The sequence below is a fragment of the Nicotiana tomentosiformis genome, chromosome 3, assembly GCF_000390325.3.
Source record: "Nicotiana tomentosiformis chromosome 3, ASM39032v3, whole genome shotgun sequence".
NCBI lineage: Eukaryota > Viridiplantae > Streptophyta > Magnoliopsida > Solanales > Solanaceae > Nicotiana > Nicotiana tomentosiformis.
Window position 1 is genome coordinate 124,782,943 of NC_090814.1, and position 72,089 is coordinate 124,855,031.

The window sequence follows — 72,089 nt, forward strand, 5'->3', positions numbered from 1 at the left end:
GCCCGCTGGAAATCGTCTACGGCGGCGGCGCAATCCCAAATTCTCCCAAAATCATACCCTACACTCCTCTCCTCATCCTCAACCCAATCCTACCCCTAGTTTCCACAAAATCCCCATTGAATGTCCTCAATTTCGGATCTAAAAAAAAAAAAAAACTTGGTTTCTTTCTTCTTTTGATTTTTCGTCGAATTTCAAGGCTCGATTCGAGCCGAAATTTATGCTAATCGATTGTTCTCAGTAAGAACAATCGATTAGTGTCATTGTCGGCTCATTTCGAAGTTGCTGGAGGTCGGTCGATTCGCCATTTCTTGGCCAGTGTTCGTCATCACTGAATGGTTTGGTGTCTTCTTGATCTTGCTAAATCGTTACATCCACTCATATTTCCTATTTATTGTGTGATTGATTAATCAGGTTTTAATTTTTGTCTGCATGCTCAATTAGATCAGTTAATAGGTCGATTTAGTTTAGTTTAGAGTTAGTATTTGGTGAAGTCCTTGATTAGATTTAGGGCCCAAAATATGGTTTTGTTATAACTGATTTTCTGTTATGGGCTTCTTCTATGAATTCGGATTTGCGATTGTCTTGGGCCATTTGGCCATGGCACTTGGCCCAGACCTAAGCAGATAGTCTGTTTCTAGAAATAACAGCTGGCAATTTCGGTTAAAAAATATTCTTTTCTTTCTGACTTTTCCCAGTTTTTACGCTGATAGGATTCCCTCTCCTCCTTCTCTAATAACGACAACCCTTACATTCTATATAAGAGACTTGATATTCACACACAAAAGGGGAGGGGGAGGTCACAAAAAAGGGCCTCCGAAATTCAGACTAACCTTTTCATTTTTTAAAAGATTGATTTTGAGACTCCAAATTTCTGAAAACTTGAGAAATCCCTTCTCATTTAGCAAGAAGTTGGTTTTATAGTGTCATTTGGTCTTGGGTTTTACTGCTGGATTTTCGGTCTGAAGGTTGGAGCTATTGTGTTTGTTCTTGCTGTTGATTGCTGTTTGTTGTTGAAGCTGAGTTCTTTTCCCTTATTTTTTAGACCTTTATTTGGTCCTTTTCATTTGTTCGCCTACTGTTAGGTATGTAACACTCCAATCTGAAACCTCTTTTAAATATGGAACTAAAGTTGTAATTGTTCAAGTTTTGCCTATGTTTAACATTTTGTACATCAAAGATGTGCGGTTATCTTGTTTATTATCAAATCCATCCACTTTTTGCTTTCTGCCATGGTAAATGAAGTATATTTCAGTTGTGATTACTGTGATTGTGCTGCTGAAAATTTTATTAGGATAGAGCTATTTGGTTTTAAGGTGAAATGATTTAGCATAAGTTTAGTCCATGAATGGAACAAACTTATTTGATACTTTAGAGTCTACAGTTTTCTTTTAAAAGTCAAGTGTGAGTTGTTTGCTTTTAGGGATCTAATTGAGTATGAATGTCGTTGTGAAGTCTGTAGTAGTTTAAGTAGTAATATGAGCATGATTTAAGTTAATGACATGAACTTACGGGCAATAGTATGACTAACTTTTGGGGTTTTGAATTGATGTGGTTCCTATTTGTTTGTTGTTGGTCTTGTGGAATTGTTTGAGCCGAGCTTTATTCTTATACCTCCGAATCTATATTTATCCACTATTTACTATTTTTCACACTCTTAGGTATGTAAACGCTCAACATAAATTTGTGATGTTTGGGGATTCAAATTCTCTTGCAACCTCCAGTTCTTTAAAATAACATATTGAATGAAGTTGTTGGCATGCTTTTTCTCTGATTAACCCTTTGTGTGTTGAAAACATGAAAAGTTATAATCTTTTAAATTTTAAACTGTTGTTTCGTTTGATTCAATTGTGATAAGTTGGATGCAGATTTGCAAGATTAGCTCTGTAGCTATCCTTGTAAATGCAACACTTTTTTTTGAGAATTGCAAAGTGTCACATGGGTCGGAATTGAGTGTCTTAGCAGAAGATAATGAGATGGGAAGCCAGGAGTTTATTTTATATGAAGTCACAACTGATAATTAGCTAAATGCAAGGATCGCTAAGTTTATTTTATTTATGACGAGAGCTACGTAAATTCATTATCCATTTTGTATAATTTCGATTGATAGCTAGTTGTACGTATTTTTTCAAAGAGTTTATATGGATGTTTCTGTCTTATCTCTGAGGCCTGGGGCGTTAAACATGCCTTATACATGCTTCACATGAAAATAGATGTTTGAAAAGGAACTATTTTGCTAATGCTATTTCTATTCTTATCTGTTGTGGCTTCCTTGTTTATCCCAGATGTTCTAATGCTAGATATTCTAATGCTAGAGTAGCTAGTGTATTTGGAAGACGTTTTGCTTCTCTTTGCTTTCTACCTCCGTCCATATTCACCTTTCAAGTTATTTTAATTAGCTCAAATGATTTTGATATGGGATTTCACTAACTAATTTTGAAACAAGCCTTTGAGATTTAAACATACGCATGCTCTGAGTCAGAAGCTAAATTGATACTCTTTCCCAACAAAATGCACTCTATAAATCTAGACTTTGCACGCGAATCCCAAATTTTAGGATAATAGGATCATAAATAATCGTAGCCATGCTTTAGGCGCGCGTGTAATCGACTTTCGTAATTGTGTACACGTTCGCGTGACATGATTATGATTTCCCAAAATAAATCAAAGTATGCGTTAGCGTGACTTTGGCCAACAATCTTAATATTAATAAAGCGGAACTAATTGTGTACACGTACGCGTGACATGATTATAGCGCACCGAATGAAACGGATTCACACACATGTGATCTGTTTCAAAGATAAACCCATAAGCGCCATATCTAAAAGTGGTAAAAGGTAAAATGCACATAGGTTCTAAAATACGTAATTAAATAATTTAATTAAGTCATATATGATTAAAGCGACCGTGCTAAAACCACGGAATCCGAAAGTGCCTAACACCTTCTCCTAGGTTAACAGAATTCCTTTACCCGGTCTTCTGGTTTCGCAGACTTTGAACAGAGTCAAAGTTCCTCGATTTGGGATTTAAAATAAACAGGTGACTTGGGACACCATAAATTATCCCAAGTGGCAACTCTGAATAAATAAATAATCCTATTTCGATTAATGTCACTTAAATTGAAAAAACTCCCTTATCCCCTATCCCCGCAGGAAAAAGGAGGTATGGCAGCTCTGGCGACTCTGCTGGGGATCGAACCCAGAATCTCTGGTTCAGGGTTCAAGAATTCAAGCTTGTTGTTGTGATGGTTATTACTGTATTTGTGGGCCTAATGTGCTAATTGCCGCTCATTTACCGCTTGGATATTATTTGAAATGTATTAAATTGTCTTCTTACGCCTCCCTTCTGAGTCTTCTAAACATATGGTGCACACGTACGCGTGGCCCACTTTTCTTTTAGAGGTCATACCAAATAAAATGAGGATGGATCAGCCACTAGGCCGGGTAGACTTTTGTGCTCCCGGTATGCCGCTCCCACCTCGGCTCAAGTTGTCCACTTGGGTAGGCCATGTCTAGAACACATACCCAGGTCTAAACCTAGAATAACATAGCCTTATACCGGATCCCTAGTAGGAACGTTTGCTTGCATCACGTTTATTTGACTTAGGGGACTCAACACAGGGGTTGGGTCTGTGTAGGACAGGTATACCCAAAATAAAGGCCATCCTGATGCATCTTACCTGCTATGTGTGCATTTATTTCGGCTTATTTGTTGACCGGCTAAGAAAAAAAAGAAAAACCAAAAGTGAGGTAGGATAGAAAATTTACCCGATTCTAAAAACCCCGGTATTTAAAAATGCCTCGAAACTCTGCCAAAATTTTTGAAAAAAAAGAGAGAAAATGCATTTCAAAAACGAAAGTAAATCAATATCATGCTCTTTCAATTATGTCAAAACTGTCCAAACTACGCGAGTCTGATTCTCACCGGATGTGAGATACGTAGGCAAACTTCATCGGTACCGACCCCAATTTTTCCAACCAAATAAATAAAGTATGCCTATTGGTCAAAAATAAAACCGACCCAGTTTCGGTTAAGTCTTGCGCTTCTTTGCCGGAATAACCTTAGAATACTTTTAAATTGTCGAAGGGCTAGTCTCGCCAAGAATGGACATGTTTGTCAATAAGGCATCACTTTTCCCATAAAGTTCCTTACCTCGGCCTCAAAACTTTATTTGAAAGTGGGAGGGGGCCATTATTGCAAAGATGACCATTTTGGCCAACGCTGCCCAAACAGTCACCTTCACGTGATTTTCCTTGAAAAAAAAAATTATTTTTGCAAAAAGGTCCGTTGGTCTGTCTTCCGAACTAAAGTCAACCCTAACCCTAACCATTCACAGTTACAAAATGAACACTGTCCAGAACCCGCCATTAAATATTCTAGAGCAGGCTCCACTGCAGCTTCAAATGTGGTGGTATGACTTGAGTAAAGATGGTCAAGACTGGGTAGTAGAACATTTGGGTGCTCTCACGGATATTATGAAGGTCAAGCCCCAGAATGATCTGATCAAGGCTTTAGAACCCTTCTGGGATCCCGTTCATAATGTCTTCCGCTTCTTGGACTTTGAGCTCACTCCCACCCTGGAAGAAATAGCAGGATATACTGGTTTCGGCCGGGATTTGAGAAAACAACAACTTATATTCCCAAGGCCTCCCTATGTGCGCCGATTCTTTGATATTTTGAACATCAGTAAACAAATAACAAAGAACAATGTAAACGATGGGTGTTGCTCTTTCTACTTCCTGTACTCCAGGTATGGACATCCAAATGGGTTTGAAACGCATGAAAAGGGGTTGAACAACAAGCAAAGCAAAGATACTTGGAAAATTCATCGTCGCTTTGCTTTCATAGTCGCATTCCTAGGCATCATGGTCTTCCCGAATGAAAAAGGGACGATTGATATCCGTATGGCTTGAATTGCACAAGTCCTAACTGCCAAAGAAGATCACACACTTGCTCCACTTATATTGTCGGATATCTATCGAGCATTAACACGGTGTAAGTTTGGGCCGACGTTCTTTGAAGGTTGCAATATCCTTCTACAAATGTGGTTAATTGAACATCTTCGCCATCATCCGAAATTTATAAGCTACGGACCAAGAAAGAGCAACTTCATTGAGAGTTATGAGGAGAGGGTAAAAGATTACAACTCTCCAGAAGGGGTTGATGCTTGGATCGCCCACTTGAGAACTTTAAAGGCGAATCAGATTGAGTGGACTTTAGGATGGCTCCCAGTGAGGGAAGTCATACACATGACAACCACAAAGAACTATTTGCTATTGATGGACTTGAGAAGTGTCCAACCATATGCACCGCAAAGGGTTCTAAGACAATTGGGAAGATATCAAGTGGTGCTTGAGGATGAAGATTTGAGTGTCCAAGTTATTGAGTTACACCCCAAAGCCCCACTTCCCGAGGCTTTAATCTAACAAATCTGGAATGGTTGTCGATACTTAAAAGAGGACACCCAAGTGCCCGATCTCGCAAGAGGAGAAGTAGATCCAAGATATGCCACATGGTTCGAAATAAGAAACTGTATTAATGACGAACCAGAGCCCGAGCCTGAAAGGCCCGCCAAAAGGCCTCATATTCAGGCTTTTGATGACAAAGTCCGAGAGTGTTTGGCATGGGGAGAAAAGGAAAAGAAATATCAAGCCACCATCCATGCCTTAGAGGAAAAGTTGAGGAACCTCGCATTTGAGAATGACTTACAGGCACAGGTAACCGAAGGTGAAAAGAGAAAATTGACCCGAGAGAACGAGGCGCTCCGAGCCCAACTCCGGGACATGAGGATAGCCGCCGAAATGCCTGTAAGGAGCGAAAGAGATGAAAAACTCATCGGCAACCTAAGAATGAAGGTGCATGACTATGCGGCTGACTTGACAAAGGCCGAAAGAGACTTGTTAAATGCTCAAGCAAAGTTGGCCAAAGGTGCGGAAGAACAAGCTAGATTAGCCCACCAGTTGAAGCAGAAATATGACAAAGAAGTAGAAATTTTACACAAAAAGCTGGTTGCCCTTGAGAATAAAATGGTCAAGCAAACAAAGGATTTCAAGGCAGAAAGAGAGCATTGCTATGCATTGATTTATCAACTACAAGAAAGCATGCAGTAGTTACAAAACCAAAACAACACAGATACACAAGTGTTGGAGGCTCGGGCCCAGCAGATTGGACGTTTGCTTCAAGAAAAGGGTGTCATCAGAATGAGGATTAAAGAGATAGTTGATTATGTTGTAATAAAATGCCATGAATGTGAGGACATGACCAGGTCTATGTTTTTTGCTTCTGTGATGACATTCGTTCGCCAGGTGATGAAAACCTAGACCACCTTCAAGAAGATATTGCCCGTGAGCCCGTGCGGAGACTGGCTGATGTCTCACAGGCTCCCAGAGTACCAGTGGAGGCTCTCTTGTACTTTTGACTTTCCAATTTTTTTTGAGTCTGTACTTTACTGCTTTCTAGAGTTTTGTTCAAAGCTGTTTATTTCGAGTTTGTATGTTTTCTTTTGTAGTCGTTAGTATTTTTAAGTCCTTATAGTAGAAAACAGAAAAAAAGATGATGTGACTTTATTAATGAAGTATTAAAAACCCAAAAGATTTTCTTTCGTTTCGTATTTATATCCTTGAACTACGTAATGATCTGATTCATACGGCGTCATGATACGTAGGCAATCCCCATAGGATTCTATCATAGTCTTAAAATAAAATAAAAGACAAGAAAAAAAAGAGGAAAAGGAAAAGGGAGGAAAGAAATAAAAGAGGGGCCAAACAAAAGGAAGAAAAGAGAATGAGAATTAACCGAGCGAAACACAGGAAAAGGAAAGGGGAAAAAATCAGGATTTAAAAATTGGGAAAAGAGCCAGGATGAAACACATAAGCCATCGCAAAGCATTTAGAAACGTTTAATGGCTCAGGTGCATTGCATCCCCAATATGCGATTCCCTATCTGTTAAATGCTTCAAAACTGACCAAGTTATTGTGTGTGCATGTTAGTTAGGTTCTGTTTAGGTGGTTAGTTTGTTGGCATCCTGGCAAGTCACCCCTATAACACCAGATCAAAGCGCAAGGCAGTCATGACTAGCAAAGAGTCGGACATGGGTGTTGTTGACCCGCCGAGGGAGATTGTAGAATCGGAGTCTGAATTGAAAGAGGAGGTCCACAGGTTGAAGTATCAAATGGAAGAAATGTATCAAGCCTGGATCAGGGGCATCCTCCACCTTCATTCCCCGCTAACTACACAGAAAATACCGCTTTCATCCCACCACTGGCACAAGCCCAGAATCCCACTACTGTTGATCTTTCCCCTCAGCATGCACCGGGTTTTACCCCTTTCCACCACTACCCCGGCATCTCGTCCCAAACTTTCCATGCTCCACCAGTCAAAACAACCGCATACCCTGCTCCGACATCTGCTCCTATTTTCGTAGCCTCTCCGCGAGCTACCCTCTACCGATCTTCTAGTGAACCTGCATTTCAAGCTCCAGATACCCAATATTATGCTCCATAACCAACTTTCAAAATCGCGGATCCCTATTCCTACACCCCACATTTTGAACCTCCTGTTGAAACTGAGAAACCATCCCGGAACGTGGAGCAGGATGAGATATTCAGGAAAGTGAAGAGTTTAGAGCAATATTTAAAGAACATGCAAGGGATAGGAAGCCAAGTAAGTGTGGCTTACAAGGATTTATGCTTATTCCTTGATGTCCAACTGCCCGTTGGGTTCAAGATGCCCAAGTTTGACCTATACGATGGACATGGAGATCCTGTGGCCCATTTGAGAGGCTTTTGCAGTAAGATGAGAGGTGCCGGTGGGAAAGACGAATTATTAATGGTGTATTTTAGTTAGAGTCTGAGTGGGGCGGCTTTGGAATGGTACACCCGCCAAGACGCTAGTAGGTGGTACACATGGGACGACTTGGCTCAAACCTTTGCTCGGCACTTTCAGTACAATATAGACATTGTCCCAGATCGCCTGTCTCTGACCAAGGTAGAGAAGAAGCCCAGTGAGAGCTTTAGGGAATATGGTTTCAGATGGAGAGAACAAGTTGCATGGGTCAATCCTCCAATGGAAGAAGATGAGATGGTCGAGTACTTTCTTCAAGCCCTAGAGCCTACTTACTTCGGCCATTTGATCTCAGCCATAGGTAAGTCCTTCAACGATGTGGTAAATATGGGAGGAATGGTGGAAGGGGGACTTAAGTCTAGCAAGATCATGAGCTACTCCGCCATAAAAGTAACCACACAGGCAATTCAAAGCGGCACCGGAATCCTGTTAGGCAAAAAGAAGAAAGATGATGTCGCTTTGTTTGTCTCTGGATCATGGCGTGGCCCAAGTGGTTCGCCTCACCAGTACACCCAACCTCGACCCCAACCTCAAGCCTGCACCCAAGCTCCATCTAATCCATCTCAACATTATTTCCCACCACAAGACCCTCAATATTCAGTCAGACTACCCTAATACCATGTTCACCACGCATAGTCATATGCTTAACTCCCCCCTACCCACAATGGCGTGCTCCAACTCCACAAAATCCTTATCCACCCCCACAACCATACCGAAACCATATTGGTCCAAGCTTTCGACCAAGGCCAGATTATAAAAAAGAGAGGCAGCAGTGAAAAGAAACCTTCACCCCTCTTGGAGAGTCGTATACCAGTTTGTTTCAAAGGTTGAGGCAGTTGGACGTTTTGAGGCCGATTGAGCCAAAGATACCAAATCCACCTCTAAGGAACCTCGATTATTCCCTCAGATGCACATATTGTTCTGATGCCCCAGGGCACGACACAGAGAAGTGTTGGCATTTGAAGATGGCGATCCAAGAGCTTATTGATACAAATCAAATTGTGGTCCAGAGCTTGGAGGTGCCAAACATCAACCAAAATCCTTTGCCGGCCCATGTAGAGACACATATGATCGAGATAGTTCATAAGGATGGGGAGCCCAAGAATTCTTCCAAGTCTATCATGATGATCCGGGCTAGCGAAAGTAATCTAGTTAAAGCTCCAGATTCTGCAGAAGCAATGCCCTTGACAGTTGAAAGGGTGTCGGAGAAGCTAAGCGCGCTCAACGTGAAGCCATCTGTATTGGTTGTGAAAGGGCCTCCGATTGATGTTAAAGCAAACCAGGAAAAACAAAAAGTGGTCGTGTCAGGGGTCCCGGGCAAGCCTGTCATAATCGTGGAAGGGGCTCGTATTACCCCCGTTATTATTAAGCCAGTGACCCAATTACCAATGGTTGACATAAAGGCCATCCCGTGGAATTACAAACAGGTGATAGTAACATATAAAGGGAAAGAAGTAGAGGAAGAAGTCAATGAAACCGGAGGACTGACTCGTTCTGGGAGATGTTTTACCCTAGAAGAACTTCGGAAAGCCAAGCCATTCAAGGATGGCCACATCCCAGTAAAGAAGCCGGTCACCGAAGAAGAGGCTGAAGAGTTCCTGAAAAAGATGAAAATGCAAGACTATTCCATTGTAGAGCAGTTAAGGAAAACACCAGCTCAGATATCTCTTTTGTCTTTGCTGATACATTCAGATGAACACCGCAAAGCCCTGATGAAGATTTTGAATGAGGCCCATGTTCCTGATAAGATCACGGTGAACCACTTGGAAAAGATTGCTAACAAGATTTTCGAAGCAAACAAGATCACTTTCTCAGATGATGAACTTCCTATGGAGGGTACAGAGCACAACCGAGCTCTTTATCTCACAGTGAAGTGCAAGGATTCTGCTGTCTCAAAGGTACTGGTTGATAACGGTTCTAGTGCAAATATTTGCCCTCTGTCCACTTTGCAAAAGTTGAAGATCGGCACTGAAAGGATCCATATGAACAATGTATGTGTTCGAAGCTTTGATGGAGGAGGGAAAGATTATGTCGGTGATATAATGCTCGAATTGTCAATAGGGCCAGTTGAGTTCACTATGGAGTTCCAAGTGCTAGATGTGGCTGTGTCCTACAACTTGTTGTTGGGCAGGCCCTGGATATATGCTGCCAAGGCAGTCCCGTCTTCTCTATATCAAATGCTAAAGTTCGAATGGGACAGGCAGGAAATAGTTATGCACGATGATGAGAACTTATCTGCTTACAATGACACAATTGTTCCATTTATTGAAGTTGAAGATGATAAAGGGCCTTGGGTGTACCAAATGTTCGAAACAGTGTCTGTCGAGAAGTTTCCTGAAGGAGAATGCATTCCAGGTCCAAAGCTACCCTCCGCGTCCGTCATGGTAGCAAATGAAATTTTGAAGAATGGTTTTGTGCCGGGCAAAGGCCTGGGTTCGTCTCTGCAGGGTATTGCACATCTGGTGTGTCCACGTGAAAGTTTCGGTACATTTGGTTTGGGATTCACACTCACAGGGAAGGACATGAAAAAGGCTAAAAATTTGAAAAGAAAGGCATGGTCACTTCCTAAGCCTGTTCCACATATCTCCAAGTCTTTTGTCAAGCCAGGGGTCACAAAACGCCCAATATCAGCGGTCCCAAAACCTGTGGTCGACTTTGATGAAGAGTTGATCAAGAGGTTCCAGAGTCTGTTTGATGAGGTTAATATGGTGAAAATCGGAGAAGGTTCCAGTAATGCCGATGTGCAGCTCGTTGGGCCAAATGTGAAGCTTAGCAATTGGAGAGCTACTCCTCTCCCCACCCGGAAGGAGTTTTGGTAGTTTGCTTTGTTTTCCTTTCTGTTATCTGGGTTATTCCAGCGTTGTAATCCAGATTTCTTATTTTTTGCTTGTTTTGATGTACAAACCCTTCTATCCTTTTATTTTCAATGAAATATAATTTCTCGTTTTCCATTATTCCTGATAGCGTTTCATTTTTGTTTTGTTTCTTTTTTCGATACAGTTCTTTTTATGCTGGTTTCAATGACATGACATGCATGAGGAATTTTCAGCCAAATCTTAAAAGCCAATCTAATTCTGAAATAACAATCCAAGAAGTAGAGTGTGATGATGAAACCGAATATGATGAAGAAGCAGCATTTCAGAAAATCAGTAGAGAACTAAATCACTTCGAAGAAAAACCCAAGCCTAATATGAATGAAACTGAAGCAATCAATTTAGGAGATCAAGATAATATCAGGGAAACCAAGATAAGTGTGCATCTGGAATCACAAATCAAGGAAGAAATAATCAAAGCACTGTTTGAATATAAAGATGTTTTTGCATGGTCGTATGATGACATACCGGTTTTGAGCACTGATTTGGTAGTTCATAAATTGCCAACTGATCCGGCATTCCCTCCAGTCAAACAAAAGTTAAGGAAGTTCAAGACTGACATGAGTGTGAAGATCAAAGAAGAAATCACAAAGCAACTTGACGCAAAGGTCATTCGGGTCACTCGATATCCCACTTGGTTAGCTAATATCGTGCCAGTAACAAAGAAGGATGGTAAGACCAGGGTCTGTGTTGATTATCGTGATCTCAATAAGGCAAGAACAAAAGATAACTTTCCATTGCCGAACATCCATATTCTGATCGACAATTATGCCAAGCATGAGATTGGGTCTTTTGTGGATTGCTACGCGGGATATCACCAGATCCTGATGGATGAGGAAGATGCAGAAAAGACAGCATTCATCACACCATGGGGGACATACTGCTACAGGGTAATGCCATTTGGTTTCAAGAATGTTGGGGCAACTTACATGAGGGAAATGACTACCATATTTCATGACATGATACACAAGAAAATTGAGGTTTATGTAGATGATATGATCATAAAGTCAAAGAAGCAGTCCGACCATGTTGGAGACTTGAGAAAGTTTATCCAAAGGCTCCGCAGGTACAACCTCAAGCTCAATCCGGCAAAATGTGCATTTGGTGTCTCGTCCGGGAAACTGTTGGGATTCGTAGTCAGTCGACGCGGTATTGAGTTGGACCCATCAAAGATCAAAGCCTTCCAAGAATTACCACCGCCAAAGAACAAAACTGAGGTGATGAGCCTTCTCGGAAGGTTAAACTACATCAGCAGGTTTATTGCTCAACTCACGACAACTTGTGAGCCCATCTTTAAGTTGCTGAAGAAGAATGTTGCGGTTAAGTAGACTAATGAATGTCAGGAAGCATTTGATAAGATCAAGAGTTACCTGTCAAACCCACCTGTGCTGGTCCCGCCAGAACCTGGGAGACCTTTAATTATCTATTTGACAGTATTGGATAATTCTTTCGGTTGTGTGTTGGGTCAACACGACATCACGGGCAAGAAAGAGCAAGCCATTTATTACCTCAGCAAGAAGTTCACTCCTTATGAGGTTAAGTATACTCTTCTAGAAAGGACATGTTGCGCCCTGACTTGGGTGGCACAAAAGTTGAAGCATTATCTGTCATCCTACACTACTTACCTCATTTCTCGCATGGATCCTCTAAAGTATATATTTCAGAAGCCTATGCCCACAGGAAGATTGGCAAAGTGGCAGATTTTACTCACAGAGTTTGACATCATCTATGTGACTCGGACCGCGATAAAAGCCCAAGCCCAGGCCGATCACTTGGCCGAGAATCTGGTGGATGAAGAATATGAGCTACTGAAGACTTATTTTCCTGATGAAGAAGTGATGTATGTTGACGAGGCTGATCATGATGAAAAGCCAGGTTGGAAACTCTTCTTTGATGGAGCTGCTAACATGAAAGGTGTCGGAATAAGGGTTGTACTCATTTCTGAAACAAGGCATCAGTACCCCGTAACACCTCAGCTTCGATTTTATTGCACTAACAACATGGCTGAATACGAGGCATGCATTCTGGGTTTGAGGCTAGCTATAGACATGGGAGTTCAAGAAATATTGGTTTTGGGAGATTCAGATTTGTTGGTTCACCAGATTCAGGGAGAATGGGAGACTCGATATTTGAAGCTCATACCGTATCGACAGTGTCTGTATGATCTTTGTCAATGATTCAGGTCGGTAAAATTTAGGCATATTCCCAGGATTCATAATGAGATTGCCGACGCCTTGGCTACTCTAGCGTCAATGTTACACCATCCGGATAAGACTTATGTCGACCCTATGCATATCCAAGTCCATGATCAACATGCTTAATGTAATGTGGTTGAAGAGGAAATTGATGGTGAACCTTGGTTCCATGATGTCAAAGAATACATCGAGTCGGGAATAAATCCGGTACATGCCACAGGTGATCAAAAGAGAACCATTCGACGACTGGCTAGTGTATTTTTCTTTAGCAGAGGAATCTTGTACAAGAGGACTCCAGATCTAGGACTACTAAGGTGCATAGATGCTAAACAAGCTTCGACTATCATGGCCGAAGTGCATGCCAGAGTTTGCGGGCCACATATGAGTGGTTATGTCTTGGCAAAGAAGATTCTTCGAGCAAGTTATCATTGGCTCACCATGGAACGTGATTGCATCAGCTTTGTTCGTAAGTGTCATCAGTGCCAGGTGCACGGTGATTTGATTCATTCCCCGACATCTGAGTTACACACGATGTCTGTACCTTGGCCCTTTGTTGCTTGGGGCATGGATGTCATTGGACCAATTGAGCCTGCAGCATCGAACGGGCATAGGTTTATTCTGGTGGCCATTGATTACTTTACCAAGTGGGTTGAAGCTGTAACTTTCAAGTCTGTGACCAAAAAGGCAGTGGTAGATTTTGTTCATTCAAATATCATTTGCCGATTTGGAATTCCCAAGGTAATCATCACAGACAATGCGGTTAACCTCAACAGTCATTTGATGAAAGAGGTATGCCAACAGTTCAAGATTATGCATCGAAACTCCACTCCATATCGTCTTAAGGCAAACGGAGCTGTTGAGGCTGCTAACAAGAACATAAAGAAGATACTTCGCAAGATGGTGCAAGGTTCTAGGCAATGGCATGAAAAGTTGCCTTTTGCTTTACTGGGTTATCGCACTATTGTTCGCACTTCAGTAGGTGCAACTCCTTATTTGCTAGTGTATGGAACTGAGGCAGTCATACCTGCGGAAGTTGAGATTCCATCCCTTCGGATCGTTGCAGAAGCTGAAATTGATGATGATGAGTGGGTCAAAACCCGGCTAGAGCAGTTGAGTTTGATTGATGAAAAATGATTGGCAGCAGTATGTCATGGTCAATTGTATCAAAAAAGAATGGCAAGAGCATACAACAAGAAGGTGCGCCCCAAAAAATTTTAAGTGGGCCAGCTGGTATTGAAACGCATCCTTCCCCATCAGGCTGAAGCTAAAGGCAAGTTTTCCCCAAACTGGCAGGGGTCGTTCATTGTGACAAAGGTGTTGCCCAATGGTGCCTTGTATTTAACAGACATAGTAGGCAAATGTGTAGATATGGCTATCAATTATGATGCAGTCAAGAGGTACTATGTATGATTTCTTTGCTTACCTTCAATCACATTTTGTACTTGGCGTGTTCAAAGTTGGAATGACGAAGGCATTTTATTCATCTACCCAAGCACTTTTATCCTTTGTTACCCCTTTTGAGCCTTATTTATTTTCTTTCATACCCCTCTTTTGGAATCAGAAGTAGAGTTAAGAAATAGAAAAGAAAAGAAAAAAAAAGAAGAAAAAGGAAAGAAAAGAAAAAAAAACTTTTAGTTTGAACTACGTTCGACCTGATTCCTTTTAAGAATACGTAGGCAGCCTTACACGGTTCGGTCCCATCAAAATAAAAATTCAAAATTCCCCAGATTCGAAGAAACTGGGGCAGAAGTTTTAGTTTTGTAAAAAGATCTGATTCCAAAAGTTGTAATTTTGAACCCCTTCATCTTAAATTATTTTGAGCCTGCATGCCACCCTTTCTTTCTAACACTGTCCAAAACCTACACTACAATCCAAAAAAAAGACTTTCTGATCAACTTTGAGGATGCCAAGTCAAGTGAGATGGAGATATGATTTACATCATGGGTAGCACCTTTGTTCATGGGCACAAGGAAAAGTGAATAAATGAGAGAGTCTTATTGGTGAAAACCCTCACGAGCACCATAGGGCGATGGTGAGTCGAGAGAAAATTCAAATGAGAGAGTCTTATTGGTGAAAACCCTTACGGGCACTGTAAGGCGACAATGAGTTGAGAGAGGAGCAAATGAGAGAGGCTTGCTGGTGAAAACCCCTCGGGGCATTACAAGACGAATGAGGTTCATGACTTTATAGAGAAATTAAATTATGGAAACCCCGGTTTTGAAGTATGAAGACATGGCATGAACTGAAATGTGATTAGTTAGATGGATTAGGCTAATTAATCTGAAATGCATGTCATGATCATTGGAGCCAGTTGCTTCATTCAGATAAGTCTCTTTTCTATTTTTCTTCAAATAGTCATCTCTGTTTTTTTTCCCTTTTTTTCCTAATTCTCGAAGTCACTTCGCTTCATTTCTTTTGGGTCTATTTTTCTAAGTCTCTGTCAAATTAGTCTTTGTTAAGCAAGCAAAAAAGGACTTCAAAGCTCATTACCAGCTTTTTATTTTCACCAAGCAAAATTCGACCATGCACATCACAAATGACATGATTTAGAATGAGTAATGCGGTGGTAACTGAAGTTCAGGTGGTCAAGGGATTCGTGAATTTGTAGGAAATGCAAAGGTTCAACAGTTGTCAGGATGAAAGTGCCATACGACGAGTTGAGTGTAAGGGATTCAAGTCATTCAGAGGTTTTGTGGTCGAGATCCGATCAAAAGGTAAAACAATTCTTTGTAGCCCGAAGCAGCTAATCAAAATGAAGCGGGGTAGTGGCAGAAGCAGACACTTTCAGCAAGGATGCCACAAACTAATCGCCACATTTTCAAACTGATAAAATTTTCTTTGTTTTAAGCAGGGGCAAGAAATCTTGTTTGCTTTGCCAGGAATCCCCCATGAGGAAAGCATGTTCTAGATAAGTTCAGTTTTAAGTTTTCAGGACCCTCCTGGATAATGGGAGTTAATTTCAACTGTTCAGGACCTTCCTGGATAATGGGATTTAATTTCAGGTTTGCAGGACCCTCCTGGATAATGGGATCTAGTTTAAAATTTTCAGGACCCTCCTGGATAATGGGATTCAACTAATACTCAAGAATGTTACTGGCATAAACTGGGGCAGAACATTTTCTTTGTTTTGTCTGTGTTGTCATGATTGCAGGCGCCCACCTGGAGAACGAGGGAATTCATTTCAATTTTAAGTCATCAGGTACCCACCTGGAGAATGAGGGAATTTATTTCAAGTTTTAAGTCATCAGGCGCCCACCTGGAGAACGAGAGAATTCATTTCAAGTTAATGTCAGTCATCAGGCGCCCGCCTGGAGAACAAGGGAATTCATTTCAAGTTAAAGTCAGTCATCAGGCACCCACCTGGAGAATGAGGGATTTCATTTCAAGTTTTAAGTTATCAGGCGCCCACCTGAAGAATGAGGGAATTTATTTCAAGTTTTAAGTCATCAGGCGCCCACTTGGAGAATGAGGGGATTCATTTCAAGTTAAAGTCATTCATCAGGCGCCCACTTGGAGAACGAGGGAATTTATTTCAAGTTCAAGTCATTAACAGGCGCCCACCTGGAGAATGAGGGAATTTATTTCAAATTCAAGTCATTGGCAGGCGCCCACCTGGAGAATGAGGGAATTTATTTCAAGTATTAAGTCATTGGCAGGCGCCCACCTGAAGAATGAGGGAATTCATTTCAAGTTAAAGTCATTAACAGGCGCCCACCTGGAGAATGGGGGAATTTATTTCAAGTTCAAGTCATTAGCAGGCGCCCACCTGGAGAACGAGGGAAGTCATTTCAGAATTCACTTGAGGTTTCAAGTGAGTAGCAGGAGCCCGCCTGAAGAATATGGTCAATTAAAGTTAAGAAGTAGCAGAAGCTCGCCTCAAGAATGCGAGTCAACATTTCAAGATGCACAACAGGACTGTAGAAGATTCAAGATCAAGCTTTAGAAAACTTATAGATAGGAATCTTGTAACTTATAGCTAATAGGCTTGTTTAGTTTCTTTTCATTTTGATTTTGGTGTAATAAGGAGCTCAACAAGCAGTAACAGCAGTAACAACAGCGAAATCACAGCTATTCGGTAGTCCTAGCTACCAAAATTCTTAGAACTACACTGACCTGATTCCTTTATAGCCATGGATATGTAGGCAACCTTCGAACCAAGGTTCGGTCAAACTTTTTCAAAACGCTTCCCATGGAGTATCCAAACGGGCAAAAATTACTCGTATTTGCTCACTTTATCTTTGCCCGAAAACTCTTCGTGTTTCCGAGCAAAGAGGGGCGGCTGTGAGCACGTGATTTTTACCCGACGGAAAATACTCCTACAAATTCAATATAGGTTTTTCTAATTATTTTAATTTTTATAGAAGTTTTAGGAATTTCTTGTTAATTGTTGCTTGCATTTAGTTGCATATTTAACATTTTAAAATCATAAAAAAAATACCAAAAAATGTCTAAAATATTTCATGCATAGCATTTTAGGTCTTAATTGCATTTATGATTTAATTACATAAGTTAATTGCTTTATTAAACAAAACAAAATTGAACATTTTTACATTTTTAAGCTTTCAGTTGTAAATTAGTAATTTCCTTTCATTAGTCTTAAGTTAATTAATTATTTTTATGTTAGAAGTAGATAATTAATTCAATTCTACAAATTAGATTGTTTTAAAACTTAACTTTTTTATTAGGATTAATCAATTTTATTAGGGTTAAAAAATTTAAAAAAAAATGATGAATGAAAGAAAGGCTTTGTTTGGTTCCGGTTTGGGCCAAAGCCATTTTTCAGTGGCCCAATGCATCTCAAAACCCAACTCTCCCTAAGCCCAGTCCGTTCCAGCCCTCACTTAACCAAAACGACGTCGTTTTAGTAACGGCGATCTTAGCCTTTGATTTTCTTTGATCGAACGGCTGAGAACTCCACACCCGAAACCCTTATAACTGTCTTAAGACCCTCCCCCCAAACCCTAGACACCCCGCTCAGACCTCTCTCATCTACCTCTCTCACCCTCAGCCACTCACCACCGCCCGTCGCCTGCCGGAAATCGTTTACTGCGGCGGCGCAATCCCAAATTCTCCCAAAATAATACCCTATACTCCTCTCCTCATCCTCAACCCAATCCTACCCCTAGTTTCCACAAAATCCCCACTGAATGTCCTCAATTTCGGATCTAAAAAAATAAAAAGAAAACCCCTGGTTTTCTTTTTTCTTTTGATTTTTCGTCGAGTTTCAAGGCTCGATTCGAGCCGAAATTTATGCTAATCGATTGTTCTCAGTAAGAACAATCGATTAGTGTCATTGTCGGCTCATTTCGAAGTTGCTGGAGGTCGGTCGATTCGCCATTTCTCGGCCAGTGTTCGTCATCACTGGAATGGTTTGGTGTCTTTTTAGTCTTGCTAAATCGTCACATCCACTCATATTTCCTATTTATTGTGTGAGTGATTAATCAAGTTTTAATTTTTGTCTGCATGCTCAATTAGATTAGTTAATAGGTCGATTTTGTTTAGTTTAGAGTTAGTATTTGGTGAAGTCCTTGATTAGATTTAGGGCCCAAAATATGGTTTTGTTATTTCTGATTTTCTGTTTTGGGATTCTTCTATGAATTCAGATTTGCACTTGTCTTGGGACATTTGTCCATAGAACTTGGCCCAGACCTAAGCAGATAGTCTGTTTCTAGAAATAATAGCTGGCAATTTCGGTTAAAAAATATTCTTTTCTTTCTGACTTTTTCTATTTTTTACGCTGACAGGATTCCCTCTCCTCCTTCTCTAATAACGACAGCCCTTACATTCTATATAAGAGACTTGATATTCACACACAAAAGGGGAGGGAGAGGTCACACAAAAAAGGGCCTCTGAAATTCAGACTATCCTTTTCATTTTTTAAAAGACTGATTTTGAGACTCCAAATTTCTGAAAAGTTGAGAAATCCCTTCTCATTTAGCAAGAAGTTGGTTTTACAGTGTCATTTGGTCTTGGGTTTAACTGCTGGATTTTTGGTCTGAAGGTTGGAGTTATTGTGTTTGTTCTTGCTGTTGATTGATGTTTGTTGTTGAAGCTGAGTTCTTTTCCCTGATTTTCTAGACCTTTATGTGGTTCTTTTCATTTGTTCGCCTACTGTTAGGTATGTAATACTCCAATCTGAAACCTCTTTTAAATATGGAACTGAAGTTGTAATTGTTCAATTTTTGCCTATGTTTAACATTTTGTGCATCAAAGATGTGCGGTTATCTTGTTTATTATCAAATCCATCCACTTTTTGCTTTCTGCCATGGTAAATAAAGTATATTTCAGTTGTGATTACTGTGATTGTGCTGCTGAAAATTTCATTAGGATAGAGCTATTTGGTTTTAAGGTGAAATGATTTAGCATAAGTTTAGTCCATGAATGGAACAAACTTATTTGATACTTTAGCGTCTACAGTTTTCTTTTAAAAGTCGAGTGTGAGTTGTTTGCTTTCAGGGATCTAATTGAGTATGAATGTCGTTGTGAAGTCTGTAGTAGTTTAAGTAGTAATATGAGCATGATTTAAGTTAATGACATGAACTTACGAGCAATAGTATGACTAACTTTTGGAGTTTTGAATTGTTGTGGTTCCTATTTGTTTGTTATTGGTCTTGTGGAATTGTTTGAGCCGAGCTTTATTCTTATACCTCCGAATCTACATTTATCCACTATTTACTGTTTTTCATACTCTTAGGTATGTAAACGCTCAACATAAATTTGTGATGTTTGGGGATTCAAATTCTCTTGCAACCTCCAGTTCTTTAAAATAACATATTGAAAGAAGTTGTTGGCATGATTTTTCTCTGATTATCCCTTTGTGTGTTGAAATCATGAAAAGTTATAATCTTTTGAATTTTAAACTGTTGTTTCGTTTGTTTCAATTGTGGTAAGTTGGATGCAGATTTGCAAGATTAGCTCTGTAGCTATCCTTGTAAATGAAACACTATTTTTTGAGAATTGCAAAGTGTCACATGGGTCGGAATTGAGTGTCTTAGCAGAAGATAATGAGATGGGAAGCCAGGAGTTTATTTTATATGAAGTCACAACTGATAATTAGCTAAATGCAAGGATCGCTAAGCTAAGTTTATTTTGTTTATGACGAGAGCTACGTAAATGCATTATCCATTTTGTATAATTTCGATTGATAGCTAGTTCTACATTTTTTTTCAAAGAGTTTATATGGATGTTTCTGTCTTATCTTTGAGGCCTGGGGCGTTAAACATGCCTTATACATGCTTCACATGAAAATAGATGTTTGAAAAAGAACTATTTTGCTAATGCTATTTCTATTCTTATCTGTTGTGACTTCCTTGTTTATCCCAGATATTCTAATGCTAGATATTCTAATGCTAGAGTAGCTAGCATATTTGGCAGAAGTTTTGCTTCTCTTTGCTTTTTACCTCCGTCCATATTCACCTTTCAAGTTATTTTAATTAGCTCAAATGATTTTGATATGGGATTTCACTAACTAATTTTGAAACAAGCCTTTGAGATTTAAACATACGCATGCTCTAAGTCAGAAGCTAAATTGATACTCTTTCCCAACAAAATGCACTCCATAAATCTAGACTTTGCACGCGAATCCCAAATTTTAGGATAATAGAATCATAAATAATCGTAGCCATGCTTTAGGCGCGCGTGTAATCGACTTTCGTAATTGTGTACACGTTCGCGTGACATGATTATGATTTCCCAAAATAAATCAAAGTATGTGTTCGCGCGACTTTGGCCAACAATATTAATATTAATAAAGCGGAACTAATTGTGTACACGTACGTGTGACATGATTATAGCGCACGGAATGAAACGGATTCACACACATGTGATCCGTTTCAAAGATAAACCCATAAGTGCCATATCTAAAAGTGGTAAAAGGTAAAATGCACATAGGTTCTAAAACATGTAATTAAATAATTTTATTAAGCCATATATGATTAAAGCGACCGTGCTAATACTACAAAATTCGAGAGTGCCTAACACCTTCTCCCAGGTTAACAGAATTCCTTACCCGGTCTTCCAGTTTCGTAGACTTTGAACAGAGTCAAAGTTTCTCAATTTGGGATTTAAAATAAACCGGTGACTTGGGATACCATAAATTATCCCAAGTGGCGACTCTGAATAAATAAATAATCTCATTTCGATTAATGTCACTTAAATTAGAAAAACTCCCTTATCCCCTATCCCCGCGGGAAAAAAGAGGTGTGACAAACATTACACAGTGACTATGAATAACTAGTGGCCGATACGTCTGACCTTAATGAGTGAAATTATATATTGGCTATTACATAAACGATCAATATAACTATGAACCGCAACGATGTAATTTATATTAGCGTAGTATATGACTACAACCTTAGTCAATGGACTTATATTATTGCTATGAATAACTAATGGCCGATACGTATGACCTTAATGAATAAAATTATATATTGGCTAATACATAAACGATCAATATAATTATGAATCGCAACGATGTAATTAACATAGGTTATATGACTACAACCTTAGTCAATGGATTTATATGATTACTATTAATATCTACTTATTATTATGGTTTGAATTAAATAATTTAACAATTGAGGTCAAAATAAACATTACACAGGGACACTTAATTCATTAATATTTTATAATTAAATTGCTAATAAGGTCCCAAATCTAACAACTGATGTCAAAATTAACATTACAATGGGACTAAATATGCAAAATACACATTTTAATTAGGTTCCAAATCTGCATTTTACTAAACGTTATGGTCAAATATGCCTTTTTGAACGGTTGACCATGTATATATACACATTCACCCACACAACCCTAAAGACATAAACACACACTCTTACACAAACCCTAGAAAATCAACTATGGACTCCTCTCCCAGTTCTGCCAAACAATCCCTATCTTACTCCTATTCTGATGATAACGAGGAAGAGCATAATCCAATATTTGAAGTGCTTATGAGTTTGGGCTAAATGAGTTTCTTACTATTATTTTTGATGCCTTAACACTAGATAAATATATGCATCGGTATATTTTTGATGCCTCCGGCAGTGTGGCTTTGTGTTTTATTGTTTAGGGTTAAAAGTTATTACTAATATTTTTTTCTTCTGTTTATAGCATATTCCAAAATGAATCTACGAGCATCTTCCTGAAACAAATAACACCGCGCTTCTTCAATATGGTGGCAAAGAGTGGTTTGTAGGATTGAACATTGGTGAACGAAGAAGGTTGGAAAAATTTTGTGGTGGAGACTGATATCAAGCGAGGTTGGGTCGTTAAATTTGAGTTGGTTGAAATTGCACCATTGTTTGTTGTCTTCAATGTGCAAGTGAAAGGACAAGGAACTTCTGAAGATCCGGTTGAAATTAATTAGTTTTTAGGTTATGTTTGTGTTGCCCTTTCCTTTTTTTTTAGCTTTTATTTTTAAGTTCATTCAGTTATGGTATGTGTACTTATATTTTCTATTGAACGATGAATGATATCAAGTTTCTATCTTCATCCAGCTCTCGTGTGTTTTTTGTTATAACTGTATCTTTCTTTTTTTCTTCATTTTTTATATCATTTCAAAAGATCAAACAATCTTGAATTCAAAAGAGTTAGGAAGAGTAAATAAGAGGTGTAAATGCTTCATTGAGAAGTTAAATGGTTGGCATGTGAATAATTTTGTTAGTAAACAAGATTCAATATCTACATGGGAATTCAAAAATTGTAGTTATCAATACAATTTTGGTAACCGAAATAGTTAATACAATTCAACTAACACCATTAGTTTAGACAACAACTCTATTCAAACCCAAACCAGATAGTCGTACCAGTAATAGGTTGTTCGTTCACTGACAAGATTCTTTAGGCTAACTAAAATGGAGGATTCTTTAGGCTAACTAGAATGTAAGTAATTTCAGTGGTTAAATTATTAGGCTAATTAAGAATCTTTTTTTTTCAAATACTGGAAGAACATATGTTTTTTACAAAAAAATATGACATCGATCCTACTTGTGTGAGTTCACGCACTTAGCCACTTTGTGATCATAATGACAATGTCATATATACCATATGGAAATATACAAACTCAAATACGTCAAAAGACTCATATTATGATTTTTTTCAGATTTGCTCCACTAATTAGAAAACTAATACAATAATATCTTTATCGAAATATTTTCTCCGGTTCTAAATAAGTACCCGTATAAATGAATATCTTGTGTCCGGTCAAACACGAAATGATACACACAAGGATAGATGTAGTATTCTAATGACAGGTTCAGTTGAATCTATAACTTTGAGTCAGACTATAAATTTATGTATAAAAATTAGTGTGGTAGAAATACCTATTCACTCACACTTAGAAGAACATAGGTGAGTAAAAGATGAAAAAACAATCAAGTATTAGGTTTGTTTAAGTATTAGGGCTTTGAAGAGGGATAAAATATACCTTAGGGTTTTGTTTTCGGCCATGTAGGGTTGTTTAAATATTAGGACTTTGAACACCTTATTATACAAAAGATAAACGAAATACACAATCAAGTATATGTATATTGACGAATAAATTGAAATGTATACGCGTATACTACAAAAAAAGATGAAAAAATATGTTTATGGGAAATAGGGTTTGCATGCTTGATATTTTAAATGTATTGGGAAGACAAGCATTCAATGGATGAGAGAGAATCAAGGAGAGGAATTCAAAACCTAACGGGAAGGACATTTTTGGTATAAAATTAGCGCAAAAACCCTATATTTGAGTGTGATTTTACATTAATACCTCCATTTGGGCCATTGTGGCCGAAAAGAGTGCGGCAGAAAGGAATTTTCCTATAAAAATTTGACGTAGTACACATAGCTTACTTTTGTGTTTCAAGACATTGCAAAATAAATGAGAGCTTTGCAATCATAAAATAGATTTGTTTAGCCTTTGAAAATCAAGCTCAGCTTATCTTTTAAGAGCATTATTTTACTTTTTGGGAAAGTTACCAGGGCAAGGAACATGATACAAAGTCTGTTTGAACTTTTGGATCAAATCAATTTTAAAAGCAATTATGAACAATAACTAAAATGTGGGTATCCCTGTTAACAAGATAGAACAGACCTTTATTTTGCCACTCTCATAAATGCACAGTGGAGAGCTCATCATAATGTGAGAAAGCTGTGCCCCTGCTCTTGGTTCTATCTCGTTGTCTTTTTCTCCTGTGCAATTTTGTTGGTTCTGCGCTTTTGGAAAAGATTAACGTGATAGAAAATGTTAGAAATTAACGTGATATTCGTTGTGACATAAAATGTTTTTTCAATTTTTTAAAGTGTTTGGTTTAGCTACAATCCAAAATATTCACGAGACACAAGGAGCAATCATTCAGAGACCGCTATTATCGTCGGCAGTGCAAATTCATTTCGCGTGTCAACAATAAGAAAGTGAAATTATTTTTGCAAAGTAAAGGAATGAAACCGTTTTAAAATAGGCAAAATACATAGACGTATTAAATTTGTCCAGAATCCCCCTACACACATTTCTAAGTGAATTATTTTCTCTCCCGAAACACTTATATCACTCTCACAACATGAGATGCTTTACACGTGTGCCACGTCATCACCCTGTCAGTAACATGCCAACGCCACATCAGAAAAAGCAGGATTTATATGCACTAATAGCCTGTTTGGCCAAGCTTCTCAAGAGGCTAAAAATATATATATTTTTTAAAATACTTTTTTTTCCTAATTTGAGATGTTTGCCCAAACTTTTTTATGGAAAAAAATATTTTTGGGAAGAAGCAGAAGCAGTTTCTGAAAAGCAAAAAAAAGTAATTTCTTCCCAAAAATAGAAGCAGAAGCAGTTTTGACTTTTCTTATCAAAAATACCCTTAACAAAATAAAGTATATACCAAAATAACCGTTAAACCTAATACTTTGGATATTAATGTATAAATATTTCTTATTATTTTTAGGATAACTTTAATATATAGTGACTTTAGGGGTGAATGCTTTTATATTTATTGAATAATTTTTAATATATTTAACTTATATTAAAAGAATTAAGTACTTTTAAATTATATTTTTATTTTTTACTTAAATAAAATAAAAAGATTTAATTATTGCATGTAATAATAAATTTTTAAGATTATTTATTTACTTATAATATTAACTATTAAGTAAATCTATTCATGTCCTTATTCGTAATTTGATATTTAAAAGCACTTTTTGAAAAACTTGACCAAATATAAATTATTACTCAAAAGTGCTTTTAAGAGTGATTAGACAAACACAAATTGCTATCTCCAAAAGTACTTTTTTTAAAATTAATTTTAAAAAAATAAAATTTTAAAATAAGCTTATTTCTCCAAGACCAAACAGCCTATAAGTCATTTTTCTCGTGCAAGGCTTCACGATTGTGTTTCAAAATTAAAAAGCATGAAATGCAGAACTCCTTTCTTCTTTCCCTCTTAATCTTCAATCTTTGTGATGTTTAAAGCATACTCTTTCTTCTCTTTTACGTTATTTTCTGTCACTTTAAAAGCCATGAAGAACCGAGAACTTAAAATCGGAAAATCAAATTTGTTGGGTTTATTGTTGGTTCGAATCCAGTATGCTTGAGCAATAGCTACTAAAATTCATTTGTTAATATTGGTTAAAGGTTGAAAACGTGATTACACACTCATGGTGGTGAAGAATCCAGCAAACACCATTATCGATAAATGGCGCTACTATTTCGAGTGGGTGTTGCTGAATTTTGTTGGGTCCAATTTATGGAGTCTATATCTAAAACTTGGGGCTATTTGGTGAAGGATTTTGGTGGTTCCATAGTGAGGAAGGATAAGGGGTGAGGAAGAAGGAGAAAGAGGAAGGATTAAAAATTTCAGAACTTTAATTTTTTTAAATTCGTATCTAATTAAACTATGTAGCACTTACAAGTGAAATTGAAGGGGTATTAAATTTTGAGCAAATAAACAGCCCCTTTTTCACATTCGAGAACCTCAATCTTTTCCTTAGACCAAAATGATTCACCAGGAAGGAGATAAAGGATTGCCACCTATCACAATTCACAACTTGAGAATAAGCCACATTTATTGGATTCAAGAACGAACTACAAGCTACCCTAGTGAGGGGATAAACAAAAAGGTAAAGAGGAGTAAAAGGAAATTCAATTTATTGGAAATTTTGCTAATGAAAAAAATACGTGCTAGTCGCAATGATTCTTGTCCGACTCAATCCCTTTACCATTTTGTTGGGGAGAAAAAGATGTGTTCATCAAATCAAAAACCAACTTTTGTTTTGTGATTTCATCCATAACCTTAATCATCTCCTCTGAAAGATGGTTCTTGGAATCACCCACTTTGCCTTGTCTGAAAAATATGTTGTTTGCAATAGTAGGGATAAAAAATCCAGTGTGTGTACCATCTTTATTCACCTCCAAACTACTTAGCTTCTCAAAGCTGCAAAGTTCTGTTATTTTCTCTACAATGCCTTCACTTTCTTCCTCCAAAGAAAAAGGCTGTCCCAACAACTCTGCTAATTTCTTTGCATGAAAGATTGGATCTTTTTTCAAGTCCTCGTACCTCAAGAAAAACACCTTCTTTGGAAATTCTAAACTGGCTTTATAATATCCCATTACATGATCCCAAAATGGACCAAAGGGGGAACACCCTTTAGTAAATTGATCAAAAGCTTCTTGCAGAGAAATGGGAGGCACATCTTTGGGTCTTAATTTCTGCACAAAATGCCAGCAAGAAGCTAACACATCTTTTGGGTCACGAAACACGTATACTATTTTGCACTTGGAGTTGGAGTCTTCACCACCTACTATAGACTCTGGTAAAGAATTGAAAGCAAGATGAGAATGCATAAGAGAAGTGTTTGGTGTTGGATTTGTTGGGTGCTTAAATGCATAGGCCTCTAACTGGGGTACTAACTCATGTGGATTTGAAGAGAGCAAAGGGTGTGTTTTATAATCATATTTTGTTCGGTTTGTAATGGCAAAAAGAAGGGCCTTGAGCCATGTTGTGCCAGATTTTGGGTAACTGGCTAATAAGACATCATTTGGCTTTGGCTTAAAGTGTTGCTGAAGAGCTATAAGACCTTGGAGTATTCCTGTGGGATACCAAAATTCTTTGTATTGGTGAACATGCCCACTCAACCAACCTCTTTCTTTTGGAAGCTCAGAGAGAATTATATCAAGAAAATCTTGGTGATTTTTGTGGCTTGTTTCATTGGTGTCACCATTTGTGAGTAAAGGAGAGCTCTGGGTAGAGAGTAAGCTTGCCATTGAGTTAATGGAGTAAAAGGGTGTAGAAACTCTTGCTACATTTATAGGACAAGCTTTGGAGAGCGGGTCAATCAAGACCGGCGACTCCCACATCGAAATAGGATTCATCTTTTACTTTCTAGGTTGACAGCATATTATGCAGGGTATCTCACGGTCTAAATGAGATAGGAAAGTGAAAATTTTTATAAGGCATGACACAAGCTCATATGATATGCGCGCTTACATGCGCTTTCGGGATTGATGTAACCTGAAAAACAAATCCGTGCTGAACTAGGCCCAAAGCGGACAATACGTGTCAATGAGCTGCACTAAGGTTTCTTTACCTCTGGTTAATGGTTATAAACCATGGTAACATATTCGGGAAACACGAGGGACTTTGACGAAGATATTTGGAGTAAGATGGTGCATTTTTTTTATTTATTATTTTGGCGCAGGAAGTGTTTCTTTCCTCTTCTTTGTCCGTTCTCTATCACAGTTGAAATGTGACGTACTAGTCTATATATTGTAGCAATTATTTTCATAATTTGATTCTGGTCATCTGATTGATTGCCTATTTTTAATAATTATCAATGAATATCATATTCTGATTTCAATGAATATCAATTAATCATTTGATTTCGTATTCAGCACACACACGAGTAATTTGTTTTAGAGTGCATTGCAACATTATTGAAATGTGACATGATCAGACCTGGTACGATCTTCAATTTCCAGTTTCCTTAACAAGTGAACCCAATAAGAGTAGAATCAGCTTTCTTCTCTTTCAAAGGTGGGATATCTGAGAATTTCCTACTAGAAGTGCAAGGCTTCTATTTCATTTTTAGAGTTCCGGGTCTGCAAAACCAAGAATTCTAATATATTGCTCAAATACCTAATCCTGAAACATATGGATTGCAGGACCATCAATTGAATTTCCTGCAAAGTTTTGCCAGTCAGTGGTTTGGCCTCTATTCTAAAATCGAAGTAATGAACTAATGAAGTAAAGAAATTTGTTGAGACTGGTTACCAATGGAGAAACAATGAACGTCAAGAAAAACATAGTAGTCGCGCTGATGCATAATATCATAAATATTCAAAATAAAGCACTTACATATGTTGTAGAACTTATATGTTACAGCAACTAAAATAATTGGATTCGCGTATAGATCAACAAAAGAACGAAGATAAATATTTACCTAGATGTGATCAAAGGAACAAGATTATTACAAAATTGTTTGAAAAATATTTTCTACCATTTGTAGAGACAGAGAATTGCTCTAGTATATAATATCATATTCCTTTTTCACTCTACTTAACTGAAAGAAGACTAGGTAAGAATCCCTACTAGGGCAAAATTGTCTATTTCTAACTCTACAATGATGTAAAATACAATCCTAGAACTTTAAGAATGGGGACTCAGTACTCGAAAAGTATAACATTTCAATGTGTAGCGCAATCCTGAAGGTATGGGTGCGTCTGGTTTACATACCGTTCCCACAAAGGCCTATACCTGCTAATGCCCAACTTAAGCCATGGTTTCATGTTTCCATTGAAGTGAATCACCGCTGCACTCTCTATCAGGCGATTGTCAACATTCGCGTCATAGCCTAATCCCAACACGTGCCACCTCCGATCAAGTGGCTCCGTCATACCATAAAAAGCTAATAGCCCAGGTGGAAGGGTTCCCAGCTTCCAAATCGTCCTATCATCATTTTGTTTTATCCAGTAATGATATCGAGCAGTAACATTTGCTTTCCTCCACGCAATCAGATCAAAAACATTCATACCAAATGCCCATCCACAGGCCTGGGGATCGAACTTAGAGCTTATGAGTGGATTTGAGAAATTGAGATACTTGTAATAACGATGAAAAGCTTCAAGACAAGTTTCCACTGCTCCATTCACATTTCCATGCAAATCCAGTGAAAAGAGAGGTGTCAGATCTTTCTGAACTACAACGTCGTCATCAAGAAAGACAATCTTCTCCAACTGGGGGTACATCTCTGGAATGTAAAACCGAAGGTGATTCAACAAATATATATACTTCGGATTCCGGAACTTTGGCTCGATACTTGTATCCATAGATCCGTCAAAATAATACTTTCTGGAGTCTGCCGCCAATAGCTGTTTTACAGCAGGAGAATAAGACGAATTCAACCAAGCGAAGTTGTCAATATTCTGTACTTCTACTGTAGAACCTTTGAAGTCATTGTTCAGAAACCAAGCCTGCATCAGTCCGTAGTGTATTGAATCTGTTACAATATGGAAAATAAGCTGCTTAGGGTGATCAGCATTGGCCACGGTTGAGTTGATAACTACTGAAACAGCCACCAGATTATCTGAAAATATGCAGAAGTGATACAAGTTATTGTCCACTAAACGGGGTGAGTTTCTCCTCTCATCTGCAAAATCCTGCAGCGACTTTCTTGTAAGCCAGTCAGCTATGAGCTTGATTTCTAGGCAGTGCAGGTTTTTGGGCAGGGACTCAGCTGTTAACTGTCCAAACATCATACTCTGAACAGATGCTGCATTAGCACGCTCTTCAAGAGCTTGAATATGTGATTTCATTGTCATCATAGTTGTAGCAATATCATAATGGGCATCCTGCGCCTTAAGGATGAGGGAAGATAGACTTCGTATGATCGGCTCAGCTTCATCTAGAGAAATGGGTTCTTCTTTCATTGCCGCCTTTGATAGTAAAAATTGACAACTTCTTATCTTTGAACTTAGCTCCCACGCAAGATGAAGGTTATTGTGCTCTTTTGCTATAATGATGTAAGCTTTGGCTAGTGTCATTTGCTCTGCTAATTGTCTGGCGTATGAATTAACACTTGACATTTCTTGTGTGAGATTCAGACGCTCATGCACAACCTGTTCATTCCTGGACTCACTTTCCTGGAACAACAGAAAAATTTAAGCCACTTGATTATCTAAGTACTTTAGAGGTAAAATAAAATAAGATAGAAATCAGCAATTTATCCGCTGAAAGACAACTATATCTGTGAAATCCAATACTTTGGCAAATAAGACCTACCAAAAAAGTATAGGGAAATGGGATCACAATTCTCATTTCTCACTAAGACAGATCACAAAAAATAGAACTGCTAATCAACAATAACACTTTGTACCTACTAATCCATAATTTCAATCCTTCTTTGTTTACAGTGTGCACTTCAAAAGGACCTTAAAATAGTTTGAGTTACTTTTACATATTGTTAAGTCCTTGCTCTAAACCAGTAATGAATCAGATGGGCAATCACTTTCAAAAAATCTAATTAAAAGAACTTAGACAAACCTGTTAAATCAAATTGATGTGCCAACTACAAGAAACACAATAGCACATTCTATGCTTGTGCATACTTTTATTTAAATAAAAGATTTAATTGTTTCTGCTAAAAGAAACTCTGACAAGTAAATGATCAAATTTTGTATTAACTGGCTATGTTGGGAGCAGGAATTAGTAGCTGGCGATGGACAAATAAGAAATTGGTGGTAGGTTGCTGTCAGTCTATACTTGTATTCTCTTATTCCTAGTTCTTTATTACTTGTTGTGTCATTCGCTTCCATTACCCTATTACATTGATGCTGCTATTGCTTGTTGCTTTATTTTTATTGTTCCTTGAGCCGAGGGTCTATCGGAATTAGCCTCTCTACCTTTATAGGGTAGGGGTAAGCAGAATCAAGAAGATCAAAAGTCACCATTGACACAAGCACATCTCCAGTAAAAAGGATCAGAGCAGACAAAAAAAAGTAAATTATTTATCAACAAGATCTAGAAAACCAGGCTTCCAGTCCCCCATAGGCACTTCTAATAACAATTATATAGAGATCAAGTGACACAGTTCTGAGTGCTTAAAGAAGATTTTCAGTCTGGTTTTAATTGTCGTGCTTCAGCAGCAGATTCTGAAGTCCAAGAACCTTTATCTCTCTGAGATAACAAGTAAAATCCTTCTCCCGAGGTTCGTGACCACAGCATATTGGCATGTGTTGGAAAATCACCTTATATGTATTCTCTCCTTGTCTCACGCTACTGTACATAACTTCTATTCACCTTTTTCATTTGTTAACTACTATACAAATTGAGAAAGACAAAGGTAAAAAGAAGCCACAACAAGCCACTAGCATTTGCTTGAATCTCATCGTCATATATATTACGCTCCCCCTCCTCCCCAAGACAACCATATAAAGAAGTGGGCGTGGCTACATAAATTGAGTACATATGTGTACAACTACGCGTTAACCCCAAGCAAGTAGGGATCGGCCATATAAATCCTCACTGGCCATATCGCTCCGTTTAAGCATATCTTATACAGATGTGTATAATAGATATTTTTACCCCTGTCAGTGCAAACCAATTGAAAAACTTTCAAAGGGCAGAGAAGAACTAAGATCTAGTTGAGTAGTTCTCAATAAAATATCGTCACTTGCTGTTGAAAGTAAAGGCTTGAGCTACCCTGAAGTCACTTGCTTATGAAACAACTTTCGCAAAGGAATGCAAAAATCGCAGTCATCCAAATGTTCCAGATTCTGGCTTAGGGCACATAAGATAGAGAACCAATGCGGAATGGCCCCACAAAGTTCATAAATAGATTAGAATTGAAGTTATATAAACTAAGAGAACAAGTCATCACACATGTTAATGCATTGAAAATGAAGTGCAGATTTACCATCCTAGAAAGCTACCAGAAAACAAACATGTCTAGCATAAAAGAGAGCACATTCTCAGATCATAAAACTCCCTAGAAAAAAGAAGGAACATTTCTACTATATCAAAAAGCAAGCTCATTGAGCTTGAACTATTATATATGATTGCCAAAGCAAGAAAAATTACGAGAACCAATAATGATCTGGGTCTAGAATGTTCCAGGCTTACCAAAATAGGTTGTTCGACGTGATCCTGGTGATGATGAACTACAAACAAAACGAAACCTGCAATTGTGAATATTCCAAGAAGCGACCAGATCCAACAAGATAGCCTCCTTCGAACCGGGCGCCGATAATCGGCCGCCCGCCGCCGCATCTTTTACCCTTCTCTTCCACAGGAAATGAAATCAACCTATCCCCTGAGATTGAATCCACAAGTGGGAACAGATAAAAAGCCCAAATCTTTTGACACCCAAATCAAGAATTTAATTAAACCCGTCCGTATATTCAATCAAGAGTATTGCAGCAAACTCATTGGTCAGATTCGATCAATAAAGGCAACGGAATAAAGAATGAGCTTAAGCAACGTGGGATGCCAAAATGGTCTTGGCCAAAGGCATAAAAAAAAAAAGACCCTTTTATCAAGCCTTAATGAGATTTTAAAAGCGAGTTCTGATACAAAAAATGGGTATAGGAGAAAAGCTAAGTGAAGGCGAGTTGAAGAGTAACAGAAGATTGGGTTGAATGTGAAGAGGACAACTTTTTAAGGGGGAAAGAAGGGTCTATTTTTGGTTCACGTAGCAAAGGAGGCAATTGAACAAATCTAATAAAGGAGGGGCACTGAGCAGGACCAGCACATGAATTATGAAACAACAGCATGTGCCACTGTGTTTACAAGCAAAGCCCCTGTGCTGTGTAGTGGAAACCTTTACAATGTCTCGCCGGTCATCCTTGTGCTGAGAGTTGAAACTCAACTGATGGAAGAATATATTTTACGAGACGGTAGTGTGTATACAGACCTTATCAGAGGTTGTTTTCGATGGACTCTCGGCTCCCTCCCTCCAAGACCTCCCCACCTTACTCTTGGGCTCACTCGAACTCACAAAGATAAAATGAATTATCACATCAAAGTTAAAATGAGATAGATTAATGAATTAAAATTCTAAAATAAATTGAAAATAGTAGTATAAAAATTAAATGATGTCAAATATTTTGAAACCTCCCAACTTTCAAATGAAAATAATGTTTAAATCAATTGAAAGGAAATTTGTGATGCCCGTGACAGAGGGCAGGCCTATGGGGGCGGGTTAAGCAGGACCGATAAGGGTAGGCTTCTAGGCTGACAAGCTTCTGAATAAGGGGTGCACATATCACCTTAAGCGAATCTCACATCGGAACAGGAGAGGAAAATGAAGAACTTTATAAGTCATAACACAAATTCACATGGTACGCGCGCTTTTGGGCTCGATGTGGTGTAGCCCAGAAAGACAAATTCGTGTGTGCCTAGACCCAAAGCGTATAATACGTTCCATGGGTTTGGACCGTGACAAATATGGTATCAAAGCTGAATCTCCCTCGTTTACGACGGTAGGACAAACCTTAGTGGTCTACTAAGCTTAACTTGTATTTGCTAGGTTAGTGAAAAACCGAAGTCTTGTAGCCATCCCACAATGATCTTGTAGCACAATCTACAATATGGCCGCTAGCACAGGTTTCATAGTAGCTCTACCTTTATTATTAGCGCCTCGGCGATTCCACATAATAATGTGCATGATTCCATTGTGAATTATGGATCTCTCTACTCTCTAGATTGTTGTCTTTCAGTGTTAGCTCCATCACTGCTACAAAGTTGAACTAGCTTGGACTTGTTAATTTTCTAGTAGTGAGCGAGCCTTTCAAAAGACATGTGACTAAGACAAACATTTTTTCTATTGTTTTGTTTGAACAACACTGGAAGGATCTGTGACATATTTTTGGGTATGTAATTGTCTCCTCTTGTTGTTTAAATATGAAATGTCATCTTCTCTGGAGCTCAAATTAAAGCATTTTAGATTCTTGATAATATTATATGTCATATCATCATTGTTTTCCTGTACAAATAATCAGACATACAAATGTCTTTCTAACATGTTCGCACAACATACATTTTAGAAAAGTTACATACAGAAAGGACAACTAGGTGTACGAAGCATCCCGCGTTCACACAGGATTCGGGAAAGAGCCGCACTTCAATGAGTATGAAAAAGTTACAGATAGTATGTAGAAAATTTACGAAACCAAAATTAGCTTAAGTTTATGAAGGATTTAATTAGATCTGCAAGAACGAACCATCAAAAATGGAAATTTTTTATGCTTTCATCGTAAGGCAAATAAGCAGGCAATTGACTTTTCCTATATGCTATTTCTTGATCAGAAGAATAGAGAACATCTATGTTCAACTAAAATTAGTTCCTCTCATATTTTGTTTTGTACAATTCATTTATCTGATGTAGAAAGCAGCTGCTTGCTTCGTGCCCAGCACAACAGAATGAAAACTGAAAAGATTCACTCAGTCCCACGTACAGAGATTTTGTTTAGTACTACCATAAATCCAAACATTGAATCAAATTACAGTAAAACAATTGGATTAAGCTAAGAGCCAAAAATCCTTGTGACGCTTAGTAGTAATAAGATATCCTCCATACTTCCTGCTCTTCCTTCTCACAGCAATTGTCATGCACTTTGCATTCTGAATACAGTGTTGTACTACTTTGCCTCTTGACTTTTTCCCTGACCAAATCTTGCGCAGGCGCCACATTATCGATCTTTTTCTTTGTCCCAACACTAGTAATGAGACTTTTCTTTGCTTGGCTGCTTCAACAATTACATGACCTTTTTCCTTCCCTTCTTGCACTGCTATCTCCACTTGGACCTGTTAACATACAAATCATCGCAATTAAAAGACGAAGCAGATTTAGGGTTGGTTTTGTGTGTTCTATTGAACCCATCGCCTTTGAACCAGGTATACATATGCGAAAAATAAAATGTAAAATTATAGTAAGACAAAATTTATTCTAAGCTAATTGACTTTAAATTCTGAATTTGCATCTAAGTAACATGAAGATTGAAATCAAATGAATTTTGTCCATGGCATTTCTCTCTCTCTCTCACACACACCGCTGATTGAATGACTGAATAATGAGACAATTTTTTTAGCAGCAAGTAAGCACATGCTAGCATGAATCCAAAAAAAGTTGGAGTTTACTTGTCATGTTGAAGTATTGCCTAGAGAAAAAGATTGTTTTTCCTAATAAGATTTGGCCAGTTGGCTTAGGCCAACTAGAAATACTTGACAGCACTAATTAGTTAGGTTTGTTAGTAACTTTCCATGTGATTTGGTACGGACATATTTGGACTGACTCTGCCCTCTGCATCTAATTAACACCACTTGCACATTTTCTACAGCTTTCTTAGGTGAAAACAATAGTTTTATGGCTTCCGTGTCCAATCAATCAAAAACTCAGATGCAAAGCAATTTCAGAACTCAACTCACCCCTGGTCTCTTTGTTTGGCACATACTTTTCAGGGAGTTAACAAGTTCATAGGCCCTCTGATTAGTGTTTTCATCTACACAAATAATAAGAAAAAGGATATTAGTATAACGAAAGAAATGTGGTGTTTTTGGGTTAAAAAAAGAAAGAGTAAACTAAATATTTACATACCTTGTTGAGAGGGCTTGGTTACATAAAGAAGAATAATAGTATCCTGGGTTTGAACAGTATGAGTAAGTGCCCATTGAAGAGCACCTTTGGCTTCAATACTCTGATCAACCACAACCATGACTCTATTACTAGTGTCGGAATCCGGCCTAGACTCATCGCTGTTGTAGTTCATCTCAATGCTATTTTTGCTGGAAAATTCAGACTTGTTATCATCGGATTTGACCAAACTAAGCGTCTTCTTGTATGGTTGACAAAGAGAACCGCGGGGTCGAACATGGACTACAGTTCTATTCATGCAAAATCCTGGTAATTTTACACGTACACGCATCATCTTTGATGGTTACTTTGTTCCAAAAATGGCTTTGGGGAGGGGAAAGAAACAGGGGAAATTTCTAATGTTTGTGGGAAGTTTAGTGCTAAGTTCTGTATGTGATTTGGGATATGTTATTTATATATGTTGTGACTTGTGAGTCTTGTGACCAAAGTTAATGGCTTAAAGGTCATGCCAATCATTTTAATTGAATCTGTTTTTATCTTGGATTTTCCAAAGGGTGAGGTGGGCTTCTTGGTCCCTTGACGTGCTTAGCATGAAGTTGGAGTAGACCCGTACTTGTTGAATTAAATGTTGTCACATTTAGTCAAATCTTAGGGAGGAAATATGCATTTCAATTTCACCCAGCATTACTCCTTCCGTCCCAAATTTAGTTGTTGGGACTCGGGGCAAACGTTTTATAAAAACAAGAATCATTTATTACTCCACTTCTTTCCCAAACTTATCCTTACTATTTTAATTAGTGGAATATTATATAAGTGTGATGTTTCAAAGAGGGATAAGTGATAATTTAAACAAATAGTCTTATGATTAAGATTATTATATGTCTTTTTAAGAGGTACCCAAGAAAATTAAAATAACAAATACTATCTATCTATAATTAAAAGTAGAAGAAAAAGCATCTCATTAAGCTTAAGTGGCATAACTACATATAACCAAGTGGTATTGTTAAGACAAAATAAACTACCTTTCTAACTAAAAAATATTTTAAATTTTAAATATTGAATCAATTGGTTACTCTATTTGAATTAATAAATATAAATATCTTATAATTATCTATAATAAGAAAACAAAAAAATATATAAAAAAATTACCTATTCAAATTATGGAGTACTTTCAAATTGAAGTTTTAAGCTTATTTTAAAATAAAAAAATAAAAAAAAGAAAAAATAAAAAACTAAAAATTCAAATGGAATGGATAGTAGTTTCTTTCTAATATCTATCTATAATTAAAAGTAGAAGAAAAAGTAATCCCATTAAGTCAAGTGGCATAACTACAAAAAGCTAAGTGACATTATTAAGACAAAATAAATTAGCTTTCTAACTAAAAAATATTTTGAATTTTAAATTAGTTACTCTATTCGAATTAATAAATATAAATATCTTATAATTATCTATAATAAAAAAAAATATAAAAAAAACTACCCATTCAAATTATGGAGCATTTTCAAGTTGAAGTTTTAAAATTATTTTAAAATAAAATAAAAAACTAAAAATTCAAATTGAATGGATAGTAGTTTCTTCTCTCTCTATATATATATAGTAAAATAATTATATACGGTTAAGAAAGAAGAGGAAATTAAAGGTTCAAACAATCGGTACATTGAAGTAGCAAAGAAATGTTTAGAAAATCAGAGGATATTGTTATGTGAATAGGATAGAAAAAAGTTAGAGCTTGATAGAAAATTGAAGGAGCAGCTGAATTAAGTATTAGTCCTTAAAATTTAGAATAAAATATATCACTCTTTGAGTTATAGTAAAATACGATCTAAAAAAAGCAAACTACAATAACATAAAATGCACAATAATATATAAAGAGAGGAAACTTTAGATAGTGTGAGGCTAATTATACTATAAATTAACTTAAGAAATAGAATAAACTATCAAAATAATACTCAAAAATATTATTAATAATTTCAATTAATAAAATAATTCTGATCAATAGAATAAAAGACTAAGATTTATGACATATATTAAAAAAACTTCTTTGTTTAACCTTTGAACTAATTCAACACCATCAATTTAAAAAAAGAATACAATTAATATTCGTATTATAGATAAACATAGCGAAAAAATTAAAATATTGTAGAACAAAAATTTATGTATAAAGAGGATAATATATATAATGTGATTCTATCCTCACATTAAATTTATTTGATAAAATTAAGTAAATAAATAATACTCAAAAATATTATTGATAAATTTAAATATCGAAATAACTATAAAAACGTCATATAGGATAAAGTCAAGTTCAATTTCAAGAGTAATACAAAATTATACTCATTGTATTATATTAAACTAGTAATTTATTAATAATGCATATGACAATTTAAAAATATTAAGTAATTGATAATGCAATTAGATAAGCAAAGAACAAAAAAAGAAATAAAATATAAATTTATGGGAAAATATAAAAATATAACACTTATAATTAGAATTATGATGAGATAAGTTGTACATATACACATGACTAAAATCATAATAAACAAATAGTTATAAAAGAAGAATACTAAAAAAATCAAGCGATAGCGTAAAATGTATATACTAATTAAAATTTTTATTTAGTAAGTTTAGTTAATAAATAAAACTTATAATTTCATAATGAAAAATATAAAGATACTATTCTGATATTATATATAAGATAAGCATATTTTATATATATATATATATATATATATATATATATATAACACAAATTAAAACTTATTAAAATATTGGTAGGTTTTTTTTATATATAAAAGTAATAAAATGCTTATCTCTTTATAGTTTTGATGAATTCAAAATTATAATTTAGTAAAAAAATAATACATTAATTAAATTTTCAGTAAACTACAAAATGAAAAAACTAATCAAATATTACAGTACAAAAGAATGTATGAAAAGGGGGGGGGGGGGATAAAGATAATTATATTTTTTTTATGATATTTATATTTTGAATTGATTTAAAAATAAAAGATAAATAAATAACACTCAAAACAATTATCAATAAATTTAGATAATTGAAGAATTTTGTATAGTATAACATAAGTTTAAAAAAATAATTTTATTTTAAGAGTAGGAAAATGTATATCTATGTTATATTAAAAGAGAAGTAGTATCAATATATTAAACCAATTGACAAGTTAATAAAAATTCACATTAGCAAATGTATAGTATTAACTACTTGCTAATTTGACAATAAGAATAAATAAGGAACAAATAATTTATTTGTTACTATATGATGTGTATCCTTTGAGTTTGTATAGATTTTGTTATATTTCTGCACACTGTATTAAATAATAAAATATAACTAATATTTATTAAAATAATATGATATATTAGATCATAATTTTATAAGATTAATATTCTATCAAAAATATCTGCCCATCGCACGGGTTCTAACACTAGTATGGATTAAAGATAGTAATGGGTTCCTTCATAGGCTGGACTCATTGTCATTTTGTTTGACATCTTCAATTGCTTTTTTCTTTTGATGAAAAAAAGAGAGGGTTGTTAAGACATAGATTAATTATTAGTAAATTGGTGAGTTAGTTTGTTAGTTAGTTGCCAAATGTATAGGTTGTGAGTGGCAGTTACCTGCCAGCTATATTATTTTTCTTGACTTGTATATACGTTACTATCTGAAGCACTAATACATTTTGAGATTCATTTTTCCATTTCTCTCTTCTTTTTCTTCGTACAAATTGCTCCATCCAGAAACTTCCACTAAATTTCCATTGGAGCTCAGCTCGATCTCACTTCCAGTTAGCTCTCTAAGTTTGATATGGTATCAGAGCCGAACGGCTTTATTTTCGATAATTATTGTTTGCCTTTGATCGACCAATTCTCTGATTCTACCCAGTACATGCAAACCTAAATCCGAGTCAATTTGGTACTCGTCTACTGCAATTCACAATCTTCAGTTGTAAATTACTGTTTTTGTTCTTTGATACTTCAACTTAATCGATTTAGTCATGTCAATTTTGGTTGATAATGAACAATCTAGTAGTCTGGAATCTATCAATTTGCACGCCAGCTGATGGTGGACAGTCCGATGTGGATTTGAGTAGTCCTTTCTACATGCATCCTTCGGACAATCCAGGTGTTATGTTAGTATCAGTTCCCTTTAGTGGCGTTGGTTACAGATCGTAGAGGAGAAGTGTGTTGCGTGCCCTTTCTGTGAAGAACAAAGTAGGTTTCATTAATGGGGAATGTAAGAGGCCAGATCCAAATCACAGAAATTTCGACTATGGGAGAAATGTGATGACATGGTAACCTCATGGATTTTGAACTCATTATATAAGGAAATTGCAGATAGCGTCGAGTATGTAAATGATGCAGCAGAATTGTGGAAGGAATTAGAAGATCGATATGACAGAACTAATGGTGCAAAGCTATATCGGATTCAGAAGGAAATCAATGACCTTTCCCAAGAATCCCTTGTCACGACCCAAAATCCCACCACAGGCGTCGTGATGGCACCTAGTCTCGAAGATTAGGTAAGCCGATTTTTATTATATTTCGAAGCTATTTTTTTAAAACTATCAATTAAATAGGTAATCAAAACCAATAGCGGGATACATATAAATATAACAAACTCCCAAGACTGGTAGTACTGAGTCACGAACTCTAACTGAAAACATGAAATGATCTCAAGGATCGAATACCCAATACTGTTTGAATAATAAATAACAGTACAATAAGATGGAAAGACTCGAAGGAACTGCGACGACCAATCAGCTCTACCTTGAATCCTTGCGATCCCACTCTAACTCTGTCCGAGTCCGATATCTCCAATACCTGGCTCTGTACAAAAATATGCAGAAGTATAGTATGAGTATACCATGGTCGGTACCCAGTAAGTATCAAGACTAACCTCAGTGGAGTAGAGACGAGGTACAGTCAAGACACTCACTAGTCTATTAACCTGTGCACTATAATATACAAAATAATAGGAAACAAATCCCAATAAGCGCAACATAGAACAACCGGTGATGTGCACAGCAAAACAATAAGAACACCATTAATATCACTCAATGAATAATAAATACAAGTATACCCAATTAAATCAAGTTCTTCAAATAAATATCTTTCAAATGTAAGTACTTCAAGTATAAATCTTTCAAATATAAGTTTTTCAATAAAAATCCTTAGAATATAACCTTTTCAAATAAATATATGTTTCGAATATACTCCCTTCAAATAAAAGTCACCTTGTGACACTTCATTTCATAATCATAAAAATACGGGTCTCAACTCACTTCCATATTTCCACGGTACCTCGTGCCCATATTTCTATCACAACTACACGGACAACTCATGTGCCAATAATATTAATGTATATAAGATCCACATGATCAATTTATTCCACTAAAGTGAGTTTACAATTTTTAAATCAAGTAAGAAATCTACAAAGAAATAAATTTATTTTAGAAATCATTTGGGTGAAGAAAATAACATTGCACTTAAATTAAAGTATCAGTTAAACTACTGATTTGGATGTAAAACTATTTAATTTAAAATATAATAATAATTTCTTCTATTTAAATCAACGCAATCATCGAAAATCAGTAAAAACACCCAGAAATATACTTCTTCAGAGTCTCGTACTAAAAAGCCAAAGCCAAAGCCAACACGATATAACTAGGAACACAAGACACATAATAATAAAGTCAACTAATACATCACGGTAGAAGACAAGAATTTACATATTAAATGGAACAAAATCACCCCAGACAAGAACATAAAATAAAGATATATCAACAGAGCACTCCCGAGGTACCGCCTCGTAGTTCCAAATCATAAATAAATTCACAATATCTCATTTACTTATATTACCGCGGGAGCCTTCACATTTAAATTTTTTGGAAAGAAATTATTTTTTCCGAAATAGCATCCCGCGTTTTAGCCACCCTTATCACACCGCATGACTTCTAGTAGTTCCCCTACTGGCCACGTGTTTCAAGTCACCCTTATCTCACCGCATGAATTTCAACACCCTGTCCTTATATCACAGCATAACTTCTAGTAGTTCCCCTACTAGCCACGCGTTTCAAGCCACCCTTATCTCACCGCATGCGTATCAATATCATAATATATCACAAATCGTACCTCAAGTGCCCAAATATCACTGCATAATATAACTTGCACCTCAAGTGTCCCAATATTACAACATATCACAAATTGCACATCAAGCGCTCAAATATTACAACATATCACAAATTGCACATCAAATGCTCCAACATTTCAACATATCACAAATTGCACATCAAGTGCTCAAATATTTCAACATATCACAAATTGCACATCAAGTGCTCCAACATTACAACATATCACAAATTGCACATCAAGTGCTCAAATATTATAACTTTTCACATAAATCAACAATACCTTATTTTTTTCACCAAAAGGAGCCCACGACTCGATCATAATGTGTACAACATCTTAACAAAATGTTCGGGAGTGAACAACTCAACCGAATAATATTTCACAATTTGGCACTTTGCCTCAACATGATTCACGACCTTTATAATTAAATACTAAATTTTCAACAACATGAATTGCGAAGCAATTCATCAAGGATCAAGACCTCCTTTAAATCACAACTTTAAGAAATAAATAGATTTATTCATCTTATTAACTAAATTTTTCATTTAAATTATCTGTAGGAAAAATCAATAATGAAAGTGTTTTCCATAAAAATGGCAACTCAAACAAACACAGAGTTCACATAAAAGTCAAGTGAAAATCACACCAAATTATCATATAAAAATAACCTCGGCAAACAAGGAATGAGGCATGACAAATAAGGGATTTAATAAGTTACAATAATTTTCCAATTTAATACTTAAGGGCATCTACGAATTTCAATCGATATAATATGCACATATAAACCAAGTACGTACTCGTCACCTCGCGTACATGGTTTTCAATTACATAATTTTTTTCACATAAGACTCAATGCCTAAGGGGTAATTCCCCTACTCAAGGTTAGGCAAGATACTTACCTTTTTGAAGTTAGGTCGATATTCCAAAATAGCTTTCTCACGTGAATAGACCTCCGGACGACTCCAATCTTTCTTGAGCCTTCCTTACATTACTACGAGGTTTCAGAAATCCTAGCAACTTCAATCTATTTAAAAACATAACAAAAGTGAACCATAATTAAGAAGATTTTCGTGGTTTCAGCTCATTTGAGTATTTTATTAATCACTGAGTGTGCAAATTCGGCTACAAGGTTCTTCTACAAGATTTCCTTCACTCCACAATCCAATCTTTAGTTATTTTAGCTCAACAATCTTTCCACAAATCTTATTGGTACATACATGTATAAATAATACTCTTATACCCAAGAATCATACTCTTAATCAACCATCCTCTTCCCAAATTCGAAATTGAAACTAAGGTATGGAACCTTACCTCTTAGATGAAGAACTTGTGAGATTTCCTTGTTGGATTTCAAAGTTTGGACAAGATCTTGATGAACAAAACACTTCATCTACTTCGTCTCTCTAGAACACTCTCACTTTTCTCTAAAAACCTCAGATAATTTCTCCAAAATAAACCCCAAAGCCTATTTATCAAAATGGGGGTCGGGTTATGAAAATAGAAAAATTAACCCTCCGAACTCAGTTATGCGGTTGCACAATGGACCGCACAATTGGTGTGTGGGTGGAACAATGATCGCACAAATCGGTGCCCAGAACTGGGCTGTTATGGACCATTTTGCGACCAGTTTGTTGTCGCATAACCATTTTGCGATCGCATAATGGTCGCATAATTGGTCGCATAATCGCATTCTGACAACCTTTTGTAATTTGGTCATAACATCTTGTAGGAATGTCCAAATGACGAACGGTTTGAAGCGTTGGAAACTAGACACATAGACATTTCTTTTGATAGGTAATACATCATATAACTATTCATATAAAGAGAGGTATGCTCGTTTGAAATTAGGTCTTGTGCGAACTCACTTGAAACCTTAGTCTATTATGAAATTTCCAACTTCTACATTCGATGTCGAAACCTATCGAATCAAGTCCACTTAACCTCAAATTTTGTACACAAGTCATAAATGACATAATGGACCTATTCCAATTTCCAGAATCGGATTCCGAACTCATTATAAAAAATTCAACCTTCGATCGAACTTTCCAAAAATCGTTTATTTTCCAACTTTTGCCAAAATGCGTCTAATTGTCCTACGGCCTAAGTCCGAAATCACCATACGAAGCTATTGACATTATCAAAATTCTATTTCGAGATTGTTTGCTCAAAAGTCAACTCTCTGGTCAACTCTTTCTATTTAAGCTTCAAAAATGAGAATTTCTCTTTCAATTAAATTCTAAATCTTCCGAAAAATCAAACTCGACCACACCCGCGGGTCATAATACATATTATGAAGTTGCTCGGGACCTTAAGTCGTTGAACAAGGAGTTAATTCTTAAAATGAGAAGTCAGGTCGTTATATTCTCCACCTCTTAAACATATGTTTGTCCTCGAACGTGCCAAGAATCTTTCTGAGGACTTTAAATTACTGAGTGTATTCTTACACACATACTTGTGGGTGATTCCACATTCCCGCAATTTAACACGGGTCCGACAACACCGTCTCAATTGAGATTATTTCTTTTCTCCATTCTTATAAGCTTTAAAGCAAAATTCCCTAACTCTCCAATCATTTTCAAAAGGCCTGATTTTTACTTCGACACACGGTATTAGTCTCAACTGGCTATAGCAACTCGTGCCTACGCATACATCAACTTTTTTGATAGTGTTGAAGTACTTCAAAAAAAATTCGGGGTGTTATATTCTCCCCCGCTTAAGATCATTCGCCCTAGAATGAGAAGTAGAGTCCGCCCTCAAACACATAACATAACTTTTCTCTTCTTTCGCACATATCAATTTCCCAAATTTTCTATCTCTCAAAATTTTCAGAAATTTCGGCAGAGTCTCCCTTGTAAATGGGCCTATCCACCTGCCAGAGTAACACCAAAACAACTCCTAACAACACATCCACAACCCAACAAAATACCACAAGGTATATATCGATAACACTAATCTCAGCATTACAAGCATTGCATTATCATAATGATATCATGACATGAAGCACATTATATGTATGATCATCACCACATCTCTGGTCTTAAAAGCTGTTCATAATTAATTCCAGCATCATCAATTAATCTCATATTAACCACCACCTCGTTTCGAATTTTCACAACACTGACAACAAAATGTGAGGCATGAAAACCTCATGATTACTTACTCGGATTAATGAGTCACATTTAACGCCACCTGGATGCTCACCTTATAGGCTAAAACTCAATGTTTACAACACAAAAATGGCTGAATATGCACAGAAAATATACAAAAATTATCAAATAAGCCTAACAGGCATGACTCCCTATTACTATTGTACAAATGAAATTTCACAAAGGGAGAATTTTAAACTCATAAATATTTCACCACAAGAACCTCGTCCTTATATAACTTTCACCGTGGCTTGTATCCCGGTTTAAATATTTCACATCATATAAAAATGTGAGGACCTCATCCTCTATTCCGAATCACAAGTATTTTGCACATTGTGCCAACTGAAATTTCAATTTCCTTTCTTTCTTCTTTTCAATAAATTTCGCAAATATTTTTCATAACACATAATGAACCCTCATACCGATAGGGCATATAATTCATAAAATTGGAATCAATTATTCCGAAACACATCAAACCCACTATAATGAATAATAAAAAGAAAATTACCTTTGGACTTATAGCCCTCAATGGTGCCCAAAATAAAAATGACAGACACGGGCTCACATCTTCAAATCTCCCAACAAGGATAAACATATAAGTGGGCCACAAAATTACGAAGCTCACCCATAAGCAGAGCATAATAGGATGACTCACCTCAATATTCAGATCCGAATCAAACTAACAATAATGCTCCTTTTTTTTATAAATTAAATCATGTATGTACGACACTATCTGGTGTATTGGCCTCAACCAAGTCATAGCGATTATATCAACGGGTCGGGCCTCCACCTCTTAGGTGCCCTCTACCCGCCTGTCCTCCACCTCTAACTGACTGTGCACGTAGAGTATTAACTGGAATAAAGCTTATAGCCCGAGTGTTCCGATGAAATCTACTCCTCCTAAGTCTGGGACAATTCGTCTTGATGTGACTAGTATCACCACTCTCATAACAACCCTCCTGCGGGCGTGGCTGGTCATACTGAATTTCTGCCGGATAACTGGAATAACCAATGTAAGAACCACGTGCTGGTGGTGCATTAAAAGAACTTACTGTAGCACCCCGAATATTCTGAAATTATTTTTGTGACCCCGCTGGTACTAAAATGTAGAATTATTAAGGATGCGGGAATACCGTAAGCCCCAACATCATCCCATACAAATCTCACCTCTTAATCGTATACAAGTTTCGGAGAATCTTTCAACACCACATAAATACATCTCAGGTCCAAACTGATATAGCACATGACCCCGCAATTTGATCGTTGATAGTGGACTCCCCTCACTTGGCGCGAAGCCATATGACACATTCCGATGATCCATAATTCTAACATTCATCGCTCATAGGACACCAGGCATAAGACACCTCAAGCCATTCATTTGGCGCATGTCATCCTCGTGACAGTTAAACTCGTTTCCTCCAGTGCCTTGGCTGCGTATGTACTCTTCGCTAAATAGACATCCCATACAAACTACATAGTCTCTAATACCACAAACTATTTCAGATCTACATCCACCGTGTGAACCTACCACGATTGTGACGATTAGGAAATTAATTAAACCTTCCCAAGATCATACTTATCAACCAGATGTCAGAACCTGTTGCACCCCATGTGCATAATTGAATGATCTCTCAATACTTCCGCATCCTTGATCTGGACGCCACGTTATAACAATGGTTGAGCAACCCTGGCTCCGTTATAACCCCTATGTAGTATCACGAACCGTTGGCGCATAGTTAATACCGAGTGCACAATTTCATACACGAGTGGATGCAAAAGAACATAAGATATATTGCTTCAAGCTGAATAAATGTCGCACGATAAGGAATGAAAGAAGTGAAATTTTTTCCTACTAGCTCTGTAGCCTCTCGAAGATAAGTACAGACGTCTCCGTACCGATCCGCACGACTCTACTAAACTCGTTCGTGACTCATAGAACCTATGAACCTAGGGCTTTGATACCAACTTGTCACGACCCAAAATCCCACCACAGGCGTCGTGATAGTACCTAGTCTCTAAGACTAGGTAAGTTGATTTCTATTATATTTCGAAGCTATTTTTTTTTTAAACTATCAATTAAATAGGTAATCAAAACCAACAACGGAACACATATAAATATAGCAACCTCCTAAGACTGGTAGTACTGAGTCACGAACTCTAACTGAAAACATGAAATGATCTCAAGGATCGAATACCCAATACTGTTTGAATAATAAATAACAGTACAATAAGATGGAAAGACTCCAAGGAATTGCGACGACCAAGCAGCTCTACCTTGAATCCTTGCGATCCCACTCTAACTCTGTCCGAGTCTGATATCTCCAATACCTAGCTCTGCACAAAAATGTACAGAAGTGTAGTATGAGTACACCACGGTCGGTACCCAGTAAGTATCAAGACTAACCTCGATGGAGTAGAGACGAGGTACAGTCAAGACACTCACTAGTCTATTAACCTGTGCACTATAATATACAAAATAATAGGAAACAAATCACAATAAGCGCAACATAGAATAACCGGTGATGTGCACAACAAAACAACAAGAACACCATTAATATCACTCAACGAATAATAAATACAAGTATACCCAATTAAATCAAGTTCTTCAAATAAATATCTTTCAAATGTAAGTACTTCAAGTATAAATATTTCAAATATAAGTTTTTCAATAAAAATCCTTAGAATATAACCTTTTCAAATAAATATATGTTTCGAATATACTCCCTTCAAATAAAAGTCACCTTGTGACACTTCATTTCATAATCATAAAAATACGGGTCTCAACCCACTTCCATATTTTCACGGCACCTCGTGCCCATATTTCTATCACAACTGCACGGACAACTCACGTGCCAATAATATTATTGTATATAAGATCCACATGATCAATTTATTCCACTAAAGTGAGTTTCTAATTTTTAAATCAAGTAAGAAATCAACAAAGAAATGAATTTATTTTAGAAATCATTTGGGTGAAGAAAATAATATTGCACTTAAATTAAAGTATCAGTTAAACTACTGATTTGGATGTGAAACTATTTAATTTAAAATATAATAATAATTTCTTCTATTTAAATCAACTCAATCATCGAAAATCAGTAAAAAAAAAACCCAGAAATATACTTCTTCAGAGTCTCGTACTAAAGAGCCAAAGCCAAAGCCAACACGATACAACTAGGAGCACAAGACACATAATAATAAAGTCAACTAATACATCACGGAAGAAGACAAGAATTTACATATTAAATGGAACAAAATCACCCCAGACAAGAACATAAATAAAGATTTATCAACAGAGCACTCCCGAGGTACCGCCTCGTAGTTCCAAATCATAAATAAATTCACAATATCTCATTTACTTATATTACCGCGGGAGCCTTCACATTTATTTTATTTTTTTAAAGAAATCGTTTTTTCCGAAATAACATCGTGCGTTTTAGCCACCCTTATCACACCGCATGACTTCTAGTAGTTCCCCTACTGGCCACGTGTTTCAAGTCACCCTTATCTCACCACATGCATTTCAACACCCTGCCCTTATATCACCGCATGACTTCTAGTAGTTTCCTTACTAGCCACGCATTTCAAGCTACCCTTATCTCACCGCATGCGTATCAATATCATAATATATCACAAATCGTACCTCAAGTGCCCAAATATCACCGCATAATACAACTTGCACCTCAAGTGTCCTAATATTACATCATATCATAAATTGTACATCAAGTGCTAAAATATTACAACATATCACAAATTGCACATCAAGTGCTACAATATTTTAACATATCAAAAATTGCACATCAAGTGCTCAAATATTTCAACATATCATAAATTGCACATGAAGTGCTCCAACATTACAACATATCACAAATTGCACATCAAGTGCTCAAATATTATAACTTTTCAGATAAATCAACAATACCTTATTGTTTCACCATAAGGAGCCCACGACTCGATCATAATGTGTACAACATCTTAACAAAATGTTCGGGAATGAACAACTCAACCGAATAATATTTCACAATTTAGCACTTTGCCTTAACATGATTCACGACCTTTATAATTCAATACTAAATTTTCAACAACGTGAACTGAGAAGTAATTCATCAAGGAACAACACCTCGTTTAAATCACAACTTCAAGAAATAAATAGATTTATTCATCTTATTAACTAAATTTTCCATTTAAATTATCTGTAGGAAAAATCGATAATGAAAGTGTTTTCCATAAAAATGGGAACTCAAACAAACACAGAGTTCACATAAAAGTCAAGTGGAAATCACACCAAATTATCATATAAAAATAACCTCGGCAAACAAGGAATGAGGCATGACAAATAAGGAATTTAATAAGTTACAACAATTTTCCAATTTAATATTTAAGGGCGTCTACAAATTTCAATCGATATAATATGCACATATAAACCAAGTACGTACTCGTCACCTCGCGTAGATGGTTTTCAATAACATAATTTTTTTCCACATAAGACTCAATGCCTAAGGGGTAATTCCCCCACTCAAGGTTAGGCAAGATACTTACTTTTTTGAAGTTAGGCCGATATTCCAAAATAGCTTTCTCACGTGAATAGACCTTCGGACGACTCCAATCTTTCTTGAGCCTTCCTTACATTACTACGAGATTCCGAAAATCCTAGCAACTTCAATCTATTTAGAAACATAACAAAAGTGAATCATAATTAGGAAGATTTCGTGGTTTCAGCTCATTTGAGCATTTTATCAATCACTAGGTGTGCAAATTCGACTACAAGATTCTTCTACAAGGTTTCCTTCACTCCTCAACCCAATCTTTACTTATTTTAGCTCAACAATCTTCCCACAAATCTTATTGGTACATGCATGTATAAATAATACTCTCATACCCAAGAATCATACTCCTAATCAACCATCTTCTACCCAAATTTAAAATTGAAAACTAGGGTATGGAACCTTACCTCTTAGATGAAGAACTTGTGAGATTTCCTTGTTGGATTTCAAAGTTTGGACAAATTTTTGATGAAAAAAATACTTCATCTACTTCCTCTCTCTAGAACACTCTCACTTCTCTCTAAAAAAACCTCAGATAATTGCTCCAAAATAAACCCCAAAGCCTATTTATCAAAATAGGGTCGGGTTATGAAAATAGAAAAATTAACCCTCCGAACTCAGTTTTGCGGTCTCACAATGGACCGCAAAATTAATGTGCGGGTCGCACAATGATCGCATAAATCAGTTCCCAGATCTGGGCTGTTCTGGACCATTTTGCGACCAGCTCGCGGTCGCATAACCATTTTGCTATCGCATAGTGGTCACATAATTGTCGTAGAATCGCATTCTGACAGCCTTTGGTAATTTAGTCATAACTTCGTGTAGGAATGTCCAAATGACAAACGGATTGAAGTATTGGAAACTAGACACATAGACCTTTCTTTTGATATATAATACACCATATAAATCTTCATATCAATAGAGGTGTGCTCGTTTGAAGTTAAGTCTTGTGCGAACTCACTTGAAACCTTAGTCTATTATGAAATTTCCAACTTATATATTTGATGCCGAAACCTATCGAATCAAGTCTGATTGACCTCAAATTTTGTACGAAAGTCATAAATAATATAACAGACCTATTCCAATTTCCAAAATCAGATTCCGACCTCGTTATAAAAAATTCAACGTTCGATCGTACTTTCCGAAAATCGTCTATTTTCCAACTTTCGCCAAAATGCGTCGAATTGTCCTACGGACCTCCAAATCCAAATCCCAACACGCGCCTAAGTCTGAAATCACCATACGAAGCTATTGACATCATCAAAATTCTATTCTGAGGCCGTTTGTTCAAAAGTCAACTCTCTGGTCAACTTTTTCCATTTAAGTCGTTGAACGGGGTGTTAATTCTTAAAACGACAAGTCGGGTCGTTACATCCCTCGACATCACAGGGTATTACACTAAGATGAAAAAGCTGTGGGAAGAACTAAGCAACCTAAGTGCTAAAAATCAATGTACTTGTCATTGAACCTGTGGAGCCAAAGAGAGTATACACAAGGCAAAACAAGATAGGAGACTAATATAATTCCTTCATTGGCCTTAATAAGGTCTATACTGTAGTGCGAGGCAACATTTTGATGATAAATCCACTACCTTCAATGGTACAAGCTTTCTCTCTGTTAGTCCAAGAAGAAAAACAGAGGGAAATTAGACCTAGTAATCAGCTCGCTTTGGAATTAACCTCCCTAAATGTAAACACCTCAAGGCAGAATAGTTACACGACCAATTACTCCCCTAGCCTCAACTATAATGGTGCAAATAGGTCAAGGCCAGTGTGTGAGCATTGTAAGAAATCAGGGCACACCAAAGAAAGGTGTTACAAGCTACATGAATATCCTCAGGATTCAAATCAAAACTTCAAGGGGAATAATAATTTTGGCCATCACAATGCAAATAAGAATTTCAAGCCCAATAGTGGCTTTAGCAGAGTGAGCAAGACAATTGCAAATATACATGACCCTCAAGTGGATATTCCACCACATGATGAAACTGGTACACAAAAGCATAACCAAGGTGTTAATTTGACTCAGGAGCAGTATGGGCAGATCAAGAACCTGCTGCAGCACTTTCAAATGGGAAATGGAGGAGAGAGCACAAGCAATGTGAATCTAGCCAGTGTAACTGTCAACTTTGCAGGTATTGTTGCATGCACATCTTCTATTGACTTTGGTAAACTGTCATGTAATTGTTTCAAAAATAGAGCCGACTCTTGGATATTGGATTTTGGGGGCTTCAAATCACATGACCTTCAACAAATCCTTACTGACCAAAATTATAACTTTACCATATCCACTCCTTGTTATTCTCCCAAAAGAAAATATAAAGTAAGGGTAACACAGATTGGCAGTATGGCACTTGTACCTAAAATCATCTTGAAAAAAGTGTTGTTTATACCCTATTTCAAATTTCAAATACAATTTGATTTCTGTTCACTCTCTAACTAAACTTGAACGTTTGGTTGTTTTTTCTAAAAATTCATGTCTGTTGCAGGCCCCTTCAATGAAGAGGCCTCTGGTGATTGGTAAAGCCATGTATGGCTTGTACTTCATATGCCAAAAATGCTTGCAAACCAAACAATTCGGTCTTACAATCAGTGTTCTTCCTTTGTCTTGTTGTTGTGCTTGCAACACACACTGTCATCTTCATAGCACTGTAAATAACTCATTACTCATGAATAAGTGTGTTCATTTTTCAATTGTAAATAGTTCATCTGCAAGCAATAAAGAACAACCTTTTACTCTGAATTCTCACATACCTGTTGGAAATGATGTGAATGTCCTGTGGCACAAAAGACTTGGCCATGTGCCTTTTGTCAAGATGAAGAGTATTACCTCAATACCTGCTAGTTTTTCATCCAAACAACCTTTCCTTTTCTCCATTTACCCTATGGCCAGGCAAGAAAGACTTCCTTTTCCCCAGAAGACCAACATCACTATCAAAATATTTGAATTACTGCATGTTGATATGTGGGGACCTTACTATGTAACAACACATGATAACCACATGTACTTTATCACCATGGTAGATGACTATAGTAGATTCACCTGCACTCATCTTCTATCATGTAAAAGTAATGCCCTTCAAGTTATTAAAGCCTTTGTAGCCTTGATAGAAAACCAATTCAATACCAGAATCAAAATCATTAAATCAGACAATGGCCTGGAGTTCACCAATACACAAGCCAGTCTCCTCTTTCAATCCAAAGGTATAATACACCAAAGAGTGTCCCTACACACCACAACAAAATGGCATAGTGGAGAGAAAACATAAATATTTAGTAGAGACTGCTAGAGCCCTTCTTTTCCAATCAAAACTACCGACTAGGTACTGGGGTGAGTGTATTCTTTGTGCAACCTATATCATAAACAGACTCCATTCTAGTATCTTGAATAACAAATGTCCATATGAACTCCTATACAAAAGGAAACCTAAGTACTCACAGATGAGAAGTTTTGGGTGCTTGTGCTACCCTACAGTCCCTAAACCTCATAAAGACAAGTTTGAACCAAGAACTACCCCTCATGTTTTTGTTGGTTATCCCTTTGAGACAAAAGGATACAAGGTCTTAAATCTGGCCACCAGAAAAATACACATTTCTAGAGATGTGACCTTCAATGAGTCTGTTTTTCCCTTTTCTATGCATAATAACACTAGCTCTTTTCCATCAATCCTCAATTCCATTCCTTTTATTGATTGTTTAGATGCTGAGCCAGAACAACACACTAGTCAGCACATGTAAAGTGTCACACAACCTGCAATGCCCTTCAATCACTTATCTCCTCACCTAGTCTCACATGATCAATCTCCTGCATCTGGCAGTTCCACATCAATGGATCACCACTTCCCTATAGAAGGTGATTTTATGTCCCACAGCCCTACACCATCTACACCACATATTGGACTTAGAAGATCCCTCAGAGAACATAAAACACTTGCATACTTAAAAGACTATATCCATTCCATTCCAAACCTAAAACCAAAGAATGTTGCCCCATGTATGTCCTGATAACTCCTTTTCACTTAATACATTATTCTCTAGCCATAACTCTATATCTGCTGAAGCACTAAGCCATGATAGTCAGGCTCTTGTGAGAAACATTTGTCATGACATGGAGCCAATTTCATATGAGGAAGCTGCTGTCAATCCTACTTGGAAGGAAGCAATGACTCAGGAATTTGATGTCGAATACAGCAATCCCACATGTGACTTAGTATCTTTTCCCCCTGGCAAGAAAGTCATAGGATACAAATGGGTATACAAAATAAAGCATATGGCAGATGGGAGTGTTGAGAGGTTCAAGGCAAGATTAGTTGTGAAGGGATACACACAACAAGATGGAATTGACTACACATAAACGTTCTCTCCTGTGGTAAAAATGACCACGGTCAGAGATTTGATTGCAACTGCAGTTAAGAAAGGCTAGTTCATGTCCCAACTTGATGTCAATAATACATCCCTTCATGATGATCTCCATGAAGAGGTGTAGATGGAGGTTCAACCAGGTTTGGAGGTCACTATTCCAGGACTAGTTTACAAGTTAAACAAGTCTTCATATGGTCTAAAATATGCAAGCAGGCAGTGGTATGCTAAGTTGAGTGAGACACTATGTTCCAGAGGTTATACCCATTCCATGCTTGATTACTCACTATTATATTTAAAAAAAGGCACTAATGCAATTTATGTGGCAGTCTATGTAGATGACATAGTTGTCACATGCACTGATACAGTGGAATTGAATCAACTGAAGGCTTTTCTTCATACCAACTTGAAAATTAAGGATCTTGGTAAGCTGCACTACTTCCTAGGAATGGAAGTGATATACAAAGGAGATGGTGTGGTGATATCACAAAGAAAATTTGCATTAGACCTATTGAAAGAATATGATTGTTTATCCGAAAATGGTTTTTCTTCTCCATTTGATCCTACTGTCAAGTTAAAAGCAAATGAGGGTGCCACATTACAAGATCCCACTTATTACAGAAAGTTGATTGGCAAACTCAATTTCTTAATCAACACCAGACTAGACATTGCCTATGGGGTCCAACACTTAAGTCAATTCATGCAGGACCCTAGAGAGCCTCACCTTAAGGCAGCCTTTCACCTGCTCAGATATCTGAGAAATGATCCAACTTTGGGGATATTCTTTTCCAAAGATGAGGATTACACTATGTGAGCCTACTGTGATGTTGATTGGGCAGCATGTTCAGATTCTAGAAAGTCTGTCAGTGGCTACATTATCTTACTAGGTCACAATCCCGTCAGCTGAAAGTCCAAGAAGCAAGAGACTATTTCATTATCTTCTGTAGATGCAGAGTACATGTCACTTAGAAAGGTTGTAGAAGAATTGGTATGGTTGAGCAGACTATTTGGAGAGTTGAATGTCCCTTTTCCTTAACCAATTAATGTCTATTGTGACAGCCAATCTGCACTGCATATATAGCCAGGAATCCTATTTTTCATGAACGAGCCAAGCATATCGAGGTTGATTGCCACTTTGTGCGTGATAAACTTTAAGAAGGACTCATCTCCTTGTACCACATCCCTACCAATGCTCAATTAGCAGACATCCTAACTAAGGCTTTGACAAGCATCAAACATTCTGCCATATTGAACAAGTTGGATGTTCTTCCCTCACTTCCAACTTGGGGGAGGGGGGGGAGGGGTGTGTTAAGACATAGCTTAATTATTAGTTAATTGGTGAGTTAGTTTGTTAGTTAGTTGCCAGATGTATACGTTGTGAGTGGCAGTTACCTGCCAACTGTATTATTTTCCTTGACTTGTATATATGTTACTATATGAGGCATTAATACATTTTGAGATTCATTTTCCCATTTCTCTCTTCTTCTTCGTACAAATTGCTCCATCCAGAAACTTCCACTGAATCTCCATTGGAGCTCAGCTCGAGTTCACTTCCAGTTAGCTCTCTAAGTTTGATACGGGTTATAGTGATATGACATCTTATGTTCAGAGGAAATGAAAACAAGAACAACTGGAGGGGGGGAGGGGGGTGTTAAGACATAGCTTAATTATTAGTTAATTGGTGAGTTAGTTTGTTAGTTAGTTGCCAGATGTATACGTTGTGAGTGGCAGTTACCTGCCAGCTGTATTATTTTTCTTGACTTGTATATTTGTTACTATCTGAGGCATTAATACATTTTGAGATTCATTTTCCCATTTCTCTCTTCTTCTTCGTACAAATTGCTCTATCCAGAAACTTCCACTGAATCTCCATTGGAGCTCAGCTCGAGCTCACTTCCAGTTAGCTCTCTAAGTTTGATAAGGATTATAGTGATATGACATCTTATGTTCAGAGGAAATGAAAACAAGAACAACTGCCTAAAAATTTCACGACTTAAAAGGCAAAATATTGGAATATTGAGATTTTAAACAGTTGTAATATTCTTGTGACACTGTTAATAACAATTCATATTTAATAAAATTTAAAACATGTTCGCTTGTCACATTATTAATCTAATGGTTTTCGAATTTTTGACGAATCTTTTGTAACGTTAGGTGCTGGAAGGAATAAGCTTATCTTGCTTTTTGATTATCTGGCAAGGGCGTGAGAAGCTGTTTAGCCTTAAGAGCCAAACGTGGGCGAGATTTAGTGGTCGGAATCACAAGATTACAATTCGTAGTCTTTTTCTATTTTATATTGGTACAAATCCATGAATGCTGATTTAGGAATATATAACATAAATAAAGGTGTGGATGGAATAGTTTTACGACAATTCTGTTCAATTGCCCTTCCTCCGTAATTATACCAAATTTTAAGCTCAAATGTAATGCCACATACTCCTACTTTTTGGGTAGAGTCCCACATACGTAGGATACCGAGTCAATCTGTTGAATTTATCACCCCAAAAAAACTAAGAGGAAAGCAAGCAAAAGTCAACTTTATTTGCAAGCTGTAGTTTTATTAAATAGTGTTCATTATCTTTTTCCAGGAAGTTGCAGTGTAGTTCCAAGAATGTCAAGCTTTAACAGCATCAGTGTCTGCCCGACCACATAAAGCCTAAAATTGTTTATGTTCTTTTGTTTGGATTAGGAAATTTAGAGCTAGCAGTTCGGCGAAATTCCATATTCCACTGTTTCAATCATGACTTGCATGCATTTCTCATTGTCTTCTTTGTGTCCAATACCTAAATGCCCCAACCCCCACCCACCCGGAGAATGTCCAAGTGGAGATGTCTAGGGCACATAAGTTTCAGTTTCATGGGTAAACTCCTCTCCACTGCCGGAGTCAATTTTTCACATGGGTAACACTGGGAAAATTCAAGTCTAAGTAACATGGATTTTGGACAAAGAGACGTGAAAACAGCCTCTTACAGAAATACAGAGTAAGACTGCGTACGATAGACCCAAGTAGAGATGTCTATAGGTCACATAAGTTTCAGTTTCATGGGTAAACTCCTCTCCACTGGTGGAGTCAATTTTTCACATGGGGTAACAATGGGGAAATTCAAGTCTAAGTAACATGGATTTTAGACTAAGAGACGTGAAAACAGCATCTTGCAGAAATACAGGGTAAGGCTGCATACGATAGACCCAAGTTGAGATGTCTATAGGTCACATAAGTTTCAGTTTCATGGGTAAACTCCTCTCCACTGCTGGAGTCAATTTTTCACATGTGTAACAATGGGGAAATTCAAGTCTAAGTAACATGGATTTTGGACTAAGAGACGTGGAAACAACCTCTTGCAGAAATACAGGGTAAGGCTGCATACGATAGACCCAAGTGGAGATGTCTATAGGTCACATAAGTTTCAGTTTCATGGGTAAACTCCTCTCCACTGCTGGAGTTAATTTTTCACATGGGTAACACTGGGGAAATTCAAGTCTAAGTAACATGGATTTTGGACTAAGAGACGTGAAAACAGCCTCTTGCAGAAATACAAAGTAAGACTGCGTACGATAGACCTAAGTGGAGATGTCTATAGGTCACATAAGTTTCAGTTTCATGGGTAAACTCATCTCCACTGCTGGAGTCAATTTTTCACATGGGTAACAATGGGGAAATTCAAGTCTAAGTAACATGGATTTTGGACTAAGAGATGTGGAAATAACCTCTTGCAGAAATACAGGGTAAGGCTGCATATGATAGACCCAAGTGGAGATGTCTATAGGTCACATAAGTTTCAGTTTCATGGGTAAACTCCTCTCCACTGCTGGAGTCAATTTTTCAAATGGGTAACACTGGGGAAATTCAAGTCTAAGTAACATGGATTTTTGACTAAGAGACGTGAAAACAGCCTCTTGCAGAAATACAAAGTAAGACTGCGTACGATAGACCCAAGTGGAGATGTCTATAGGTCACATAAGTTTCAGTTTCATGGGTAAACCCCTCTCCACTGCTAGAGTCAATTTTTCACATGGGGTAACAATGGGGAAATTCAAGTCTAAGTAACATGGATTTTGGACTAAGAGATGTGAAAACAGCCTCTCGCAGAAATACAGGGTAAGGCTGCGTACGATAGACCCAAGTGGAGATGTCTATAGGTCACATAAGTTTCAGTTTCATGGGTAAACTCCTCTCCACTGCTGGAGTCAATTTTTCACATGGGTAACAATGGGGAAATTCAAGTCTAAGTAACATGGATTTTGGACTAAGAGACGTGGAAACAACCTCTTGCAGAAATACAGGGTAAGGCTGCATACGATAGACCCAAGTGGAGATGTCTATAGGTCACATAAGTTTCAGTTTCATGGGTAAACTCCTCTCCACTGCTGGAGTCAATTTTTCACATGGGTAACACTGGGAAAATTCAAGTCTAAGTAACATGGATTTTGGACTAAGAGACGTGAAAACAGCCTCTTACAGAAATACAGAGTAAGACTGCGTACGATAGACCCAAGTGGAGATGTCTATAGGTCACATAAGTTTCAGTTTCATGGGTAAACTCCTCTCCACTAGTGGAGTCAATTTTTCACATTGGGTAACAATGGGGAAATTCAAGTCTAAGTAACATGGATTTTGGACTAAGAGACGTGAAAACAGCATCTTGCAGAAATACAGGGTAAGGCTGCATACGATAGACCCAAGTGGAGATGTCTATAGGTCACATAAGTTTCAGTTTCATGGGTAAACTCCTCTCTACTGCTGGAGTCAATTTTTCACATGGGTAGCAATGGGGAAATTCAAGTCTAAGTAACATAGATTTTGGACTAAGAGACGTGGAAACAACCTCTTGCAGAAATACAGGGTAAGGCTGCATACGATAGACCCAAGTGGAGATGTCTATAGGTCACATAAGTTTCAGTTTCATGGGTAAACTCTTCTTCACTGCTGGAGTCAATTTTTCACATGGGTAACACTGGGGAAATTCAAGTCTAAGTAACATGGATTTTGGACTAAGAGACGTGAAAACAGCCTCTTGTAGAAATACAAAGTAAGACTGCGTACGATAGACCTAAGTGGAGATATCTATAGGTCACATAAGTTTCAGTTTCATGGGTAAACTCCTCTCCACTGCTGGAGTCAATTTTTCACATGGGTAACAATGGGGAAATTCAAGTCTAAGTAACATGGATTTTGGACTAAGAGGCGTGGAAACAACCTCTTGCAGAAATACAGGGTAAGGCTGCATACGATAGACCCAAGTGGAGATGTCTATAGGTCACATAAGTTTCAGTTTCATGGGTAAACTCCTCTCCACTGCTGGAGTCAATTTTTCAAATGGGTAACACTGGGGAAATTCAAGTCTAAGTAACATTGATTTTGGACTAAGAGATGTCTATATGTCACATAAGTTTCAGTTTCATGGGTAAACTCTTCTCCACTGCTGGAGTCAATTTTTCACATGGGTAATACTGGGGAAATTCAAGTCTAAGTAACATGGATTTTGGACTAAGAGACGTGAAAACAGCCTCTTGTAGAAATACAAAGTAAGACTGCGTATGATAGACCTAAGTGGAGATATCTATAGGTCACATAAGTTTCAGTTTCATGGGTAAACTCCTCTCCACTACCGGAGTCAATTTTTCACATGGGTAACAATGGGGAAATTCAAGTCTAAGTAACATGGATTTTGGACTAAGAGACGTGGAAACAACTTCTTGCAGAAATACAGGGTAAGGCTGCATACGATAGACCCAAGTGGAGATGTCTATAGGTCACATAAGTTTCAGTTTCATGGGTAAACTCCTCTCCACTGCTGGAGTCAATTTTTCACATGGGTAACACTGGGAAATTCAAGTCTAAGTAACATGGATTTTGGACTAAGAGATGTGGAAACAACCTCTTGCAGAAATACAGAGTAAGCCTCCGTACGATTGACCCAAGTGGAGATGTCTATAGGTCACATAAGTTTCAGTTTCATAGGTAAACTCCTCTCCACTGCTGGAGTCAATTTTTCACATGGGTAACAATGGGGAAATTCAAGTCTAAGTAACATGGATTTTGGATTAAGAGACGTGGAAACAACCTCTTGCAGAAATACAGGGTAAGACTGCATACGATAGACCCAAGTGGAGATGTCTATAGGTCACATAAGTTTCAGTTTCATGGGTAAACTCCTCTCCACTGCTGGAGTCAATTTTTCACATGGGTAACAATGGGGAAATTCAAGTCTAAGTAACATGGATTTTGGACAAAGAGACGTGAAAACAGCCTCTTACAGAAATACAGAGTAAGACTGCGTACGATAGACCCAAGTAGAGATGTCTATAGGTCACATAAGTTTCAGTTTCATGGGTAAACTCCTCTCCACTGGTGGAGTCAATTTTTCACATGGGGTAACAATGGGGAAATTCAAGTCTAAGTAACATGGATTTTGGACTAAGAGACGTGAAAACAGCATCTTGCAGAAATACAGGGTAAGGCTGCATACGATAGACCCAAGTGGAGTTGTCTATAGGTCACATAAGTTTCAGTTTCATGGGTAAACTCCTCTCTACTGCTGGAGTCAATTTTTCACATGGGTAGCAATGGGGAAATTCAAGTCTAAGTAACATAGATTTTGGACTAAGAGACGTGGAAACAACCTCTTGCAGAAATACAGGGTAAGGCTGCATACGATAGACCCAAGTGGAGATGTCTATAGGTCACATAAGTTTCAGTTTCATGGGTAAACTCTTCTCCACTGCTGGAGTCAATTTTTCACATGGGTAACACTGGGGAAATTCAAGTCTAAGTAACATGGATTTTGGACTAAGAGACGTGAAAACAGCCTCTTGTAGAAATACAAAGTTAGACTGCGTACGATAGACCTAAGTGGAGATATCTATAGGTCACATAAGTTTCAGTTTCATGGGTAAACTCCTCTCCACTGCTGGAGTCAATTTTTCACATGGGTAACAATGGGGAAATTCAAGTCTAAGTAACATGGATTTTGGACTAAGAGGCGTGGAAACAACCTCTTGCAGAAATACAGGGTAAGGCGGCATACGATAGACCCAAGTGGAGATGTCTATAGGTCACATAAGTTTCAGTTTCATGGGTAAACTCCTCTCCACTGCTGGAGTCAATTTTTCAAATGGGTAACACTGGGGAAATTCAAGTCTAAGTAACATTGATTTTGGACTAAGAGATGTCTATATGTCACATAAGTTTCAGTTTCATGGGTAAACTCTTCTCCACTACTGGAGTCAATTTTTCACATGGGTAACACTGGGGAAATTCAAGTCTAAGTAACATGGATTTTGGACTAAGAGACGTGAAAATAGCCTCTTGTAGAAATACAAAGTAAGACTGCGTATGATAGACCTAAGTGGAGATATCTATAGGTCACATAAGTTTCAGTTTCATGGGTAAACTCCTCTCCACTACCGGAGTCAATTTTTCACATGGGTAACAATGGGGAAATTCAAGTCTAAGTAACATGGATTTTGGACTAAGAGACGTGGAAACAACCTCTTGCAGAAATACAGGGTAAGGCTACATACGATAGACCCAAGTGGAGATGTCTATAGGTCACATAAGTTTCAGTTTCATGGGTAAACTCCTCTCTACTGCTGGAGTCAATTTTTCACATGGGTAACACTGGGAAATTCAAGTCTAAGTAACATGGATTTTGGACTAAGAGATGTGGAAATAACCTCTTGCAGAAATACAGAGTAAGCCTCCGTACGATTGACCCAAGTGGAGATGTCTATAGGTCACATAAGTTTCAGTTTCATAGGTAAACTCCTCTCCACTGCTGGAGTCAATTTTTCACATGGGTAACAATGGGGAAATTCAAGTCTAAGTAACATGGATTTTGGATTAAGAGACGTGGAAACAACCTCTTGCAGAAATACAGGGTAAGACTGCATACGATAGACCCAAGTGGAGATGTCTATAGGTCACATAAGTTTCAGTTTCATGGGTAAACTCCTCTCCACTGCTGGAGTCAATTTTTCACATGGGTAACAATGGGGAAATTCAAGTCTAAGTAACATGGATTTTGGACTAAGAGACGTGAAAACAGCCTCTTGCAGAAATACAGGGTAAGGCTGCGTACGATAGAGTCGACCCAAGTAGAGATGTCTAGGTCACATAAGTTTCAGTTTCATGGGTAAACTCCTCTCCACTGCTGGAGTCAATTTTTCACATGGGTAACAATAGGGAAATTCAAGTCTAAGTAACATGGATTTTGGAATAAGAGACGTGAAAACAACCTCTTGCAGAAATACATGGTAAGGTTGTGTACGATAGAGTCGACCCAAGTGGAGATATCTAGGTCACATAAGTTTCAGTTTCATGGGTAAACTCCTCTCCACTACCGGAGTCAATTTTTCACATGGGTAACAATGGGGAAATTCAAGTCTAAGTAACATGGATTTTGGACTAAGAGACGTGAAAACAAGCTCTTGCAGAAATACAGGGTAAGGCTGCGTACAATAGACCTAAGTGGAGATGTCTAGGTCACATAAGTTTCAGTTTCATGGGTAAACTCCTCTCCACTGCTGGAGTCAATTTTTCACATGGGTAACAATGGGGAAATTCAAGTCCAAGTAGCATGGATTTTGGACTAAGAGACGTGGAAACAGCCTCTTGCAGAAATACATGGTAAGACTGCGTACGATAGATCTTTGTGGTCCGGCCCTTCCACGAACCCCGCATAGCGTACCGGGCTGCCCTTTACAATACTATAGGAGTCAATGTCTTTCATGATAGTCCCTAATAGTCAATTCGAATAGTAATTAGTACTCTATACGTCCCAATTTATGTGGCACCGTTTTACCGGACACGAAGTTTAAGAAAAGAAAAAAAAGACATTTTTTAAAATTTATGATCTAAAATAAGTTCTTGAGATTTGTGTGGCTAAAAATCATCTCATTAAAGATAAAGTAAGAATTTTGAATAAATTATTTTTTAATATAAAAAGATAATATTCTTTTTGGGACAAATTAAAAAGAAAAAAAGTGCCACATAAATTGAGATCGGAGGAGTAGTAATGTTCTGCAAACATGAAAAATCTAGTTGCCAGGGATGGAGCTAGTGTCGTGTTTAAGAGTTCGGCAAAAACCTGTAACTTTGGCTCAAACCTCATATTTACTTTTAAAATTTACTTATTATGTATAAATAATTTATTTAAAACCTAATAAACATTATTTTCAAAAAATAAACCCATAAACTTAAAGTTCTAATTGCCCTTCATGACTAAAATGAATCCCTTTAATCGCTGAGCACTTCTTGAATTAAGGTCTACCTGTACAACATCTGATGGAGCCGTATATCGACGTGCACGCGCACACACTCTCTCTATATATAATTTATTCCTTTGCTGTTTGATGAAACTATGTTTATATTTTTAAAAGCAATCAGTATTCGCTTTGTCATTGCTGTCGAAAATCTACTCCAATTATTAAGAAGCAATCTGACAAGAAAGGCCAATCCATATATACCTTCGACGAAGACAAGGAAATACACACACTACTTCAATAAACTAATACCACATTCTCGTCACTATAATGTATGGAACAATTATAATAAATAGGAGTCGTAAGAAGTTTAAAGCCTAAATATCCAAGGCGAGGATGATATGGTACTACATTATATATATTTCTGAATATTGTAATACAGCACCACATATACATACTTAATTAATTAGGATAAAAGTTGTGTTTGTTTGATAACATATATGTACATATTCTTCCTAACCCGTAGACGACAAACCATAGCATAATATTGATCGCTTCACGCTTATAATACTTGATTAGTATCAGTTATTAAGATGGCGAAGCATCCATGGCGGCATTACAGTGTTCTGTTGTTGTTGCCGCGATGATCCTTCAACTTCTCCGTTGTCTCCTGCAGTTGAGTACGCTTCCCTGCATTTTTCACGTCCGATCAACATTATAAATTACATGTTCATAAGTTTTTGGCACTTGACAATATTAATGAAATGGTTGCTACATGAGATTCTGGCACTTCCATAATTAATAAGCTTGTTCCAAGACAGAAACTGAAAGCTAGCTAGCAGTAAGATATATACCCAAGGTGAAGAGAGCTCAAGGGCTGTGACAAAACGAATGTAGATGAGTTGAGATGATCATGGCTCTGTTGCTCCCACTGAGTCTGCTGAGCCAGCTCTTTCTCCCTTTCTTTCACCTTTTCAACCAATTCTAAAGTTACAACAAATAATGCCCTTATTTTGGATTAAGACGTAGACATTTTAAAAAATAATTACTACCTGCTTCGAGAGCTTGTTGTTTTGCTCTTGCAATGCCTTGTCCTGTGCCATCCAAAAGGAATGTTACAGCACAACTTATTTGCTCAAATTTGTGTTAATAAATTCTTTAAATATTAAATTTAGAATACAGTTATTTGCACTTGAAGTCGTCGTTCTAAAATTCAGAAACCATGATATATATTGAACTCCTGGCTCCCCCCTTCTGATCATGCAATGAAATTTCCCTATTTTAATTTTATAGAAATTGGATTGTTGATCATAAACACTAGTTTGAAACCAGTGAATTATGTTAATGAGATTACCCAATATTGCATTTCAAAGAGATTAAGAAAATTAATCTCTTTAAAGCATAAGCTTCTCACCTTCTTTTGCAGCTCAGAAATGGATTCATGCATCAATTGATTCTACAAGCAAAAGGTTTTTCAGTTAGAACAAACTCCAGATATGTTTAAAACTATAAATATGATTGATGTGCTTCTCTACCTTTCTTGATCGAATGTGCTTTAAAGCAGAATCGACCTGGTGCTCAAGATTCTGCAGCTCTTTCATACTTAATGAGTCCAAATCTTCTCCTGCATAATGCCTGTAAATTAATTATTAAGACGGGCTAGTTCATTTTCTAGAAGTGACTTGATATATCTGTGGGGTTCATCCCATCAAAATAGACATGTGCCTGTGAAATAAAACTTGGCTGACAACTCTTTCTTGGAGCTAAAGTTTGGAAATAAGTGGAGGAGATTAATACATCTCCTATAGCATTCTTGGAGGCTACGTATTTTGCTCCTATAAAAGGAGGACCTCTCTCACTTCTTAAAACACACCAAAACGAAAGAGAACCAACTGAAGTTAAAGAGAGTAATACACAGATTGTAGTCTGTAGATAAATAGTGAGTGTGAGGAATATTGTAGTGAAGTGTTTAAAATAAAGAGTGTTATTTCTTTCGAAATTGTAGTAGTCTCTTGACACTACTAAGTTGTAATATTATAGTGGTAATACTACTCCACTTGGATATTGTATTTTACACCGTTAAAAGATTTTGTGTCTTTGTTACTCTCTTGTGTTATTGTTATTTATCGTGACTATTATTCCTGGGTGGGATTATTATTTTTTCCAACAACGTGATATCAGAGACATGGCAAATAATGGTCCGTTGTCTTTTCAGTACCCATGTCTCATAAAAGATAATTATGAGAAATGGTATCTACGCATGAAAGTCATTCTTGGCTCCCAAGATGTGTGAAAAATCGTAGACGGGGTATGTAAAACCCGATAATGAGGAAGCTCTGCCTCAAAATAAAAAAGATGTCTTGGCAAAGACAAGGAAGAAGGATCAACAAGCTCTCATGCTCATCCACCAATGTTTGGATGATGCCATGTTTGAGAAGGTAGCGGATGCTACCACCTCAAAGGAAGCTTGGGAGATTTTATAAAATTCTCTCCAAGGAGTTGACAAGGTGAGGAAGGTAAAACTTCAAATTCTAAGGGCTGATTTTGAAGTATTAAAAATGAAAGAATCTGAATGCATTTCGGATTATTGTTCAAAAGTGAAGGCTATTGTGAATCAATTAACAAGATACGGGGAGGACATAGAAGATGTCCGTGTGGTAGAAAAGATCATTTGCACTTTAACACCTAAATTTGATTTTGTGGTGTGTGCTATTGAGGAGTCTAAAGATTTAGACTCTATGATGGTGGAGCAATTGGAGGGTTCTTTACAGGCCCACGAAGAAAAGAACAAAAGGAAACAAGAAGTACTATTGGAGCATCCTTCAAGGATTATGAAGGTGAAAAGAGCTATCGAGGAAACAGACGGGGACAAGGCCGTGATGGTCATGGAATAGGAAGAAGTAGTGGTAACAATTTCAACAATGAAGTTAAAATTCACCAAATATTCAGAGGTCATGTCGTGGACAAAGAGGAGGAAGATGACATAGTTACAATCAAGAAAATAATGGATAAAGGTATGACATATCAAAAAATTGAGTGTTATAATTATCCATAAATTTGGTGAAGAGAAAGCTAACCTTCTTGAGAACAAGAAAGAAGAAGATGAGTTAGACATTATTGTTGGCACTCAAGGAAGAAGATAGGGATGATTGTAGCTCGTTATATTTGGACAATGGAGCAAGCAATCATATGTGTGGATGCAAAGAGAAGTTTGAGAAGATCAATAAGACGGTGAGAGATAATGTATCCTTTGGATATACCTCAAAGATTCAAATCAAAGGAATAGATACGATTCTCATCTCCTGTAAAAATGGTGGCCACAAGTTAATTCAAGAGGTTTATTATGTGCCAAAATTAAAAAGTAATATTTTGAGTTTGGGACAATTTCTTGAAAAGGGATATGATATTCACAAGAAAAATATGCATCTTTGGCTTAGAGATACAAGTGAAATTCTAATTGCTAAAGTGCATATGGCAAATAATAGATTGTTTTCTCTGAATCTTAAGACAATTGATGCAAAGTGTTTGAAGGCTAATGTGCAAGATGAATCATGATGTTGGCACATGCGATTTGGGAACTTGAATTTTGAAGCGCTCAAATCAATGGGAGAAAAGGACATAGTGCATGGGATACCATCAATCAACCATCCCAATCAATTGTGTGAAGCTTGTCTTCTTGGAAAACATGCAAGAAGGAATTTTCCGAAGGAGTCCATGTCAGGAGCAACCATGCCACTCCAACTTGTTCACACTGATGTGTGTGGGCCAAACAATCCACCTTACTTTGGTAAAAGTAAATACTTTCTTCTCTTCATTGATTACTTTAGTAGAAAGACTTGGGTTTATTTCTTAAACCAAAAATTTGAAGCTTATGCTGCTTTTAAAAAATTCAAAGTACTTGTGGAGAAAAAAAATGGCTATGAAATAAAAGCTTTAAGGTCCGGTAGAGGAGGTGAATTCACTTCAAAAGAATTTAATAACTTCTGTCAGTCTCATGAAATTCGTTGCCCTCTAACGGTAGCTTATTCACCTAAACAAAATGGAGTTGCAGAGAGAAAGAATCGAACGATTCTTAACATGGTTAGATGTATGTTAAAAGCTAAAAGTATGCCCAGGGAATTTTCGGCCAAAGTTGTTTCTTATGCAGTTTATTTGAACAACAGATCTCCAACAAGAAATGTTAGAGGTCAAACCCCTCAAGAAGCATGGAGTAGAAGAAAGCCAAGTATTAAGCACTTGAGAATCTTTCGGAGCATAGCCTATGCTCATGTGCCACAACAAGGGAGAGCAAAGCTTGACGATCGAAGTGTCAAGCATGTGTTTGTTGGCTATGATACGAGTTCAAAAGGCTACAAGTTATACAACCCAAGTAACGACAAAGTGGTGGTAAGTCGCGATGTTGAATTCGATGAAGAATTGGCATGGAATTCGGAAGCTCAGTAAGAAACTTCATATGATTTTCTTCCATACTTTGGTGATAAAGAAGAACTAGAGACTGTGGAACCTGTGCATGATACAACTCCGCCTCCTTCTCCAACCAATATTGCATCTCCTTCTTCTCAAGAAAGTTCAAATGTACAACCGCAAAGGATGAGGAATATTCAAGAGCTCTATGAGGACACAGAAAAAGTTACTAATTTTGATTTTTTTTATGTTGTCTCTTTGCCGATAGTGAACCAATAAAATTTGATGAAGCTATTACAGATAAAATCTGGAGACAAGTCATAGAGGAGGATATCGAGTCAATAGAGAAGAACAACACTTGGGAGTTAATAACTCTTCCCAATGGACAACGAGCAATTGGAGTGAAATGGGTATACAAGACAAAGAAGAATGCTGATAGAGAAGTGAAGAGATACAAGGCATGACTTGTGGCTAAAGGCTACAAGCAAAGGCAAGACATTGACTATGAAGAAGTCTATGCACATGTTGCCCGCATAGAGACAATTCGTTTGTTGATCTCTTTGGCGGCGCAAATAAAGTGGAAGATCCATCAACTAAACGTCAAGTTAGCTTTCTTGAATGGCTATCTTGAAGAAGTTTATGTTGAACAACCACTGGAATTTGTGGTCAAAAACTATGAAGATAAAGTATTGCGGTTGAAGAAAGCTTTATATGGATTGAAGCAAGCCCCACGGGCATGGAATAGTTGTATCGATAAGTATTTTCAAAACAATGGGTTTACTCGTTGTCTCCATGAATATGCTCTTTATCTTAAAGTTCATACTAATAGAGATATCTTGCTTGTTTGTTTCTATGTTGATGATCTTATTTTCACGGGTAATAACCCAAGTTTGTTTGAAGCTTTTAAGAAAGATATACCCCGTGAGTTCGAGATGACGGATATAGGGCTCATGTCATACTACTTGGGCCTAGAAGTGAAGCAAATAGAGGATGAAATTTTTATCTCTCAAGAAAGCTATACAAAAGAGATATTGAAGAAGTTCAACATACTCGATTGCAACCCTGTGAACACGCCAATGGAGAGCGGGATAAAATTGTCCAAATTTGATGAAGGAGAAAAAGTAGATCCCACATTTTTCAAAAGTCTTATGAGAAGTTTGAGGTACTTGACTTGTACCAGGCCAAATATACTCTTTGCAGTTGGAGTAGTAAGTCGCTTCATGGAAGCTCCTAACTCCACTCACTTGAAAGTCGCTAGAAGAATACTCGTTACCTAAAAGGTACGATTGATTTTGGGCTATTTTACTCTTTTTCTAGTGATTTCAACCTTGTGAGATTTTGTGATAGTGATTATGCGAGAGATAGTGATGATAGAAAAAGCACAACTGATTTTGTATTTTTCTTGGGTGATTCTGTTATTTCTTGGAGTTCAAAGAAACAATCAAATGTTACTCTCTCAACTTGTGAATCTGAATATATAGCAGCAACTTCCTGTACATGTCATGTTATTTGGCTGAAAAGATTATTTAAGGAGCTCAATTTACAACAGATAGAAGCTACAAAGATTTGTATTGACAACAAATCCGCACAAGCACTTGCAAAGAATCTAGTGTAACATGATCGAAGCAAGCATATAGATACAAGATATCACTTTATCAGAGAATGCATTGCTAAGAAGGAAGCCGAACTCAAATATGTTAAGTCTCATGATCAAGCTGCGGATATCTTTACAAAGCCTTTTAAGTTTGAAGATTTTTAAAGATTGAAATCAAGACTTGGAATGAAAAAGAAAAATCAAAATTAAGGGAGTCCATACCACCAAAATAGGCATGTGCCTATGAAATAAAACTTGGCTGGCAACTTTTTCTTGGAGCCAAAGTTTGGAAATAAGTGGAAGAGATTAATACATCTCCTGTAGTATTCTTGAAGGCTACATATTTTACTCCTATAAAAGGAGGAGCTCTCTCACTTCTTAAAACACACCAAAACGAGAGACAAGCAACTGAAGTTAGAGAGAGTAATCCACAGATTGTAGTCTGTGAGATAAATAGTGAGTGTGAGTAATATTGTAAGGAGGTGTTTAAAATAAAGAGTGTTATTTCTTTCGAAGTTGTAGTAGTCTCTTGACACTACTAAGTTGTAATATTATAGTGGTAATACTGTTCCGCTTGTGTATTGTATTTTACCCCGTTAAAAAATTTGGTGTCTTTGTTACTCTTTTGTGTTATTGTTATTTACCGTAGATATTATTCCTGGGCGGGATTATTATTTTTCCCAACAATATCAAATACAGTTATTGACCACCGAAGGGAATGTAGTATACCTTTGGTTTCTTTGCAAAACCTCAATTCTTGCCTTAAGCTTAGCATGTTCCAAAGTCCAGCTCCCCTGCACAAAATTAAGTTCTCCCAAATTTTGATACCTAAGTCCACTATAGGAAGCAAAATAATAAAAACTTGAGACTTAGGCATACCGGGGTTTCATGATCAGTAGTAGTAAGCTGCCTCTCAGCATATGAGTACCTTTCATACCTTTCAAGAATCCTTTCCATGCTGATACCAGATTAAAAAAAGAGGGGGTAATAATAAGACCATCGATTTGAAAATTTATATCAGTAAAAGATTTAATGCATTTGAACGTGATTTAAAAGAAAAGGTGAGAATTATATACAGAATTGGGTAATCAACGATAGAAGTTATTATAAAAGCAAATATTTGTGTAACAAAGTTCTCAAGACATTGGTTCAAAATGAAAATACTAAAATTCTGGATAATAGAGTGTTAAACTTCTTTTTACATCAGTGGTGCCCCAGCCCGCGCACGCGGCTATTTCACCAGATACCTAATACCTTCTACCTGCAGAGATACTAGACAATGTTGGCAACCAATGCTTAGGCAAATCGGAAGAAATTATCTAATATTTTTTTTATCTCCATCAAGATTTGAACCTTTATCTTTAAATTTTGCAACTACCTTATTGGTTATTAGGTCACACCCTTGGATAATTGCAATGTCGTCCAATTCTTCAGCGAAGTTGTCACTTGTCACTATTCATGTTCCTCATTCGTTCACACCATCATTCTAATTCTAATGTTCGTTTTTGCACTTATCCATAGGTATTTTCTGCAAATACACTATATTTCCAGTATTTTCCCTAAGGAAAATCGTTTCATGATGCCATTGTTTCCAAGGGCCAGGAAAAGTATGCCATTAACTAGATTCCAAACAAACAAAATGCCGTTCCCACCATCATTAGGAAATTAAGGTCCATTCTTGTTCCTAGTTCTTTTACCTACCCAAACAAAAATATCTTAGAGTTGGCTTACCTTAAAAACCTAAGGCGACTCTGAAATATTCCCTACGGGATATGAGTAAGGTCTGTGTACACACTACACTCCCCAGACCCCACTTTATGGGATTTTACCGGGTCATTATTGTTATTTTTTTCCTTTTCTTTTGGGAAGGGATCGAATATAGTTGGGATAGGAGTAATGGAAAACAATATCGTGAGATATTATTGATTAAGTTAAGAATAATGTATATAACTTAAATTCTTTTGGATATTAGAGACTAAATCTAGGATAGAAACTTTATCCCTTGCTTGGTGATAGGTAATCATTGGATAATATGGTTAATTTTTCTATGAAAATGCCCCTATATATCTAGACTCTAGAAGATTTGTCAGACAAAAAATACACAAAAAAGAAAAGAAAGTAGTACGGCCTAAAATTGTTAGGGGCAATATATACACAGACCACTCAGAAGTTGCAAGAACATGATGTAAAATTTAGAAGCACAAAGACGTCGAAAAGAATAGAAGGAATCAAAAACTCAAACAATCAACTACAGTATGTTACAATTAGGAGGGAACAACGCGAGTTAGGGTACAAAGGTCCCCAGAACTTGGGCTACATGGTAAGTTGGGGAACTGGGTCCTGTCATCCGCCCTAGGGTTTCAAGAAAAAGAGAGAAAATAAAAAGGAGATGACTAAGGCGAAACAAGCGAAAAAACAAGCCTTTCTATCCTCAAAGGATCGTGCTTGGTTATAAAAATAATGAATAACAATAACGGATAAAATATGAGAATTTTTTCCAAAGGGAAACAAAGCAACAAAAGAAAACTAGCTATAAATCAAGCGAGAGAATAGAACCCTAGCAGCATATACGACAAACACGAGAAGATGTCCTCCCATATGGGGGATTAATTCCGAGAAAAAATAATTAAATAAAATGACAAAGATGTCCTCTCATATTCCTTTGAGAAAATCAAAATTAAAACTGAAAATAAAAGTTTATCCCTTTAGTTTATCAAACTAAATACATGTTCTATATTATATCTCGTATATATCATTCTTGTCTAATTAAATAAATATCTACCAAATAAAAGCATATCCATTAAATAATCTTATCATTATTTAATACTCGTATTATAATCCAAACATTATGATCTCATTAACTTGTTCACACACCAAGAGACTGAGTTAGAGGAATGGATTTCAGGTGGTTAATAAACCATGCTTGATCATATACTCTTCCTTCTCAGAAAGTTATCAATATGTTATATTAAACGTAGAATGCGAAAAAGGAAATGAGAAATGAATACATAAAAGAAGAATTATAAGAAGATTAGACAAATAGAAAGGAAGATTGTTCTACACATGCTAACTAGCACTATTGTCTTAATGAATAATTTACTTTACATTTAGAATCATCCCAGAATATCAACTCAATTCAATGCTTTTGCAATATTAAAAGGCGTAGACCCTTTTTATGTTAAAAAGATTTGAATTCTCCAAAAGAAGTTACCAATATATACATT

At 36.9% G+C, this 72,089-nt stretch overlaps 5 protein-coding genes across 5 annotated transcripts in view; 1 reads left to right on the top strand and 4 right to left on the bottom strand.

Moving 5' to 3' along the window:
* Window positions 1-8,804: 8,804 nt before the first annotated feature.
* On the top strand, window positions 8,805-12,889 carry LOC138908453 (uncharacterized). The gene is made up of 4 exons (XM_070199119.1): window positions 8,805-9,470; window positions 9,642-10,396; window positions 10,903-11,692; window positions 12,380-12,889. Exons 1-4 carry the CDS (start codon window positions 8,805-8,807, stop codon window positions 12,887-12,889), a joined length of 2,721 nt encoding a protein of 906 aa, XP_070055220.1.
* A 13,047-nt stretch (window positions 12,890-25,936) lies between these two features.
* Window positions 25,937-27,282, bottom strand: LOC138907191 (flavonol 3-sulfotransferase-like). The gene has a single exon (XM_070197556.1). It carries the CDS (start codon window positions 27,258-27,260, stop codon window positions 26,070-26,072), a length of 1,191 nt encoding a protein of 396 aa, XP_070053657.1. The 5' UTR covers window positions 27,261-27,282; the 3' UTR covers window positions 25,937-26,069.
* Window positions 27,283-28,312: 1,030 nt separating this feature from the next.
* LOC104108155 (hexosyltransferase GAUT11-like) lies at window positions 28,313-32,512 on the bottom strand. Its single transcript, XM_009617139.4, has 2 exons — window positions 32,005-32,512; window positions 28,313-30,026 (listed from the first exon to the last, which is right to left on the bottom strand). Exons 1-2 carry the CDS (start codon window positions 32,149-32,151, stop codon window positions 28,572-28,574), a joined length of 1,602 nt encoding a protein of 533 aa, XP_009615434.1. The 5' UTR covers window positions 32,152-32,512; the 3' UTR covers window positions 28,313-28,571.
* A 1,696-nt stretch (window positions 32,513-34,208) lies between these two features.
* LOC104108154 (uncharacterized) lies at window positions 34,209-35,907 on the bottom strand. The gene is made up of 3 exons (XM_009617138.4): window positions 35,477-35,907; window positions 35,308-35,381; window positions 34,209-34,686 (listed from the first exon to the last, which is right to left on the bottom strand). Exons 1-3 carry the CDS (start codon window positions 35,805-35,807, stop codon window positions 34,402-34,404), a joined length of 690 nt encoding a protein of 229 aa, XP_009615433.1. The 5' UTR covers window positions 35,808-35,907; the 3' UTR covers window positions 34,209-34,401.
* A 27,282-nt stretch (window positions 35,908-63,189) lies between these two features.
* The window catches only part of FUL2 (agamous-like MADS-box protein AGL8 homolog), a 10,617-nt gene continuing 1,717 nt past the window's right edge, over window positions 63,190-72,089 (bottom strand). The window contains exons 2-8 of the mRNA XM_009627559.4: window positions 69,745-69,823; window positions 69,595-69,659; window positions 64,403-64,502; window positions 64,282-64,323; window positions 63,920-63,961; window positions 63,722-63,837; window positions 63,190-63,557 (exon numbers count right to left, since the gene is read on the bottom strand). Coding sequence (XP_009625854.1) covers window positions 63,449-63,557; window positions 63,722-63,837; window positions 63,920-63,961; window positions 64,282-64,323; window positions 64,403-64,502; window positions 69,595-69,659; window positions 69,745-69,823 — 553 coding nt within the window. The 3' untranslated portion in view covers window positions 63,190-63,448. The remainder of the gene's footprint in view (window positions 63,558-63,721; window positions 63,838-63,919; window positions 63,962-64,281; window positions 64,324-64,402; window positions 64,503-69,594; window positions 69,660-69,744; window positions 69,824-72,089) is intronic.

What these genes read in the sequence shown, in the direction of transcription:
- LOC138908453 (XM_070199119.1), top strand. Translation starts at nt 8,805, where the DNA reads ATGGCGATCCAAGAGCTTATTGATACAAATCAAATTGTGGTCCAGAGC. An exon ending in AATTTGAAAAGAAAGGCATG is followed by an intron (nt 10,397 to 10,902) that starts GTCACTTCCTAA and finishes AAATCTTAAAAG; the next exon opens with CCAATCTAATTCTGAAATAA. An exon ending in TGATACACAAGAAAATTGAG is followed by an intron (nt 11,693 to 12,379) that starts GTTTATGTAGAT and finishes ATATTTCAGAAG; the next exon opens with CCTATGCCCACAGGAAGATT.
- LOC138907191 (XM_070197556.1), bottom strand. Translation starts at nt 27,260, where the DNA reads ATGAATCCTATTTCGATGTGGGAGTCGCCGGTCTTGATTGACCCGCTC.
- LOC104108155 (XM_009617139.4), bottom strand. Translation starts at nt 32,151, where the DNA reads ATGCGGCGGCGGGCGGCCGATTATCGGCGCCCGGTTCGAAGGAGGCTA. An exon ending in ACGTCGAACAACCTATTTTG is followed by an intron (nt 30,027 to 32,004) that starts GTAAGCCTGGAA and finishes CTGTTGTTCCAG; the next exon opens with GAAAGTGAGTCCAGGAATGA.
- LOC104108154 (XM_009617138.4), bottom strand. Translation starts at nt 35,807, where the DNA reads ATGATGCGTGTACGTGTAAAATTACCAGGATTTTGCATGAATAGAACT. An exon ending in AACCAAGCCCTCTCAACAAG is followed by an intron (nt 35,382 to 35,476) that starts GTATGTAAATAT and finishes TTATTTGTGTAG; the next exon opens with ATGAAAACACTAATCAGAGG. An exon ending in GCCAAACAAAGAGACCAGGG is followed by an intron (nt 34,687 to 35,307) that starts GTGAGTTGAGTT and finishes GTATGTTAACAG; the next exon opens with GTCCAAGTGGAGATAGCAGT.